We start from the raw sequence: 72089 nt of genomic DNA, 5'->3' as shown, positions 1-72089 counted from the left end.
TATCATTATTTGGATTTGCATTATTTCGCATATGTTGGTCTTCTAGACCTGGAAAATTGTATTTGTATACGCTAAATACGGGACAAAAACGTGATATGAACCCAGCCTTAGTAAAGTCTTCTTACATCTTTTTATGTGTATTTTCTATAGTATTATTGAAATGTGCGTTATTTATAATATCTTCAGTGCGTGGGAGTGCTTTTCCAGGGCTTAGCGATCAGCAATCTGGTCCTGAAGGAAGTGACATATTTTGTTATTCGCTCTCTGCTTGGTTGTGTAGCGTCAATATTCAGGAGGACCATCTGGGAGTGGGAATAAAGAGGTCTTCCCCAACAGACATCATACTCCAATTTGACTCCCTATTAAAGTTAAAGTGGCAGTCCAGGCTCCCCCATAAAAAGTCTAATTTCCCTCAGGATATACAGTGACCTGATCATCTTTTCCTCACTGGCAGTCTAGTAATCTGTACTTTAGGATCGTTCTGCCCTTTCTATAATAGAAATCATCTCTCCATGCACTGACTTCCTGGTGAGCCTGCAATAGTGTGGTGCCCTGGAGCAGGGGTACTTTGAAGTCTGGACATTTGTGGACATTTGTCTCTGTTTCCCCTATGCAAAGTTATAAACATCTCACTTTATTTCACCTTAAATGGTTAACTTGCACTGCATTACACAGATCACTGCAGCGCTGCCTCTGCCTGTATGGGTTCCACTGGTTCAGTCATTTGACCAATCACATAGTAAGGGCTCACGAACACAAACGTGTGCCGCCTGTTCCGTGCATTCCCAATGAATGGTTCCGCGTTCCGTCCGCACCGCCAAAATTTTTTAACATGTTCTATTTTTTGGCGGTGCTCAGGCACAGGCCGAAATGCCAAGGAAGCACTACATAGTGCTTTCGTGTCCTTCCGCTCCGTGACTCTGCACTGTATCTTCCAGATTGTGGACCCATTCAAGTGAATAGGTCCGCATCCGTAATAAGGTGCGCACATGGTTGGTGCCCGTATATTGCAGACCTGCTGTTTGCAGGCCGCAATATGGGCACCGGCCGACAACGGCCGTTTGAATGAGCCCTAATACATTAACTGGCTTAGCGTTCATGCACACAAATGTATTTTTTGTCCGTGTCCGTTCCATTTTTATTGTGGCCCATATGCGGAACCATTCACTTCAATGGGTCCGCAAAAAAAAAAAGGAAATTACTCCGTGTGCATTCTGTTTCCGTATGTTCGCATGTCCGTTCTGCAAGAAAATGGAACATGTCCTATTTTTGTCCATTTTGCGGACAAGCATAGGCATTGTTACAATGGATCGGCCAAAAAAAAATAGATACAATACGGATGTCACGCGGACGTCATCCATATTTTTTGCGGATCCGTGGTTTGCAAACCGCAAAATACATACGGTCGTGTACATGAGCCCTTAGTGTGAATTCTCATGCTGCATGTTGCAGAAGGTTCTGTTACAAAAATAAAATCAGTCCTCTTTTAGGCTACATGCACACGACCGTTGTGTGTTTTACGGTCCGCAAATTGCGGAATCCGCAATACACGGATGGCGTCCGTGTGTATTCCGCAATTTGCGGAATGGCACGGACAGCCATTAATATAACTGCCTATTCTTGTCTGCAAAACGGACAAGAATAGGACAGGTTATATTTTTTTTTGCGGACCACAGAACGGAGCAACTGATGCGGACAGGACACGGAGTGCTGTCCGCATCTTTTGCGGCCCCATTGAAGTGAATGGGTCCACACCCGAGCCGTAAAAACTGCGGCTGGAATGCGGACCAGAACAACGGTTGTGTGCATGAGGCCTTACATGAATGGGGTTGTCTGAGCATAAAGCGCATGGATTTCAGCAACCTCCATTCAGTAAATGAGACAGCCGCAGGAATTTTCACAAGAAAACTGCAGTGTGCGAATATACCCGTATAATGCTGCTCTTCTAAGTAATATCCTCAATAAAAAAGCTAGCAAAACATTAATACCGTTCACAGCCGGTAAATGAACCTACTGAGAACCTTTTGTGCCTTAGTGGTGCAGGGAGAACAGATGCCTTTGTCAGGTCCTGATACTGAAGAGGTGACGGGTGGGTACATGTGCACAGGGCGGGATGTGTCATTTAATTAGTTCTGTTGTGCACCATGATATTAGCATTTATAGCATTAGGCCTCTTTCACACGAACCGTATGGCTTTTTCAGCAGTTTTGCGGTCCGTTTTTCATGGATCCGTTGTTCCGTTTCTTTTGTTTCCGTTTCTGTTAAGTTTTTCCGTATGGCATATACAGTATACAGTAATTACATTAAAAAAAATTGGGCTGGGCATAAAATTTTCAATAGATGGCTCCGCAAAAACGGAACGGATACGGAAGACATACGGATGCATTTCCGTATGTGTTCCGTTTCTTTTGCGGATCCATTGACTTGAATGGAGCCACGGAACGTGATTTGCGGGCAATAATAGGACATGTTCTATTTTTTTAACGAACAGAAATACGGAAACGGAATGCATACGGAAGTACATTCAGTTTTTTTTGCAGAACCATATATGGAACGCAAAAAACGGCCCGTAAACGGAAAAAAACGTTCGTGTGAAAGAGGCCTTAGGGCTCATGCACACAATTATTATTATTTTTTTCTGGGTCTGTTCGGTTTCTTTATTTTTTTTTTTGCAGCCCATTTGAGGAACCATTCACTTTAGTAGTGCTGCAACAAAAACGGAAATTACGTGTCCATATGTCATGGCCGTTCCACAAAAAAATATAAGTCCTATTACTGTCAGCATTACAGACAAGGATAGTACTGTTCTATTAGGGGCTGTATTTTTTGTGGATCAATTTTTTGCGGCCGTGTGCGTGAGCCCTTAAAGGGGCCTTCCCAGATTTTTCTGTCCCCCCTCCCTATGGATATAGTGATGTATTTTCAGTCTACATTACTGTTCGGCAATTAGATCATGTGACCACGGATGAGACCTGGGGGATCCCACAGCATCTGCCATGTGGACAGGAAGTCAGTTTCTCTATTCATCCCATGGAGTTGCTGAAACTGACTTCCTGTCCACACCATCCGCGGGTCTCATCGGTGGTCACGTGATCAAACTGTCAAAAGTAATGGAGGCTGAAAATACATCAATAAATCGATAAATCCGTAGGTAAGGTTTTTAAACAATTTATATATTCCAGCACATTTACAAATAAGGGGTTACCAAACCAGTTTTTGGAAGTATGGTAAACGGCATAATGGAAAAATTCTCTTGGACCATATCTACAGTTTTCCGGCCCACTTCTCCTGTGTATAACGGTAACCATACCAGAAACATGTACTTTGCCCAACCTAAATCCCCGCTATAATGCCCGAGAACAAGGCTATTGTGGCCTTAGGGTATATGTGGGATCTGTAAATGGACACAAAGCACCTGGGTACATTGGGTGAAGTTAGGAGCAAAATGTCCTATGCCATATTTTTTTGCCATCCTCAAAAAGTGGCATGGCTTAGTGAGAACAGAGCTGAGGCCTAAAATGTGACTTTTTGCGTCAAAATGCGCTATATTTTTTAGACAGATAGTGTATAGATGTTCCAGATTTATAACACACCAGCTACCATGATAACAGTAACCTATTGGGGACATTTATCAAGATTGGCATCCCCACCCCCGCAGTCTTGATCTCTGTGCGCTGGATGTGAGATGCACCTAATTTATGAAGAGGCAGAAGAGTCATGAAGAGTCGCATCTCTGGCAGTCTGTGCACCAGAAACTGAAGTCTACTCCAGCTAGACTGGCCCAAAAGCGTACCAGAGGATCCTCTGGTGGGCCCCTAGGTTCTGATACCATAATGGGCCCCAGTGGTCCAAGGGGAAAAAAGATATTTGGAGCTGGCTTTGGAACTAATCACTTGCCTCTAGCCTATGACTTTGTTTCATCACTTTATTGATAATATGTGGTTTGGGTCCCGTGAATAGTTTCCTCTGGTGGGCCCAAGGAACCGCAGTCTGACACTGGGTGTAGACTTCAGCCATAACAGGGATGCTCAACCTGCGGCCCTCCAGCTGCTGCAAAACTACAACTCCCAGCATGCCCTAATAGCTGTAGGCATGTAGTTTTGCAACAGCCGGAGGACCGCAGGTTGGGCGTCCCTGAGCTATAACATGTCAGTTTCTGGCATAAGTTATAGGAAATCCAGCGAGCTCCACAAAGCCCTGCCCCTTCTGATAAGCCGCCCCTTTTCTCACGACTTTAGAACGGTGGCAAGATGCTCAAAAAGTCACAAACCTCCATATCTTAACCGGAGGAGGACAGAAAATGGCATCTATTGACGGCTACCACAGGGACAGCTTTTGGGGCAATTTATTGTAGTGCACTGTGGTATATGGTTCTGATAGGATTTTGTTTTGCACTATAGTATTCCTGACCCCAGTTTTGTTGCCCCACCTTCTGTCAATTTGGACAACATGGGGCCACTTTTAGTTTTTTTTCTAGGGCCACTTTAAGTTCTCAGTCTGTCCCTGTGCAGTGATCTGAGGAAAGCGTTAACCACAGGGACGTTTTGTCTAACGAGAGTCTTAGCTCCTCTACCTTTACTACTGACTATTTCTAATACATCTCTTCATCCAGCATATGACAACTTAAAGGGGTTGTGCCACTAATAATAGTTATCCCCTATCCAAAGAATAGTTATCCCCTATCCACAGGATAGGTGTTTGATCGCTGGGGGTCCAACTGTTGGGGTCCCCAGAGATTACGAGAACAGGGGTTTGGAAGTGCCGCCAAATTACCCCATGAGAATGGAAATGTGTTGTGCTCCATTCACTTCTATGGCACTTCTGCGAGGGCTGTACTAGGCAGTTCCATAGAAGATAAAGGAGCACAGGACGCACAGACGTACTACAACTCAATTCTCAGGGCCATTTGGTGGCCCTTCCTGACCCCCGTTTTTTGGCCCTCACAGATCGAACAATCTGCTGATAGGGGATACGTTTTTTTAGTGGCACAACCCCTTTACATTTTAGATCCGCCAAATGTAAATAAGCTCATGCCCAAACCAAAGACACCCATCTGTAGAGAGTAGTGTTTCAGGGTTCTTGCTCCTCATCAGTGTAGGGTACTGGGGGGTTGGCTGGATGAGATGCCTTACATGCAGCACAGGGGTTACTGTTGCTCACTGAAGAGGTACAGCGATGCATGGAGATTTATTTTCCTGGTAATATTCCATGGGATAAATGTGCAAATGAGCTTATACCAGCCAAACCCATGGCACCCAATGTGTAGACATCATTACAGAGAAGAATACTGGTTAGCCGCATGAGATGTCTTTTACAGATGGGTGTCTTTGGTTTGGCTGGTATGAGTAAAGTTGTATACTTTTCCCATGGATCATTGTCTGAAAAATACATTTCCATACATTGCTGCGTCTCTTTAAAGGGGTTAGGGCTGGAAATGCCCCCCTGACTGCCCAGGCCCCTCTCACTGATTCTACTTACCTGGCTCCCGGGCACCCGCGTCGCTACTGGTCCCTGCACGGCCGCCGCTGCTTCAACCCGAGCGCGGATGAAAACATCCAGTGTCGGGAAAGGGGGATGCAGCCAATGGCAGGTGGTGATGGGGATGAGCCTTCCTAGCATCGCGGTTGACGCAAGGGAGGCTCGTCCCCGTCACCGCCTGCTATTGGCTGAATCCCCCCCAGCGGTGGACCAGGAGCAATGCGGGGAGCCAGGTAAGTAGAATCAGTGTGAGGGGCCAGAGCATTATAGGCCTTGGATAACTCCTTTAATAAGAACAATACCCCTGAGCTACATTCACCGAAACCTACAGACGCTAAAATGACTGATCAATCTAAGGCCTCTTGACGGATTGGCTCCGGATGCGTTCAGTGAAACTCGCACCATTTTGCAAGCAAGTTCAGTCAGTTTTGTCTGCAAATGCGTTCAGTTTTTTCCACGCAAGTGCAATGCGTTTTGATGCGTTTTTCGTGCGCGTGATAAAAACTGAAATTTCCTAGCAACTATCAGTGAAAAACGCATTACATCCGCACTTGCTTCCGGATGCAATGCGTTTTTCAATGAAGCCCTATTCACTTCTATGGCGCCAGGGCTGCGTGAAAAACGCAGAATATAGAACATGCTGCGTTTTTCACGCAACGCAGAACTGATGCGTGAAAAAAAACGCTCATGTACACAGACCCATTGAAATGGATCATGGGTCAGGATTCAGTGCGGGTGCGATGCGTTCACGTCACGCATTGCACCCGTGCGGAAAACTCACTCAAGTGAAAGGGGCCTAACTCCACTCAGGGTAATATGTTATCAGAGAATTGTTTAAATTATATTTTAATTTTCCATGACTATCTATAGATATATATATTATTTATTAATTATCTGGCCACTAGGTGTACTAATATGCTAAGGCTTCCTGTTCTGTTCAGGTAACTTTTCAGTAGCTATCACATTATCATCACAGGCAGAATTACAATGACAAGTATCACCTTTGTATGAATAACACAGGATCCACCATTCACAATAGGTGATATTGCAGCTTATCTTCTCCCTCCTGACCTCTACACAGGTCACAGATCAAGTCTAGAAAACTTTGCCATAGAAGTCAATGGGGTCCCCTCCTTTCCATTGTGTCTATAGCCAGGGGCAGATTGGTAACTAAAAGTCGCCCTGGATCAAAAATGGTAAAAGTGGCCCCATGTTGTAGGTAGGTCCAAACTGACAGAAGGTGGGGCAACATAATTAGGCAGGGCCAACAGAAAAAGGCAGGGCCAGCAATACCATAGTGCACAGCAATATACCGCCCCAGCTGAACCAAATACCACAGTGCAGCACAAAATACGGCCACCTGCTGAACAGTTTAAGGCTACTTTCACACTTGCATTCGGGGTTACGCTTGTGAGTTCCGTTTGAAGGCTCTCACAAGTGGCCCCGAATGGATCCGTCCAGCCCCAATGCATTCTGAGTGGATAAGGATCCGCTCAGAATGCATCAGTCTGGCTCCGTTTCGCCTCCGTTCCGCTCAGGAGGCGGACACCCAAACGCTGCTTGCAGCGTTTTCATGTCCGCCTGGCCGTGCGGAGCCAAACGGATCCGTCCAGACTTACAATGTAAGTCAATGGGGACGGATCCGTTTGACGTTGACACAATATGGTGCAATTTCAAACAGATCCGTCCCCCATTGACTTTCAATGCAAAGTCTGGACGGATCCGTCTGACGAACAATTAGATTTTTTCAGAAATATAATGCAGACGGATCCATTCTGAACGGATACCATCGTTTGCATTATAGGTGCGGATCCGTCTGTGCACATACCAGATCAGCTCCGAACGCAAGTGTGAAAGTAAACTGTATCGCTGTCCTGAGGACATAGATACAGTTGAATTCAGGAGGACACCTGCGGCTGCTGGCCAGGTGCATAGGAGAGAATCAGATCATTATGTACCCGGCTGATGGCCATAAGGGGGCTTGGGTGTCCCCCAAGGGATCGGCCCCCCAGGAAATTTCCCTGTAGGGCTATGGGCAATTTGCCCGTGGATTAGGATTAGAATTATTTTTTAAATATAGATAGGGACATGAAACATTTAAACAAAAATTTGAAAAAAATTTTTTATAAAAGACTTGAATTAAACAATGAGTCATTTTCTGATGACACTTTGCCGTTACATTCCAGCATCATGTTTGGCCTTACACTATTGGAGACCTGTCCTATTTATCTTCCTATACCTCAGTCCAAAAGTACACTGATCCTTTTCCTATAACCACAGAATACTTAGCTTTGTGCACTTTCTTATTTGCATTTCAATTCACACCTTTGCACACGTGCTTTTCCTCTACGTTCTGTTTTCTCACATCGGTTCAGTTCTCGGTACACCATAGTCACATCTCTACACACTGTTTTTATTTAAAGACATTTATTAACATGTTTTTATAGTTAAAGGGGTTGTCCAGCTTTTTTAAAACGTTTTTAAATTTCAACCCCAGCCTGCTGTAACTTAAAAAAAAAACAAATGAACAAAGATGAGGGAAGGTCATACAGTTCACCACTAGGGATAAACGAACCTGAACCTCACCGAGTTGAGGGTAGTAAAGGAATTCCGTTAAGAGGCATTCCGTTTTGATCCGTCATAATAGAAGTCTATGGCCAAGCATAACGGATCGTTTTGGTTTCCGTTATGCAGGAAGAAAAACAAAGTCCTGCATAGCAGAAACCAGACGGATCCATTCTGCTTGGTCATAAACTTCTATTATGACGGATCAAAACGGAATGACTCTTAAAGGCTTCCGATGTGCATTCCGCCATCGAATTCCATTATAACGGAATCCATAATGAAATTCCTTGACTACCCGAAGCCGGTGAGGATCGGGTTCGCTCATCCCTACTCACCACTAAACCACTCTGCAAGGTCCAAATCCTGGGAAGTCGCCTTATTGTCTGCTGAGGCATGGCATCCCACTCTTCTTGAAGGGCATCCCTCAGGTCATTGAGGTTCTGGGGTACAGAGTTACGAGCCTCTACATGGTGACTCAGCTGATCCCATAGGTTTTCAATGGGATTCAAGTCTGGAGAAAGTGCAGGCCACCCCATTTGAGGTACCCCAGTCTCCAGCAGCCGTTCTCTAATGATGCAACCTCGATGAGCTGGCGCATTGTCGTCCATGAAGATGAAATTAGTCCTGTGTTGTTCATGCAGAGGCACAATGACTGGATTAATGATGTTATTCAAGAAGTCTGGGCTTGTCACTGTACCATTCAGTGTACCAAAGTGTAGGGCCGTTCTGTATTGAGTAGACACACCTGCCCACACTGTAACACCACCACCACCAAAGGCAAACAGTGGCTGATGCATTGCACTCTCCTTGACGTCTCCAACATCGTTCATGGCCATCATTTCTGACCAACGTGAATTGACTTTCATCAGTGAACAGCACCGAGGCCTACTGGTCCCTCGTCCAGCGTAGATGCTCCCTGGACCATGAAAGATGATGATGACGCCTGTGCCTGGTGGTTTGGTCAGGTACCATTTCAGAACATCTAGCAAGCAGACCATGCTGATGTAAACGGTTTTGAATGGTCTGACGTGACACGTGGGTACCTATCACCTCCCTTAAATGTGCCTGGAGTTGTGTGGCATTCATCATCCGTTTCCACAGGGTATTGTTCACAATGAAACGGTCATCAGTGTGGGATGTGGCCAAAGGACATCCACTTCTATGCCTTTCAGTGAGTCTTCTAGTCTCTTTCTCTGTTGCAACCTGCTTATGACAATCTGTGACAATCTAAGCTCAGTGGCGACTTCTGTCTAAGGACATCCAACTTGAAGCCTCGCAATGGCGAGGTAACGTTGATCATTTATTATATGTTGTCTTGGTCTCATGATGTAAGAATCTGAACATCATGATGAAGAGGACTGTTTAAATACTAATTGTAATTGAACCAGGAAATTTATTGGGCGATTCTTGGATCAAATACCTGTTGTGAATTTTGCTGTTAAGCTCCTTGTTAGAGAACAGCAAGTTGTGCAATGTGTAGTCTTGTCAAAGGGCTTCCCACTGAAAAAAATTGCTAAAAAACTGTGGTCTTTGGTTAGATAAGATTGCGGTCTGCTTATAGAGGGGTAGCTTCCATAGAGTATAATGAAGGGGGGGAGTAGTAGTCTTCTTGAGAGGTTGGACTATTACAGCTATAAAACATGTCATATGGTAGATGTTGGGGGGAGAGGAGGATCAATCAGGGTAGATTTCACCATGGTCAACAATTTGTACCCTTGGGAGATTAGCCTACTGGCAGAGGACTGACAGAAATATGCACAGTCGGGTAATTGGGTATGCTTATGGTGGAGTTATAGTGAGATATAGCAGGCAGACAAAAGTAATTTCATGTGTATGGCCAGATGATTATCAGCTGTAGATAGACACTAGATGGTTTTATAGAAACACAAGAGACAAGGCCCAAACCAGGTACAATCATCTATAGTGCTTAATGGGTTACTAACTTTTTGAAAAAACTTTTGATATGTCATAGAGACATATCAAAAGTTTTGATCAGTTGGTTTTGAGTGCTGAGACCCCCACAGATGACTAGAACTGAGGAGTTATTCTTCTTCCCAGGTGAGGACGGAATTGAGAAGGGCCTGTAGACTTCTAGGGAGCTTGTCTCCTACAGCAAGGAAAGAAAGTACAATATGCAAGAGTTTCTTTCTCCTCATCCCAGCCATCGGTGGGGGTCTCAGCACTCAAACCTCCACTGATCAAAACGTTTGATATGACTCTATAACATTTCAAAAGTTAGTGATGTTATAACTGCCTGCAATACTAACCTGCACTGAATGAACTAACATGTAATCCGTTAATCAGGCGCACATACACTGTGTTTAGAGGTTAGTAATAATGAAAAGTACATTAATTAACATATAATCAACCTGTATGGAGGATAGACACGGGGATAAGGCCTGCTCAGTTATAAACTCAGTTTAAACCCTTCACGACATCCGCTATACATGTATGGGTCTTTCTATAGGCGCCCCTACTAATTAGCTGACTAAAATTTGCATGGCATGTCAATAAGCGCCATGTGTTCTCTCTTCATACACGTTCACACAGTGTGCAGTCTGATATTCAGCATAAACCATTCCTGTCTTCCAAATAAGAGGACCGTTTTCTGTAGTCTAACTTGTTTATTGGTCAACAGGATTGTGAATTGGTAAAACTACAAGAATACAAGAACTTGTATAAGTATAAGGCATAACAGGTATCAGCAGAAAGCATAGAACAGCATGTATTATAACATTACATTAACAGAGAAAGCACATGTCCAAAATGGCTGCCTATACATAAGATTGCATAGCTAACAAACAGTTACAACTCCTTCCCTGAGTAACACTACAACTACTTGAACAGCTCTGCATAACATCCTGTCCCTGTAACAAAGGTATATGTCTTACCAGATATACTTGCAAAAGGATGGTGGAGTTTAAGGAGAAGATATACAGGAGACAGCTTTGCTGATGTCCTGTAACATGGAGACTGGGCTTCTTTCCCAGAATGCTCTACAATCCCACAATGCCTTGCACTTTCCTAACAATACAATAATCTTTATTAACAGACAAACAAAGTGTAGTACATTTTTAAGACCTCTAGATGGTGCTATTACCAAACTAATAACTACAGCAATACAGCAGATGTCATCTGTAATGATACTGAAATGAATCTCCCTGTGCCGGGGCAGAACACCATGTCCCCTTCATTGTTTACTAGGCACTGCTTAGTAGTGGCTGTGCCTTGTACATACATACTTGCCAACATTTTAGTTGGTAAAATTGGGTCGTATTAGCTCCACCCAACAACAAACCTCATCAGTGACTGCTCATTTATGTGTGTGGTTTGCTTTAGTGCCACAGTTTTTCAGCCTAGGACAGACTAAATTTGCCAGGACTACTTCTGAAAATCAGGACAGTTGGCAACTATGCTTATATTGTAGCTTGCTGCAACTCCATTCCATTGAATTAAATGGGCCTGAGCTGCAATACCAGGCACATCCACTATGAAAAATACGGTGCTGTGGAGAGCAATGGACTCTTCAATCATCTGATCGGCGGAGTGCTGGACCCCAACCAATCTGATGTTGATGGTTTACGCTAAGGTTCGGCTATCAGTATTTTAGTACCTTAAAAAACACTTTTAGGAAAGCTGTGTAAAGTATTTTATATGGGTGTGCATCTAGTCCCTGAGGAGCTGGTGCAGAGGATGGGAGTAGTAGTGGCCCTGATTAGATGTTGTGTTAAAGTGTACTCCTTCAGGTTATTACTCCCTCGGGATCAGTGCAATGGAGATGTAGTTTGAAGAATCAGGCCAGAAGTAAACATATAACAGTCTCTTTTTACTTAAAGGGGTTATCTTACTTCAGCAAATGGCATTTATCATGTAGACAAAGTTAATACAAGGCACTTACTAATGTATTGTGATTGTCCATAGATTGATTCATTTTTCCATCACATTATACACTATTGATATCTACGGGTTACGACCACCCTGCGATCCAGCAGCAGTGGCCGTGCTTGCACACTATAAGAAAAAGCGCCTATGCGCACTCCAGCAATCCTGGCCACCAGAGAGGCTGTCGCTTTTTCCTATATTGTGCAAGCACGACCACCGCTGCTGGAATGTAGGCCCCAGTCCTGGATACAAGCAGTGTATAATGCGATTGAAAAATGAATCAAGCCAGCAAAGGAGACAGTATGGACAATCACAATACATTAGTAAATGCCTAACATTAACTTTCTCTACTTGATAAATGCCATTTGCTTAAGTGAGACAACCTATTTAAAGCTAAATATAACTTCCTGTACATCCAGTGGCTCCACATACAAAGTGCAGTTTCTGGCACCAGTTGAGGAGGCATGGTGGCAACTTGGATGACTGTATATGGACACTTGAGGGTATGTGTCCACTGTAAGGTTCAAACTTGAGCTTTACCTGGCCTAGTGCTGGTTTTGGTGATGGGTGTCTGAGCTGTAGTCCCTCACCTTGCAGCAGTGTCTGTAAAGTAGTATTTTGCTGATCATTCTGCTGTCTTGTATCTCTTCTGCTTTCTTCAGCCTGAATTTTGTTAATCTCTCTGGAGAATCAAATGTCATTCCCAGGAGTAGGAGCTCTGGTGCGTGCTTCCTCTTGGTTTTCTCTGTAGCTACACAGGAACTCCACCTCTTGGCAAGAAGTCGGACTAGCCCACTACTAAGAAGAGGGGAGGAATAGGGTTGTTTGCCCAGTTCCTGCCAAATTGTACCATCCATACTTCATCCATACCTCATCAAGTAACATGAAATACATATCATAACAGTACAAAACAATATACAATTCCAGATACCCCCAAGTCTGCGGTACTGCAGGTGAACCTAGAACAAATCTGTATGCAGGTTCCTCTTACTTGTGACATTGGCAGACAGTCTAATCCTAGAAGAATAAATATCCCAAAAAAAATTTTTTTTTGTCATTCTATGCTATGGAAAATGATTTTTGCTCTTTAAAAACTTTCACTGTTGAAGAATGTAATTAGTAGATTTATTTCATCAACCTATTGTATTTCACCTCAGAAATCGCAATTGACTCAAGATGTAAAATATGGGAACTGGTTTCACATAAATTTTAACAATATAAAAGGGTTTTTCCATCCAAAATTGCACTGAAAAGTTGAAACCCAAGAAAATCCATCTTGTCGTAATGTCTAATCTTTGGTTTTTGTCTTTTAGGTTTTCTTCAGAGCCATTTTTTGTAATGAAGACAACTTTTTATAAAGTTTACTAAAGCAAACTAAAAAGTCGAAAGCAAGTTCAATGTACATGGTCCTCCATCATTCGTCGTTTGAAGACTTCGAAAGCACTGCAGCCGAACAGCGAAGGCTCTTCTTCCACCCATCAAAAGAAAACTATATTTGTTACTGCCACAGATTGCCATAACTTCTCATCTGCCATGTATCATCTGTTAACGGTGTTAATCAGTATTACTTTAGATGCTCTTGGGGTGCACTCAGCTCTCAGCCTTGGTGCTGACCAGAAGTCGGAAGCAGATGAACAAAACACAAGCATTGCCGATGCTGCTTGCTCTTATGAAGCGTCCCCAGGCAGCCCAGAATGCCTCTTCTTTGGCATTGAGCCTGAACATACCAGAAATGTGTTATGGATACTATGATGTGATGGGGCAATACGATGCCACCTTTAATTGTACCACAGGTACATATCGTTACTGTTGTGGAACCTGCCATTATCGCTTTTGTTGTGAGCATCGTCACAAGCGCTTAGACCAAGACAGTTGTAAAAACTATAACAGCCCTTTCTGGGCACACACAACCCAGCCTATTACCACCAGTGCTAACAGCAAGCTGAACGATCACGGACTTGCAGACCAGACCAATAGCACCGTCTATGTCATCTGTGGTGTCATTAGTTTCACCCTAGCCGTGGGCATCGGAGCCAAGATTGCCTTTAACAAGGCATCCCGGCGCCCACGGGGGAGAGAGATTAATGTCCCCAGGTGAGTTCGGTAGAATTGTTTCATCAACTTAGTACAAAATGTCAATCCAATGTTGGTTTATTAGCTCCGGTTTATGGTTTGTAGCAGTATAATATTTGCCATATGTGAATTTACTCCAATGGGATAGTTGTATTAACCAGGTAGGTATTGACCAGCTGAAGTTTCTGTGGCCTCTAAACTGTAATTTAAATTCAACTCGACCAGACATAGAATTGAGTTGGTTGACGAAACACCAAGGAAGATCTTCTATGTAAATGTAATTTCAAAAAATAATCTGTAGAATAATTTATGAACACTTTACCTACAGATGCCACCTATGGCTAGCTTCACACCAGTGTTCACAGATCTGTATGGATGTTCTGGCCCGAAACAGCCTGCTGAATCCGGCATTTCCGGACGTTGCCGAATGCCCGCCAGCTCTATTAAAGGGAGTCTGTCATCACAGTTTCACCTTTTTAACCCTTCCCATAGCTTTCTAGCAGCCTTACAGTTGATAAAACCGGCAAAAATCATCTTAGTAGCATATGCAAATGAGGGCTCGCAAGTGCACAGGGGCGGCGTTAACCTCGTAGGTGATGCATGCGCATTAATTACTGTGATGCCGCACCAGAAATGGACATCGCATGCGCATGCGCCGGCCAACGGACTCAGCGCTCAGGCGCGGGATCACGGCAAGACAAGAAGTAAGTAGATAGGCGGTCAGAGGGAAAGAATGGGCGGGGGGAAGGGACGATAAGACTGAGCTGCCTGGGCACCTACGAGGTTAACGCGGCCCCCGGGCACTTGCGAGCCCTCATTTGCATATGCTACTAAGATGATTTTTGCCGGTTTTATAAGTCCACGATTGCTCATAATGGTAACGTTTTTATCAACTGTAGGGCTGCTAGAAAGCTATGGGAAGGGTTAAAAAGGTGAAACTGTAATAAGAGACTCCCTTTAACTATAATAGGGTCCGGCGGAGGCCCAGGAGCAACCCTGCAAATATGCCGTGAATTAGCTGGACAAATATCTCTGCGAGCAGTGCTTTTTGTCTGGCCGATTCCCGACTTTCTATGCCGGAACAGTCTGCCAGAAGGCTGTAACGGTAGTGTGAAACTAGCCTATCTTATTTTTCTTCTTGGCTTGTAATACAGTCCTGATCAAAAGTTTAAGACCTACTTGAAAAAAGGCAAAAAATCATATTTAGCAAGGCTGGATCTTAACGAGGTTCCAAGTAGAGCTTCAACATGCAACAAGAAGAAATGGGAGTGAGACAAAACATTTTTTGAGCATTCAATTTAATGAAAACAACGAATAAACTGAAACAGGCTGTTTTTCAGCTGATCAAAAGTTTAGGACCACACCTCCAAAAAAAAAACTAAACCTCCCCCCCCAAAACAGAAATCAAACTTCCAAACATGAACTTAGTAATGAGTAGCTCCGCCGTTATTGTTTATCCCTTCAAAAATTCGTTTCGGCATGCTTGATGCAAGCGTTTCCATGAGGTGAGTGGGAACATTTCTCCAAATGGTGAAGACGGCCGCACGAAGGCCATCTACTGTCTGGAACTGTTCTCCATTTTTGTAAACTTCCCTTGCCATCCATCCCCAAAGGTTCTCAATTGGATTTAGATCAGGGGAACACGCAGGATGGGCCAAAAGAGTCATGCTATTCTCCTGGAAGAAGTCCCTTGTCCTGGGGGCATTGTGTACTGTAGCGTTGTCCTGTTGAAAAACCCATTCGTTACCACACAGACGAGGGCCCTCAGTCATGAGGAATGCTCTCTGCAACATCTGGACATAGCCAGTGGCCGTTTGACGCCCCTGCACTTCCTGAAGCTCCATTGTTCCACTGAAGGAAAAAGCACCCAGACTATTATGGCGCCCCCTCCACAGTGGCGCGTAGAAAACATCTCAGGTGGGATCTACTTGTCATGCCAGTAAAGTTGGAAGCCATCAGGACCATCAAGGTTAAATTTTTTCTCATCAGAAAATAAAACTTTCTTCCACCTTTGAATGTCCCATGTTTGGTGCTCTCTTGCAAAGTCCAAACGAACAGTTCTGTGGCGTTCAAGGAGACGAGGCCTTTGAAGACGTTTTTTGTTTTTGAAGCCCTTCAGTCTCAGATGCTGTCTGATGGTTATGGGGCTGCAGTCAGCACCAGTAAGGGCCTTCATTTGGGTTGAGGATCGTCCAATGTCTTGAAGGACAGCCAATTGGATCCTCCGGCTCAGTGCTGATGAAAGTTTTTTGGGTCTTCCACTTGACTTTTTTGTTCCATAACCCTCAGGATCATTTAAGAAATTCCAAATGATTGTCTTACTGCGTCCTACCTCAGCAGCGATGGCGCGCTGTGAGAGACCCTGCTTATGCAGTTCAACAACCCGACCATGTTCAAAAAGGGAGAGTTTTTTTGACTTTGCCATAACAACGTGTGACTACCTGACAGAAAATGACAATGAATCCACATCTTTGCACAGATTTGGCCTTTTAAAGGCATGTGGTCCTAAACTTTGGATCAGCTGAAAAAACAGCCTGTTTCAGTTTAATCGTTATTTTCAATTAATTGAATGCTCAAAAAATGTTTTGACTCACTCCCATTTCTTCTTGTTGCACGTTAAAGCTCTACTTGGAACCTTGTTAAGATCCAACAATGTAAAATATGATTTTTTGCCATTTTTTAAGTGGTCTTAAACTTTTTATCAGGACTGTATCTAGAGATGAGTAGGCAAGATATACTTTACATACAGATACCTTCTATGGCTAGCTTCACACTAGCGTTAACAGATCCGGAAGGCTGTACCGGTAGTGTGAAACGAGCCTATCTTCCCTTTCTTCTTGGCTTGCAATATCTAGAGCTGAGTAGGCGAGATGCCCAACAAAGTTAGGGCACTGTTACACCGTTGAGGATCAGGCTAAGTATCAGAAACCAACGTTATACATAGCCCATGTAAAACGTGCACACAATCACTTGACAGATGAGCAAAATCATTTGTAATGTGATTGGATCTTAGATGTGACACCCAAAATAGTTGTTTGTTTTTAATGATTGTATTAATACAAGAAACTTGCTCATGTATTGTGATTGTCCATAGTTGCCTTCCTTTGCTGGCTGGATTCATTTTTCCATCACATTATACACTGCTTATTTCCATGGTTACAACTAACCTATGATCCAACAGTGACGATCATGCTTGCACACTATAGAAAAAAGCACTGGCCTCTCTGGTGACCGAGACCACAGTAGCGCACATAGGACTGGCTATTTTTCCTATATTATGCAAGCACGACCACTGCTCCTGGATTGCAGGGTGGTCATAACCTCTGGGAAACAAGCAGTGTATAATGTGATGGAAAAATGTACTGAAGCCAGCAAAGGAGGCAATATGGACAATCACAATACATTAGCATTTGCTGAAGTGAGGCAACCCCTTTAAGTCAAAGAACAAGTGTGCAGTCAGACAGGTCCAAAAACAATATATTGACCTAAGTTTCAAAATTATCAAAACTCCCTCAGCCTTCGGCCTTCCCCACACAAATTTCAGACCATTCCTACCGATCTTTATCAATTAACCATTTGCACACACCAATTTAGATGGGCATCCTTAAGGTCTTTTTCATGTGAGCAGATTTCTGCCCATTAACGAGTGCCGACTGGTGGTATAGCATGTCAGTCGGTGTTTGTTAAAGGTGTGTTCACATGGGCCGATACCCTGCCCTAAACGAGTGCTAATCAACAAGATAACAAGTCAATAGGTGCTCATTTAAAGTGCCTTCACACCAGGCAATGCCAACTGAAAGAAGGATGAGACTGTTAATACAGTGATTTCTCCCCATGCACATTCCCTCTTCACACGGGAAAGTTTGCTGTCAACCAGCAAGCATTTTTATGGCATGCTCACATCAGCGCTAGTTATTTCCATTGTTCTTCTCTGTTAGAAGAGCAGAACAACTAAAATAATGTAAATTCTGGCACAGAACTGACAGGAACAGTGCCAAACAGACCCCATTGACCGTAATAGGGTCCATTTGGTTTCTGTTCGGGTGCCCCCTTTTTTGGACATGAAAAAAAGTTCTGGATGCATGACTTTTTTGCCCACTCTTTTTAGTGGAATCTACGACAGAGGCACCGACTGGAGCTTCCAATGCCCTTGTGCCAGCGTCGGACTGTTGATCCTTGGGCCCACCAGAGGAAATGATTCTAAGGGCCCACCTTCTGTGTATAGACCCTAATAGCAAATGATTAGCCTCAAAGGCAGCTCCAAATGTTTTTTTTTTCTTTATCCTGGGCCTTCGGAGCCCATTATGGTGTCAGAGCCTGTCAGGATCCTCTGGTGCTCTGGTGGGCCAGTCCGACACTGCCTTATGCCTACACAAAAGAGCCAATGTGTCGACAAACGAATGTCTGATCAGTAAAGTATTTAGATGGGCCATTGATCAGCTGAACAAACGTTACATCTGAATGTCCATTTTCGATCATAGGCTCATATTAAAGGCTCTAGAGTGCCGTATACCTGCGGTGGTTAATGTATGGGGACGAATGTAAATAGGCCCTTAACCTAAGGCTAGTTTCACATCTGCGGCTGTGCTGTCTGACAGGTTACTCAGGCAGGGAATGCTGGGAATCGACTGTACAGAAACTACTGCAGCAGCGGTTTTTGTCTGACCGGAATTCCGGCGCACTTGCCAGGGAGTGGCTAGATCTCCACCAGATTCCATTGTAGTCAGCGGAGTCCAATGGGCAGGTGGCACTATCCAGGAATGTCATATCAGGAGAACTCCGGCAGAACAGCTTGCTGGAGAGCACAGCCACATATGTGAAACTAGCCTAAGCTTTGTTTTTATCAGAGCTGGTTATCTCATGTCACTCATCTCAGGATATCTAAAGCCTAGAGGAAAGGTAAGGGAGGACACAGCCGTATGTCACAAAGTGCATGTCCTCTATTGTCCCCTTCCCCCTAAACTAGCTAAACATACAGCCAAAAGGTTGACTAAAGATTCATAAGCAGGTTAAATCATCTAAAAAAATGTGGATTCAACCAATATGTACATAAAAGAGGTTATAGAAAATTGTTTTATATACTGGCATGCAACTGTAAGAACTGGGCCTATTAGATGGTGCCATACTGTAAGAGCTAGAAGATCTTTCTAGTTCCATCAACCTTTCTAGTATGGTTTTATTTAGTGATGAGCGAAGTCTTCAAAAATTCAATTCGGCCGCTTCGCCAAACTTAGACAAGAGATTCGATTAGTTACGAGTTACTTCGTAACGAGTCGCATTCCATTGTATGGAGGGGGTGCAATGACGGGGAACGGCGATCACGCCGCCCCCGTCATTTTCACCCCTCAGATGCCACGTTCAACGCTGATCGCGGCATCTAAGAGACACATTCAGCCTATTAGAGGGTTAAAACAAAAAAATACATACTCACCTAATCCATTCGATCGCAGAGAGGCCGTTGCGGCCATCTTGATTGAAGAAAGCAATGACGCGATGCCTCTCAGCGATTAAATAGATTAGGTGAGTATGTATTTTTTGCTTTTACCGCCATTTCAGAAAACATTGATTCATTAGCACGAAGCGCCAAGAAATTTGGATTCATGGCAAATTAAACTTTTCCTGAAATTTGAATCTAATTCCACTTTGTTAACTTCGATTCGCTCAATACTAGTTGTATTATCTAAAATATATGAAACAGAAAGTCGGAAACAATATAGCGGCACTCACCAGCGGGTCAGATGAAATGTGTCCTCGCCATAGACCGTCGTCACCTTGAGCTCTGTGCCTCACGCTTCCTCATTTTATGGATTATTGAAATAAATTGACATTCTAGGGACCGGTAAGTGCCGCTATATTGTTTCTGTCTTCTTGTTTCATAGTCTCAGATCCATATTTTTTTTTTATGCTGAGCACCACCTGTAGTTCTTATGGCGGAGCTCCGTTCACATACCTGACTCCACCTGTTTGTTGAATTCTTCTGCGTGATCCTCTTCACGAATTATCCTTAAAGGGACTTTCCAGGGCATTTTTTTTTCAAAAATGTCAAATAAAAAGTAAGATGTTTTATATTATATCATAGACATATTCATAAGGCACCATCTAACGCCTCTGAGCTACGCATACATGGAAGATATGGTCATTTCATTATGTCATGTGACTACATGGATGAGCTACGGCAAGCAAAGCACATGGAAATTGTTGCCTCCATAAAATAGGATGCAGTCTGAGGCCTCTTTCACACGTCCGTGATGACAACCATGACAAGATGGTCCGTGGTTTATTCGTGAAGATGTCCGTAAATCTCTGCGTTTAGTCCATGTCTCCATTTTCTGCCCTCCGTGTATTCCATGGACACGGCTAGAGTGAAAATTAACTTCCAGAGAATCTCCTACTAATGGTCCATGAAACCCACTGACAGAACATGGATGGCATCCATGTTGTGTCAAGGGCTTTCATGGACTCATAGACTTCAATAGGCATGTTTGATCTGCATCACCGATGGTCAGTGGAAAATCACTGATAATTGAATAAGCACATTGTATACAATGGGTACATGTGCTGTCAATGGAGAACACTGACAGCACACGTCCATGATTCACTGACATGCGAAAGAGGTCTTCGGGGTAGATATATTGGTACATGTGCAGCGAACCGGGTCCACAGGGGCAACACGTGAGGCTACGGTGGGTCGATTTGGTAGTAGTTGTTTGTACTCACAATTAGCAGAGCCTCCCTGGGCCGGCGTGCAGTGATGGGGGAGACAGCACTAAATCCTCTGGGGCACTCTCTATTGCAGGAAACATCAGCCAGATGGAAGTTGAAGTGCCCTTGATGGTGTAGATGTTTAAGGTGCTTTGATGGCTGGCCCCTGTGTTCATGGCGCCAGCACCGTAAAGGTGCAAATGTTGAGGGTAGTAGAAAGCATGAGGAGTCAGTTGTAGTAAAACAGTGGAACTTTTACTTGAATCAAATGTCTCAGGACCGTTGGAACAGTTCATTAGTACAGTGCACTTGTATGGCATAAAGGATGATTCAGAAATTAGTTTAGCTGTAATCCTTACAACAGGTCTGGCAATTGTCAGTTGAGGAGTTTTCCTAATGCTGTTACTTTACAGGCAAGACAAAAGTTCTCTTCTTAGATATTTCTACTTTAAGTCCACTCTGTACTACTCAGGTACTAAATATAATGGTTTCCTTACTTTATATTGAGCAATCCAATAAGGGCGTTCTCCCTCGTAGCAGGCAAACTCTCTGCTACATTATTTTATGCAGGATGCGCTCCTGAAATATCCAAGTTCACTATGTCCCAGAAGGCATTTAGTGAAAAACATCCAATTGTGTCCAGGTATCTTTAAGTTCCTCCCGGTCACTGGTGCTTGTGAGGTCCCTAGTCTAGACTCAGCTCTAATCTTCACTAGACTTTCTCTATATTCGTATATAGACTCACTTGTCTGTGCTGGGCTGCTGTGACTACTTGGTCTGTCCTCTCCAGGCTTGATCAGGGCCCAGAGGAAAGAAAGGCAGCTACATCTTGGACTGAGCCTGCTCTGCTCCTCCATACACTTCCTTCTCCTCTCTCAACACTACCTTCCTGTAGCAAACCCCAAGCTATATACATATCATGTGGCGCCAGCACCACCTAGGGGCAAATAGATGTAATGACAATGCCAGCCTGAACTTAGGAATTACAATACATTAAATACATATACAGAAATTTAAGGTGACCACTTATACACACATAAGTGGGACACTGCACATGTTTACTATCCATCTTTTTAACGCATGACATTTTCTGAAGAAGAAAAAGTAATGGAAAGTCCCTTTAAATATATAACAGATGTTTAACCATATATGCTTTACCTCCTAGTGAAATGTTGCAGATCATGTGGACAGCTGAACATGAGGTTCAAGAGCCTATGTCAGCCTAATAAACCCAATTAAACCAGGCATACTGCCTGGTAGGGCTCATCATGCTGATTAAACAATACCTTTCCTTTGTCTGCATGTTACAGCTGCAGAGATGTCTGTGCTTTTATACATATGCAGATGAGCACTTGGAGCACCAGGAGGTGGGGCTGAATCCTTGGAGCATTGCTTTTGTAACACCCCCTGTGCTCTGCACACTCCCGCCTCTCCTTGATTGACAGGGCTAGATATTGGCATGCTGAGGGCAATGCTGTGTCCTAGAGGTGTGTCCTAGAAGATTTTGACAACTGCAGTGTAAGACAATACCTGCTAAGTAGATGGGATATTTAAAAATCTCATCTTACATGGTCCCGAAATTTTCACAACAGTTATTGACCTGCTGTGCGGCTTTTTAAATCCACAGCATGTCAATTGATTGTGCACATTGTCAGCATAGATTTCACCCTTGGCAATGCAGAGGGTGAGATCTAGGGGAAATCCTCAACAAAAAACATAAGAAGTACATGTGTATTTAGGCACAGAAATGATGCGAAATCTGCATGGAAAATCTGCATAAAGTAAAGTGTCGGGCGCATGTACTCTTATACTTCCATATTTATTCAATATGTTTTTTATTTTGCAAATGTACAACAATTTTTTAAAAGAAAATATGTAAATTTTAGGTCTGTGAAGGTTCTCATTTATCCAGGTCATGGTATATCTGTAAAGAATAAATCAAGGCAACTGGACTTACTGTAGATTTCTTGAAAACGTTTCACTAGTTATTCCAACAAGCTTTCTCAATTCTGAGTGACTGTACAAGAATTCTCTGGGAATAAATATGTAACTTAATCAACATCTGGTAATTATTGCCTTAATTTACAATCTACAGTAAGTCCAGTTGCCTTGATTTATTCTTTACAGATATGTAAATTTTATGCTGAAACATACATGTTTTAGGGGGTAAAACATGCCGTAAGTGTTTTGAATTATACTGCAATACCTCCTTACAAATAAAGGAAGGAGGGACATAGGCATTTGGCACACTAATGCACTTTTCAAGGTGATTCAGCATACTTGTAAAAGCCAAATGGCCCAAATAAAGAGTCCTCACTCAATAACCGTAAATACCACTGCCCGCTCCTATAGGCTGTCACACAATGAAGGTTTTCCTTATACCGTACAATGATAGAGGCCACACATATGTATAATTTTATGCTCCTGACCACCACCAACCGTGAACATCCTCATAATTGTGAAGATCAGAACAAATTGCTCTTTTTTTTGCGGCTGAGGATAATTGGCAAGTATGCTATTACTGTATTATGAATACTGAATTTACTGAGATCCAATAATCCACAGACCCTCAAGAGCAGTAATACAAAAGCAGAATTTTAAGCAGATGTGTTGAGAACAGTCAAAATAGCTCTAGTATAAAAAGCTACACCTACAAAATGCTTATATCCCCAGATATTGCAGAATTAATATTAATGTAGTGCCACCTGTTTCTATTGGACAGCCTTTCTGTGTCCTTATCAGTAAATTTGCCAAGGTGGACACACATGCTTCCTCATGTCTCCATATGATCTTTTGGGTATGCGTAGGAATCCCTGGTATGGTCAGCCAGCTGCTTCTTAAAGGGCTTCTGTCACCCACCAAAACTAATTTTTCATTTTTGGGCATATTAAAATCCTTATTGGATGACTATTCCCTATATAGGGCTCTTACCTTGTTCTGTGGCTTGGTTTCACAAAAAATCGAGCTTTTAAAATATGCAAATAACTTCACTACCAGCAAGTAGGGCGTCTACTTGTTGGTAGCTGCCGCATCCTCCTTTAAAAAAAACGCCCCCTCCTCCAGTTGATTGACAGGGCCAGCGAGCGCTCTCCTCCTCTGGCTGGCCCTGTCTGCAATTCAAATCCCGCGCCTGCACCATACGTGTCTTCATTCGGCGCAGGCGCTCTGAGAGAAGGACGCTCGCTTCCTCAGCACTCCCTCAGTGCACCTGCGCCGATGATGTCTTCTCTTTCGGGGTTTAGAGTGAAATTACAAAAATGCTACCCCACTGTCATATCACTTGCTCAGCATCTCCACTGAGAACAATAGAAGATGCTGAAGCTCAAATAACTGTTGTCTCGCCACACCAGGGATCCCTTCAACAGAGGCAAGAATGAGCATGTGTGTCCACCTCCGCAAGTTTTCTTAGGTGGACACAGAAAGGCTGCTGAATAGAAACAGCAGTTGGCACAATACTAACATTATTCATGGAGTATCTACAGTATTATCTGTACAACTGTTCTCATCATATGGACATAGAAATGTTTGGGCCCACTCAGGTTCTAGGTGAACTGCAGATTCTGTACCCCTTAGTGTGGTGTTCTTCTTTCATATTAGACTCTTTGATCCTTCTGAATAGGTGTTTTAGTTCAGCCCAAGCAGCCTTATTCTAATCGGAAACAAAGTGAGCCCAAAAATAACTCTGTGATAGAACCCCTTAAGGACATGGACTATCTTCGGGTTTCATGACTGAACAATGATGACTTTTTTTTTTGTGGGACAAGATTTAGTTTTTATTTGGAGCATTTTGGGGTACAAGGAAATTATAATTTTTATTTTAATTTTTGCATTTTTACACCTTTTACTGTGCTGTATAAATGAGACGTTATCTTTATTCCAATTTATTTTTTTATATTTAATACTTTTGCAGATTAAAAGCATATTTTATTAAACTAATATTTTCTGTGGGGCCACGATCAGAGACCCATTACCTATTTGGTTTTCCATTGATTTTGGCATATGGGAACTAGTTTTTTTGCAGGAAAAGTTGCTTTTAGAGATGAGTGATTTTCTTGAAATTCATTTTGAGTCTTCAGATTCAACCCAGGTACAAATAAATTCGACCAGAATTGAAAGTGCTCAGATTTCCCTGAAAAGCCATGTATGACAACCTGAGGTTTCTTAGGACTGTATCTAACCCTTCTGAAGCTCCTTGATGACAGCATTAGTAATGTCAAAGTGACAGTGACATATAAAGCTATGGTTAAACAGACTGTGGCCCGTGGTAATAAACAGCTTGTTTAATAACACAATGCACTGTTGGATTTTTTTTAAAACCAGTCCGAAAATGGTCTGTTTTTGGTGGACAGATGTCTTCTTCCCTGTCTTCTGATCTGTAATATGGTGGCTGCCATTTTGAGATATTTGTCTAAAAAAAAAAATTGCTAAAGATTCAAATTTGGCTGGAATCGAATTCGATTGATTCACTCATCTCTAGTTGCATTTTTCTCAACTTTTATATTTTAGGTTAAATGTAATTTAATACTTGATTTTTTTTGCCATTTTTTTAATGAAAATGAAAATGTTTTTTTAAATGTGTTATCTTTTTTTTACAGGTCATTAGGATTGCCGCAGTTCCATATATCTTATTTTTTTAAAAATTTTTAATCAAATATTTTTTGGGGGGAGAATTTTATTAAATGTATTACATGTTATTAAACATTCATTATTCCACTTTTTTTTTTGTCCCCCTAGGCCTGTGATGGCTAAACTACAACTCCCAAAATGCACACTTGCTTGGCTGATCTTAGAATTTCATAGAAATAAATGGAGCATGCTGGGAGTCGTAGTTTCACCACAGCTGGAGTGCTGGAGGTTAGCTATCACTGCCCTAGGGGATGAGAACCTGTGATCTCCTGATCACTTACCTAATGCTTTGGAATACATACATATAGTACGCACATAGTACTCCAAAACAGTTATTGCCCAAAACTGACAGTCGAACTACTAGACATGGTCCAATAGGCAGACCTGGAGGCCTTTGTGAGGCCACAGCTGTCACATAAAACCTATTGGCAGCCTTCGATCATGTTGCAGGAGGCCAATGGGTTCATCTTCCTCGGTTATATTGCCATGACTGTGGTTGACAAAGCCAATTGGATATACACTTGCCATTGCAGGCATGGACACTTTGGTGAATAGGCAAACCTATGATGGGACCTTTGTAAGGTTCAAATAAAGATTTGCAGGACACATATGTGGCACATAACGTAATACACTTTCTAGCAAACTTTCAGCGGTCTCTGAAGGTCGGTGATTCAGGGTAGTGGACGTGATTAAGTAACATTTGTTGTGATGTTTTTTTCATTAATATCATTGTTCCAGAGCTCTTGTGGACATTCTGCGACACCAGTCCATTCAGGGGAGCCACGGAGAGAGAAATAACAGCATTGCTGTAAGTTCAGGAATACATGATAATGGACCATCACGTCCTCCAAAAAACCTCTATAACCCAGTAAAGTCTTCGAAGAGCAACCATGGTGAGTAACCTGTAATATCTTTCCTGTATGGTAAGGGTACGGCCACATCAGGCAAAGCCATACCATGCTTGGGGAGCATGGCTACATCCTAGACACAACATCTGGCTGTACCCTAATATAGCAGTATACCACAAAAACACAATGGGGCAGATTTACTAATCCTATCTAAAAATAGAAAGTATAATCAGAAATGTGGCACATGGCTAGACACTTCTGTCTAACGTTAGACCAACTAGTGGTTGGCCTACTTTGTGCCAAAATTTTATACCAAAATTTTGATGCGAGTAGTCACAATTTTAGCTGTACCCTCTTTCTGGGAAGCCACACCCTCACCCCTAGGTAGCCCACACCCCCTGGTTGACGAAGGCACGGTGGATTACTCTTTTTGGTGCATTTGCTTCGTAAATAGGTCTAAAACTTGTTGCAACATTATGGGCCAAATTTTAGGAACAATCACATTAGCTAATGTAGCCAATGCACTACTGAGAAGAAGTCTGAAAGCTCAAAACATTGTAACCCCCTCCTGTCCACCCCACATAAATGAACATACTAATAGCATGGTTCCTGTGCCAGAAGAACTTTTATTTATGTGCTGTCCTTCATGGTATGCAGTGTCATCGCCAGGTTCAAGCTGTCATGCCTGATCTGGTACTGGGTTGTCTGGGGCGGGGGGTTATTAGAGCTATATGTAATCTTAACTCCCTTAATAACCAGGCCTGAAAAGGCTTTAAAGGGTCACTGAATTTTCATAAAAATTTTGACATGTCACAGAGATGGATGAAGGCCTGAGTGCTGAGACCCTCTACAATCCCTAGAAGAGACAAGAGAAGCACTCGCTTATCATGTTGTCTCTCCTCTCTGCAAGAGATGGAAGTGAGACGGGCTCACAGACTTTCTATTGGATCAGTCTTTCTCTCCAGCAGCTTGGCGAGACAGTCTGATATGTGAGCGCTTCTCTTTCCTTGTTCTAGGGATCGGTGGGGATCTCAGGATTTAGACCCCCACCTCATGAAAACTTTTCATATGTCTCCATGACATATCAAAATTTATATGAAAATTCAGTGACCCCTTTTTCACAATTTAGTGTACTTTTTATTTGTTGGACTACCAAAATAAGTTTTTTAGTGTCACCTAGGGCTTTTTATTAATGTTTTTAGATAATTTTCTTTTTCATTTTCTTTTTGGAAAACTGCAAAAAAATATTTAAAAAGATTTTTTTTTTGTTCAAACTATAGCTCCTTATTCTTTAACTATGTAAACTGACACCAAAACAGGGGCGTAACTACCATAACGGCAGACCATGCAACTGCTTTGGGGCCCAGGGCAAGAGGGGCCCAGTCTTAGTTAGGATTATCTTCTACTGGAGGTGAAAACTTGGTCATGACTCTACCCTTTAGGTAGAACAACTTTTAGCAAATGAGCCAGTGGAAAAATGGCTCAAGGGTCATTGAAAAGGGTTTAGGCAGAAACCCTTCTGTCCTGTGTGGGGGGCCTGGTGTGATCCCTGCTATGGGGCCCTTCCTTTTCTATGTATGCCACTGCACCAAAATAAATGATTAAAATGGGTTCCTTATTTTGTATCGGTCAGCTTTGATATGTATAATATGAATCGTTTTGCATGCATGAGTCGATTGTAGTGACTGTTTTAGTAGGCGTGGGCATATTTCTGTTTTGTTATTTTCTATTATTTGTTTTCTATTGGCGGATAATAACACTTTTTATTTATTTTGTACTTTTTCACAATAACTGAGCCACCCTAAGGAGCTAGAGTTACATGGGAAATTAGGGGGCTTTTTCACAGGCACAACTGATCAGGGTCTGCTAAGACCCAGCAGCTCTGCTATACCCAAGACAACCAGCAATCACATGATCTCTGGATTCAAAATATGGAGTGACCCAGCTGCTTCCTCTAGTCCACTGAATAGCGCTCATTCAGCACTATGCATCAAGCAAAGAAGAAGGCAGAAGCGGTAATAAACCACTTCTGTCTTCTCTTTGAGGTCAGAAACAGCCGGGGACACAAGCTTTCTTCTGCTAGGTTTAATGAGAAGGAGCTTTAATCCTGCCTGTACATGTACAGTGCTTCAAATTAAAAACCCATCACCAACAATGTACATGTATGACACTTGGTCATTCAAGTTTAAAGGGGTTGACCACAATCTTTTTTTTTTTTTTCTCTCCCCTTCCCACCCAACTGGACCTGTAAAGTGAACTATACTCTCCTGCTCTCTGCTGCTCTGTTCCAGCTCCGTGGCTCCTGTGGCACTGCACTTCCAGTCCTAGCATGTAAACGGATGGGGTCACTTGCACCTCTGCAGCCAATGACTGCCCTCAGCGGAGATGTGTCCTCAAGCAATACATCAACTTTAAGGACTGATTGTTTGCTGCCTAATACACCCCCCTGCTTGACAGGTGCCATTGTCATGGGAGAATCAGCGCCATTCAGTGCACCTGTCAGTGGTTTTAATCTTATGGCTGATTTCTAGCCTCCTATTTGATGCATCGACGGTACTCGTCAGTTCCCAGCTATTCATATACGGTATATTGTTGTGACACCAGACGGTTTTGATGTAAAAGATCCTTCTGCCCTGACATATTTTACACAATAACGGCAGAATGTGTTCATAGTGGGAAGTTTTACAAAACTATGAATGAGCGGCACATAATTGTTTCCGTATGTTAAGGAATCGACAGAAGGTGCGAAGCTTCATATTTTCATAAATCTCAAAAGATGCACACATTATAAGAATGGCTCCTATTCAAAAGCGTGTTATTATTTTGTATAGATTTTAAATTCAATATTCATATCTCCCTTTACATTTTTTATTATTCATGATCCTTTTTGCTTTGGGTGCAGCTGCCTGGCACTGAAGTGATCCATCTACATGCAGTGTTCCTAACCTCGTCTTAATCTTTCCTACATGACCTAGCTCAATATTGTCTGCAAATATTGGAACTTCTCCTGGAGTTTAATATTGATGGCCTCAGGATAGATCACCAGTATCAGATTAGTGGGGGTCTGACTACCGTCACCCCCAGTGATAAGCTGTTTGCTGGCCTCTTTGGAGATTCAACTGAATGGTCCTGGGCTACTATACAATATATAGCGCTGCTGTGCTTGGTTAGCTGTGAGGAGGCTCATCGGGATGCCGTGGCCTCTTCAAACGGCTGATTGGTGGGGATGCTGAGTGTCAGACCCTAACCGCACATATTGATCACCTATCCTAAGGATAGGCCACCAGTAACTCCTGGAAAACTCATTTAAGGTGACCATGCACATTAGATGAACATCGGCTGAACCCACCAATTTTGGCGGCACCAGCCAACCATCTAATCTGTACTGGAGGATCCCGGCTGTCGCCGAATGGCTGATATTAAGGGAAAGAAAGGAGAGGCGTACTGGATTTCACACCCCTTAAGGACTGGGCTCATTTTTGTTTTCGCCTTCTTTTTTACCTTTCTGCCTTGTAAGAGCCATAACTTTTTTACTTTTAAGTTTACATAGCCATATAAGGGCTTTTCTTATGGGACAGGTAGTATTTTTTTAATGGAACCATTTAATTTGCCATATGAAAATGGGTGAAACTAAAAAAAAAAATACAAGTCTGCCATGTTTATAGTTCTTATCTTTTTGATCAAGTTTTATTCAACTTTTGGAGGGATTAAGGTGACCAAAATCAGTGATTTGGGCGTTTTTATTTCTTTTCTGTTATGGTGTTTAACAGGCAGGATTTAATGCTGCACTAATTCCAATAACGTTTACTTTTTTTGTTCCATTTTTTTTATATAAAATTGAGAAGGGGGAGGAGGTTTAAATTTTTAATATGTTTCTGTTTTTCTTATATTTTTGCTATTTTTTTTCTACGTTAACTAGTAGTCCCCTTATTTGATCTCTTATACCATAGACTGCAAGCAATAGAATACGGTGCACTCTATGGGATTTCTACTACTGTTCCCATTAAGTCCTGCTGCAGACAGGCATAACAGGCAGGTTGTTATGACTGGTCTGGGAGCCTTCACAAAGTCCCTGGGCTGCCATAGTAGACACACATACCCCTGTGATTTTGCACTGGGGTACAATCGGAGGACAGAGAGAGTCTCCTCCCTCTATCTTACTGCCCATATGTTGCTATTGACCATGGCATCGGAGGGGCTAACTGACCAGGATGGGAGTTCTCTCTGATCTTAGTCACTGTGGCTGCATATTAGTTGTATTATACAGCTGACACTGCTGCCTATGGACCACACTCCGCTCTCTAACCCACATATTACCCTGCACACAGACGCCATAAGGTGTTAAGCCGTTAAAGCGGATAAGCTGCCACCAGAAGTGTCTAGCAAGCAGTTGACTGCCTTCCCTCATTACTGAGCCAACCTGGCATGTTTATTACTCTGCAGTAGAAATGAGCGAATCGATTCTATACAAATCCGATTCTTCACAAATAAAAAAATAATCGTCTTACAAATTAGAAGTTTTGGCAATCCGCTTTGGATGAATTGCCCAAAAAGGCACCTGCCATTTCACATTTAAAATGCAGTCACTAATAAGGGAAACAGTTCAGAGAAAAGGCAGTCAGTCGTCTGCCCTGTCCTTAGGCCTCTTTCAGACAGGGCAGTTGCAGGAAAATGTGCGGGTGCGTTGCGGGAACACACGCGTGATTTTTCAGCGCGAGTGCAAAACATTGTAATGCGTTTTGCACTCCCGTGAGAAAAATCGCGCATGTTTGGTACCCAAACCCGAACTTCTTCACAGAAGTTCGGGCTTGGGATCGGTGTTCTGTAGATTGTATTATTTTCCCTTATAACATGGTTATAAAGGGAAAATAATAGCATTCTGAATACAGAATGCATAGTATAATAGTGCTGGAGGGGTTAAAAAAAGAAAATAAATTTAACTCACCTTAGTCCAGTTGATCGCGAAGCCGGCATCTCCTTCTGTCTTCATCTTAGCTCTGTGCAGCAAGAGGACCTGTGGTGATGTCACTCCGGTCATCACATGATCCATCACCATGGTAAAAGATCATGTGATGGATCATGTGATGACTGGAGTGACGTCACCACAGGTCCTGTTGCAACACAGAGCTAAGATGAAGACAGAAGGAGATGCCGTCTACGCGAGCAAGTGGACTAAGGTGAGTTAAATTATTTATTTATTTTGAACCCCTCCAGCGCTTTTTTACTATGCATTCTGTATTCAGAATGCTATTATTTTCCCTTATAATCATGTTATAAAGGAAAATAATAATGATCGAGTCTCCATCCCGATCGTCTCCTAGCAACCGTGCGTGAAAATCACACCGCATCCGCACATGCTTGTGGATGCTTGCGATTTTCACGCAACCCCATTCATTTCTATGGGGCCTGCGTTACGTGAAAAATGCACAAAGAGGAGCATGCTGCGATTTTCACGCAACGCACAAGTGATGAGTAAAAATCACCGCTCATGTGAACAGCCCCATAGAAATTAATGGGTCGGGATTCAGTGCGGGTGCAATGCGTTCAACTCACGCATCGCATCCGCGCGGAATACTCGCCCGTGTAAAAGGGGCCTTAGTCTGTTTCTTGGATTGCCCTACTGCCACCTGCCCTGACTTTGGACTTGTCTCTCGGATACGCTTATATGCTGCCTGCCCGACCTTGGCCTGTCTTCCGACTATGCTTACTGCCTGATCGTTGTATCTATGGATGTAGCAGGGTTAAGACGCATGCTGTATGAGATATGTTATCTAAACTTAATGCAACTAAATGCGCTAGGCAATTGCTTTTGTTTCAAGATAACGTGATGAGTTAAGAAATTTGGGTTAAGAGAGTGTGTGTTACCCCTGCTACATCTGTACCTCTGTGGGTCAGCCACTAACAATACCAGGACTATCTCAAGAGGTAGTGGTCTGGTGGCTCCTCTGCAGTGAAGTCCAGATCCTTGTATAAGGGTTAAAGAGTGAATACCGAAGGACAGCCAGGATAACGCCTTTAGGGTTAGCTCCATGTTTTTAAACACTTTAAGACCAGGCCTATTTTCATTTATACATTTTTGATTTTTCCTCCTCATGTTCCAAAAGCCATAGCTTTTTTATTTTTCCATTCACATAGCTACATGAGGGCTTATTTTTTGCAGGACAAGATGCATTTTTTAATGCCACCATTTAATTTACCATGTCTTGTATTAGAAGAAAGGAAAAAAAATATTTGTGTGTCAAAATTGAAAAAAAAAAAAGAATTCCACCAAGATTTTGGCGGTTTTGACATCACAGCGTTCACTATGCACTAAAAATTACCTGACATTCTTATTCTGCGGCTCAATACTGAATGCGGCGATACCGAACTTGAACAGTTTTTTGTTTTACTACTTTAAAAAAAAATTAAACCTTTAGAAAAATATACATTATCTTTGCATCGCTATATATTCAGACAGCCAGAACTTTTTTATATTTGGGTCTAGAGAGCTTTATAAGGGCTTGCTTTTTGTGTAACGAGCTGTAGTTTTCATTGATGCCATTTTTGTAGTATATACAACATTTTGATCACCGTTATTCAATTTTTTGGGGAAACAAAATGACCAAAAAAAATGGCAAATCGCGTGTTTTTTTTTCTTTTTTCTGTTACTGCGTTCACCGCACAAGAAGTTTTTAAAAATATTTTAATAGTTCAGACATTTTCGGCCGCGGTGATACCCAATATGTTTATTCTTTTTATTGTTTATGTATTTTTATATGTAAAATTGGAAAAGGGGGGAATGATTCAAACTTTTAATATATTGGTATTTTCTTACTTTTTTTTTTTTAACGTTATTTAACTTTTCTTTTACAACAATTAGCCCCCATAGGGGCCTCGTACATGGGATCTTTTGATCCCTTCTCCTATTCACCATAATAAAGATCTATTACGGTGAATAGGATTTTTACACACTCCATTCTGCGCTGTGCCTCGTGCATAGCTCAGTATGGAGAAAGCCATGGCAGGCCTAGATCGCTTCAGCAGCATCCAGGCTGCCATGGCAACCGATTGGAGCCCTGCGATTTCACTGCGGGGGCTCCGATCAGAAGGAAGATGAAGCCGCATCACTTCACAGGTGCCTTGATCGCGGCACCTAAGGGGTTAAATGGCAGGGGCGGCGCGGTCAGTGCGGCCGGATGCTGGCTGTAGCATACAGCCGGCAGATCGCGCGTATGGAGCGGGCTCACTACAGAGGCTCCCTCCATACATCCTGCGTGAAGGGGTTAAACATGCTGTTTGTTAACACCATCAGCCATGCCTTTACCCATAGCTACATATTTTACTGTCACTCTGACACTATTAAAGAGATTGAAAGGGGAGAGAAAGAGAAAGTGCAGGAAAAAAAAAACAAGAGCGAAAAAACTTGATCTTAGGATACTTCCTAGTGTCATATAGCGATGTATAGGCCAGCTGGAGCACTATTGATTCAGGTACAATTGATTTGGACACCAATTTAATATTCTGACTAATTTATTAACCTCTTAAGGACACAGGGCGTACAGCTTAAGGACACAGGGCGTACAGGTACGTCCTGTGTAGTTCCAATCACCGCCGTGCGGCGATCGGAACAAGGTGCCTGCTCAAATCAATCAGCAGGCATCTTGGTACAATGCCCGTGTCGGCGATCGCAGCAGAGTGCAGGTCAATTCAGACTTGTGGTTCGCTGCGTTCATGAGTTATTGGGGTTTCTGGTGACCCAATAACCCGGAATAGAACGGTGATCGGTGGTGTGATAATACACCACCAATCACCGTCCTTAGATCCTTAGAGGTGGGGGTCACGCCACCTCTCAGGATCGCTTCTGATTGGCTGGCTGGGCAGGTGGGCGGGCGGATGCGGCAGATTTGAATTGCCGGAGCTCCTCTTCCGCTCATACACGTCCGTGGAGCGGGGAGAGAGAGGAGCCTCCGGCTGCATAGCCCATAAAGTAGTTTTTTTGTGCCATCAGGCACAAACCAGCATATTAGCGACAGTTAGGGAGAGGTAGATTAGGCAGGGATGGTGAGGGAGAGTTAGGGGGAAAAAATAAGTTTTTATTATTGTGGTTTAGCACCCGGATCGGGTGTCTGGGGTCCACAGCACTCAGCTGTGTGACCCTAGACCCCCCAGGGGTGCTGCAGCTTGCCCCCCCCCCCGCCCCTACACACATATTTCTTGGGGCGCAAGTGTTTAGTTTTTTTTGCATGCGCTGACTGTGGCCGGCACTCTCAGCGTCCGGCCACTGTTAGCGCATCGCCCACCCCACCGCTGATCATTTATTTTAGTGGGTTTTTTTTTACACTTTTTGGGACTTTCAATTTTTTTAGTTAGTTTTTTATTTTTTTTCTGCTAGGTGTAGGGCAAAGTACGCGAACACCCGTCCCCCACACACACGCACACTGAATAAAGCTTTCCACGCACGCACGCACACAAGCACTCCCCTAAGGCCCGCCGGACGTTCTCGGCCAGAGAGGCATACGTCCAGCCCTGGATGACCCCACTTTACTCTTGTCATCCGCTTCCTCCTCAGCATCTAACGATGATGAGGAGCCCCCAAGGCGGCAGAGATGCCGCCAGGCAGAGCAAGGGGACCGCCATGCCAAGAACCCTGTGGCCCACACTAGTACGAGCAGCTCTGGGCCTCATACTAGTTTTCCGGCCCACCAGATAAGTCCACCTTAGCCCCCTACCGGTGAACTTGTCTGATGTACCCCAGAGGATTTTGAGCTCGTGATTCCTGATTTTGTTGGCCAAGCAGGAATCCAGATTCCCACAGTGGGCTTCACTGTATATGACTATTTTTGTCATTTTTTCAGTGACCACTTTGTGAATCTGATGGTGGAGCAAACGAACTTGTAAGCCCAACAGTTCATTGCTCAACACCCAGGCTCCTTTTTGGCTAGGCCCGGTGGCTGGACTCCGGTCAGTGCAGCCGAGATCAGGACACTTTGGGGCCTCGTGCAGCACATGGGCCTAGTGTAAAAAAAAAAAAAAAAAAAAAGGGTCAGGCATTACCGGAGTGGGGTCGTCCTCTACCAGACCCCAGTTTACAGTACGGCCATGACACGTACCCGGTTTGAGGGCATTCAGAAATGCATGTCAACAACAATCGGTATATGGGAGGAGTTGATCTCTCTGATAAAGTCCTCAAGCCATATATAACGCCATGCGGAAAACCCGGGCATGGTACAAAAAAGTTGCGGTCTACTTGGTGCAGGTTGCATTGTACAACTCTTTTGTGCTGTCCCGGAGCACTGGCAACACAGGGACATTCCTCCAGTTCTAAAAGGAAGTCCTAAAGGACCTGACCTAAAGGACCTGATCTTTTCTGACCGGGAAAAAGCAGGCCAGAGTACCTTGGGAACTGGAGGCGCCCGGATCGTGGAACTGGAGGCGCCCGGATTGGGGGTGTGGTCCCCAATACTGGAAAGAAGGGACGGTCCCAAAAAAAGTGCTAAGTATGTCACAGGAGGGGGATACGGAAGGACACCACCACTCAGTGTGACACGTGCCCCGATCATCCGGGCCTCTGCATTATTGGTTGCTTCAGGGAGTACGACAATTTTTAATCCTCTTCCCTAATTTTAATTCCATTTAGCCACTGACAATAGAAAAAAAACTATTGTTCTCAGACTTTAGACACTAAAACAAACAAAAAATTTATTTCAAAAATATTATTTTTTACAACTAAAATAAATAAAAAAAGACATATTAGGTATCGCTGCATCCGTAAGAATCTTCTCCATAAAAATACCCCATGACCTAACCCCTCAGATGAATACGGTCCAAAAAAAAAACGGTGCAAAAAAAGGTATTTTTTTTGTCACCTTACATCACAGAAAGTGTAATAGCAAGCGATCAAAAAGTCATATGCCCCCCAAAATAGTGCCAATGAAACCACCCTCTCATCCCACAAAAAATGAGCCCCTACCTAAGACAATCGGCTTAAAACAAAAAAAAATAAAACTGACTCAGACTATGGAGATACTAAAATGTTTTTTTTTTGTTTGTTTAAAAAAGGATAATATAGTGTAAAACCTAATTTTTTTTTTTTTTAAAAAAAGTAGACATATTAGGTATCGCCGCGTCCATAAGAATCTGCTCTATAAAAATATCCCATGACCTAACCCCTCAGATGAACACGGATGAAAAAATTCAATCAAAACTGTGCCAAAACAGCAATTTTTGGGCAAATTTTCCATTTTAATCTATTTTTTCCTGTAACAAAGCAAAGGTTAACAGCCAAATAAAACTTAATATTTATTACCCTGATTCTGCAGTTTACAGAAACACCCCATATGTGGTTGTAAACTGCTGTATGACCAAACAGCAGGGTGCATAAGGAAAAGAACGCCATATGGTTTCTGGAAGGCAGATTTTGATGGCCTTTTCTTGGCACCATGTCCCATTTTAAGAACCCCCTGATGCACCCCTAGAGTAGAAACTCCATAAAAGTTACCCCATCTAAGAAACTACACCCCTAAAGGTATTCAAAACTGATTTTACAAACTTTATTAATCCTTTAGGTGTTCCTCAACAATTTATGGCAAATGGAGATGACATTTCTGAATTTCTATTTTTGGAAACCCTGCCTCTCAAAAATGTAATATAGAGCAACCAAAAATCATATGTACTCTAAAAATAGTCCCAACAAAACTGCCACCTTATCCCGTAGTTTCCAAAATGGAGTTTATACTCTAGGGGTGCATCAGGGGAGCTTTAAATGGGACATGGTGTAAATAAACCAGTCCAGGAAAATCTGTCTTCCAAAAACCACACGGCGCTCCTTTCCCTCTACGCCCTGCCGTGTGCCCGTACAGTAGTTTACGACCACATATGGGGTGTTTCTGCAAACTACAGAATCAGGGCAATAAATATTCTGTTTTGTTTGGCTGTTAAACCTTGCTTTGTTACTGGAAAAAACGGTTAAAATGGAAAATTTTCCCAAAAATTTAAATTCTTACATTTCATCTCCAATTGCCAATAACTCTTGTGGAACACCTAAAGGGTTAACAACGTTTGTAAAATCAGTTTTGAATGCCTTGAGGGGTGTAGTTTCTTAGATAGGGTCACTTTTATCGAGTTTCTACTCTAGGGGTGCCTCAGGGGGGGCTTCAAATGGGACATGGTGTAAATAAATTAGTCCAGCAAAATCTGCCTTCCAAAAACCATGCGGCGCTCCTTTCCCTCTACGCCCTGCTGTGTGCTCGTACAGTAGTTTACGACCACATATGGGGTGTTTCTGCAAACTACAGAATCAGGGCAATAAACATTGAGTTTTGTTTGGCTGTTAACCCTTGCTTTGTTACCCCAAAAAATTGATTCAAATGGAAAATGTGCTAAAAAAATTTAATTCTTACATTTCATCTCCATTTGCCAATAACTATTGTGGAACACCTAAAGGGTTAACACAGTTTGTAAAATCAGTTTTGAATACCTTGAGGGGTGTAGTTTCTTAGATGGGGGTCACTTTTATGGAGTTTCTACTCTAGGGGTGCATCAGGGGGGCTTCAAATGGGACATGGTGTAAATAAACCAGTCCAGCAAAATCTGCCTTCCAAAAACCACACGGCGCTCCTTTCCCTCTACGCCTTGCCGTGTGCTCGTACAGTAGTTTACGACCACATATGGGGTGTTTCTGCAAACTACAGAATCAGGGCAATAAACATTGAGTTTTGTTTGGCTGTTAACCCTTGCTTTGTTACCCGAAAAAATTTATTCAAATGGAAAATTTGCTAAAAAAAAATTGAATTCTTACATTTCATCTCCATTTGCCAATAACTCTTGTGGAACACCTAAAGGGTTAACACAGTTTGTAAAATCAGTTTTGAATACCTTGAGGGGTGTAGTTTCTTAGATGGGGGTCACTTTTATGGAGTTTCTACTCTAGGGGTGCATCAGGGGGGCTTCAAATGGGACATGGTGTAAATAAACCAGTCCAGCAAAATCTGCCTTCCAAAAACCACACGGCGCTCCTTTCCCTCTACGCCTTGCCGTGTGCTCGTACAGTAGTTTACGACCACATATGGGGTGTTTCTGCAAACTACAGAATCAGGGCAATAAACATTGAGTTTTGTTTGGCTGTTAACCCTTGCTTTGTTACCCGAAAAAATTGATTCAAATGGAAAATTTGCTAAAAAAAATTGAATTCTTACATTTCATCTCCATTTGCCAATAACTCTTGTGGAACACCTAAAGGGTTAACACAGTTTGTAAAATCAGTTTTGAATACCTTGAGGGGTGTAGTTTCTTAGATGGGGGTCACTTTTATGGAGTTTCTACTCTAGGGGTGCATCAGGGGGGCTTCAAATGGGACATGGTGTAAATAAACCAGTCCAGCAAAATCTGCCTTCCAAAAACCACACGGCGCTCCTTTCCCTCTACGCCTTGCCGTGTGCCCGTACAGTAGTTTACGACCACATATGGGGTTTTTCTAAAAACTACAGAATCAGGGCAATAAATATTGAGTTTTGTTTGTCTGTTAACCCTTGCTTTGTTACTGGAAAAAAATGGATTAAAATGGAAAATTTGGCCCAAAAAATCGAATTCTGAAATTTTATCTCCATTTGCCATTTACTCTTGTGGAACACCTAAAGGGTAAACAACATTTGTAAAATCAGTTTTGAATACCTTGACGGGTGTAGTTTCTAGAATGGGGTCAGTTTTTGGGTGGTTTCTATTATGTAAGCCTCACAAAGTGACTTCAGACCTGAAATGGTCGTTCAAAAGTGAGTTTTAGAAAATTTCAGAAAAATTTCAAGATTTGCTTTTAAACTTCTAAGCCTTGTAACATCCCCAAAAAATAAAATGGCATTCCCAAAATGATCCAAACATGAAGTAGACATATAGGGAATGTAAAGTAATAACTATTTTTGGAGGTATTACTATGTATTTTAGAAGTAGAGAAATTAAAACTTGGAAATTTGCAAATTTTTCCAAATTATTTGGTACATTTGGTATTTTTTTATAAATAAAAATGTTGTTTTTTTTTAACTCCATTTTACCAGTGGCATGAAGTACAATATGTGACAAAAAAACAATGTCAGAATGGCCTGGATAAGTAAGAGCGTTTTAAAGTTATTCACACATAAAGTGACACTGGTCAGATTTGCAAAAAATGGCCTGGTCCTTAAGGTGAAAATGAGCCCGGTCCATAATGTGTTAAAATCAGATCCAAAACAAATTTCAATAAATGTGCTCATTTCTAGTTTGCACCATAACTACGTATACACATTGAAATGAGAAGAGGACCTAACAATGACCCCTGTAACCCAACCTGAGATTGGTCCCCTCTGCAGTTCCACACATTTGTCCCAGACCTAGCATTCACTATTTATGTACCAACCTTACATTATCAAATGTAAATTCTTCAACATTTACAGCCTTGGGTATCATGGACACCACCATATTTTGGATTCATGTTGCATAGATAAGGTGTCCATAGCCTTCTGTAGGACCATACAGTTCCTCTGTCTGCCTCCGAATTTATATGCAATGAGTGATATCTATGACTCAAACCACAATAAAATCTACATTTCCATCTGGATTTTGGTGCAGATTTTTAGGTCGGTTTCACATTGTATGTGTTATGACTGTGGGAGAATAGACACGTAACCTTGTAGATAATGTCATGTAAAATTTAGGTATAATAATAAAAATTTAAAAAGATATGTTAAATGATCTGATAGTTGATACATTTCAGTAACTAATTGCAATGTGTAAACACTGACACCCTGTGGCCATTGGTGGAGTTTCCAGCAATTTTTGAACACTAGTCTTTAAAATATAGCGGTCTCACAAATAAATTAGCATGTGATCAAAAACCAACAAAAAAAAAATGTCACTAATTTCAGGTTAGTGTTTATTACTTTTTGCTCCATTGACCAAATCTAAATTCAGAATAGGGTAGGTAGTGGATGGTAAAGATTAGAGATGAGCGAACTTCTGGTTTAGAAGTTTGGGTTTGGGCTGCCTCTAAAGTTATTTTGTTATGCATTCTGTCCTTAAATTGTGTTATGGTCTGTGGTCATGGGGTACATAGCGCAATGCTGCGGTAACCCCAACCCAAACGGGAACTTTTAAAACAGATCGCTCATCCCTAGTAAAGATACCACCTAAATATGAACTGGCCATGGTCAATATACAATTCTAGCCCCCATTGCTGAACAATCAGACCACTTTGAGATTGTGCCAATAGGCCCATAGTGACATCATTAGGCCTCTTTTCAGATGAGCAAGTTCCATGCATCGGACTCACAATGTGAGTATGTGCGGCAGGCAGCTCCCGTCCTGACCTCCCAGCACTGACGGGTCGCCTAGCATTATATTGATTTATAATGCTATGTAACCCTTAGAGTTCTGGAATGTATTGGATAACACTGACATAATGCGACCTGGTGAGTGCTGGGAGGTCAGGACGGGAGCTGCCACATACTCACACTGCGAGTCCGAAATAGGGCCTTAAAGTTATAGTTTGGTTTTCCCTCACCCAGAGCAAGGATTGTGACAAAATATTACTCCGGATTCAATGTCCCTTCAGTCTAGGCATCGCATAGAAATTAGGGGGCAGGTGAGGAACTTTGACAGTAAGTACATTTTGAAGGGTTTTTGTGTTCCCAAATATAGGGCGAATTTTCAAGGCCAGTATTCCATAATTCCAGCTTCAAAAAAAAAATAGGACATTGCGACTTTTGGGCTAATTTGCCCAAAAATTTGCAACATTTTTGAATTTTCACACCACTCGCTCCAGTTTTGACAATTGGGTGGGATAGTGACCTGGTTAGTCTGTCGAGCTGATTTAAACCAGATTTATCAACTGCGACTTTTTAAATAGTCACAAAAATTGTCTAAAACTTAGGCCCCGTTCACATTTCCGTGTCAGTGTCAAGTCCGTGAAAAAAGCATACGTGTTTCAACTGTGAAGGATCAGTGGTTGGTCCGTGTGTCCTTTTTTTACCATCCGTGTGTCATCCATAATTCACTGACGTTGCTCAGCTGAAAATTAATTTCCAAAGAATCTCCTATTAGTCTTCAGTAAAAAACTGACGCAAAACACGGACACAACACGGATGTGTGTCAGTGATTTTCAAGGATCCATAGACTTCAATGGTTGCGCTTGGTCCACATCACGGATCAAAGTATTGCATAGTGTACAACCCCTTTAAAGGGAACCTGTCACCGGGATTTTGTATATAGAGCTGAGGACATGGGTTGATAGATCGCCGCTAGCACATCCGCAATACCCAGTCCCATAGCTCTGTGTGCTTTTATTGTGTAAAAAAACAATTTGATACATATGCAAATTAACCTGAGATTAGTCCTGTACGTGAGATGAGTCAGTCATCTCAGGTTAATTTGCATATGTATCAAATTGTTTTTTTTACACAATAAAAGCACACAGAGCTATGGGGACTGGATATTGCAGATGTGCTAGCGGCGATCTAGCAGTCCATGTCCTCAGCTCTATACACAAAATCCCGTTGACAGGTTCCCTTTAAGACTGTTGAATGCAACCCCCGTTTTAGTAAATCTGCCCCTGTCTTCATTACAATTCATTTATTATTAGTTGAAAGTGCATGTGGAATCATGAAACTAGATTGGTAAAAGCCTGGACATAAAGTAATTGCAATTATAAATGCCACACACATAAACAATAAGAATATTGGACTTGAATACATTGTCGAATTGCATATATTTATCTTTTTTCTAGATAATATGCACCATAATTTCATCCTTACTGTTAACAGCCCAAAGCATGCAGCCACATTAGGTAAGTTATACATTTATCAGTCAAAATGATGTCTTCTTAAAGAGCACCTGCTGGATAGGGTTGACTCTGCTGATTAAAATGATACCTGTCTTGTGGAAATCGGCCAAGAAAAAAAGACAGGTGCTGATTGTAAGGCCTCATGCACACGACCGTTGTTTGGGTCCGCATCCGAGCCGCCGTTTTGGCGGCTTGGATGCAGACCCATTCGCTTCAATGGGGCCGCAAAAGATGTGGACAGCACTCCGTGTGCTGTCCGCATCCGTTGCTCCGTTCCGCAGCCCAGCAAAAAAAATATAACATGTCCTATTCTTGTCCGCGCTTTGCGGACAAGAATAGGCATTTTTTTGACGGCCGCCCGCAAATTGCGGAAGGCACACGGACAGCTTAAATTTTTTGCAGATCCGCGATTTGCAGACCGCAAAAAACGGCACGGTCGTGTATTTGAGGCCTAACTGAGGTCTTCGGTGTACTGAGGGGACGTGGTCAGCAGTGAAAAGCTGAGGAGTTGACGTGCACCAAGTGACTAGGTCCCACCCATCAGTGCACTGAGGTATTATTGATTTGCATAAAGTGTTTTATGTTTTTTGTTTTTTTTTGCAGGAACCCTGCATCCAATTTTCACAAGTTAGGTATCATTACAATCAGAAGACACAACCCTACCAGGCAGTATGACTGGTTTATTAAGGTTGATACTGCTGACAGGTGCTCTTTAAGGATAGATGTTTTCAATATATCATAAGATTTACATCTCTGACAGCATATACTAAAATACAGCTTTGCCATGATTCTGACTTCGCCGTTGTGAAAGCATTGCTCTTCTAGTTTCTAGTGAATATTAAGAAACATATAAAAGTATTCTAATCAAGAATAGTCAAAATCTACATGGATGGTCTACTTTGCTCATCAATTGCCGTTTTCTAAAACAGCCTACAAAAATAGCATTGTGAAATTTGTAATTATGTTTTTTTATTGTAGAGTTTTTCTCAAATCATACACTGAGGCCCGCAGTCATAAAATGTAAAAAATATACCGCTTTGTAAGATATGTTGATTACCTGTTTTTCCCAAAGGGCTCATTCAGATGAGCAGTGTAAGGCTACTTTCACACTAGCATTTCTATTTTCCGGTATTGAGATCCGTCATAGGATCTCAATACCGGACTAAAACGTTTCCGTTTTGTCCCCATTTTGTACCCCATTCAATGTCAATCTATGTAGCATCAGCATGTCATATGTTTTTCACATTCAACAAAAAAACTGAAGACTACCCAGGGGTGGGATTCAAATTTTTAACAACAGATTCCCTACTTAACGGTGGACACGCGGCGTCACGACACATGTTTACATATAAATACGCCATATATATGCAACACACATAAATAATCATATACATGGTACACATGATGAAATCCTTGATGACTGTGTGAACAGGTTCTTATAGCAGAAAGCAACTTTTAATGTGACAGTGCCTCTCCAACCTTCTGGGCCTCTATGCTGCTGCATAGGTTGATATGCAGATATGGTAGGTCTGCCCCTGCTCTCCTATACACCTTCTCATTCAAAGAGTTCTCTTTATTTTCATGACTATGAAAATTGTAGATTCACACTGAAGGCATCAAAACTATGAATTAACACATGTGGAATTATATACATAACAAAAAAGTGTGAAACAACTGAAAATATGTCATATTCTAGGTTTTTCAAAGTAGCCACCTTTTGCTTTGATTACTGCTTTGCACACTCTTGGCATTCTCTTGATGAGCTTCAACAGGTAGTCACCTGAAATGGTCTTCCAACAGTCTTGAAGGAATTCCCAGAGATGCTTAGCACTTGTTGGCCCTTTTGCCTTCACTCTGCGGTCCAGCTCACCCCAAACCATCTTGATTGGGTTCAGGTCCGTTGACTGTGGAGGCCAGGTCATCTGGCGCAGCACCCCATCACTCTCCTTCATGGTCAAATAGCCCTTACACAGCCTGGAGGTGTGTTTGGGGTCATTGTCCTGTTGAAAAATAAATTATGGTCCAACTAAACGCAAACTGGATGGAATAGCATGCCGCTGCAAGATGCTGTGGTAGCCATGCTGGTTCAGTATGCCTTCAATTTTGAATAAATCCCCAACAGTGTCACCAGCAAAGCACCCCCACACAATCACACCTCCTCCTCCATGCTTCACGGTGAGAACCAGGCATGTAGAGTCCATCCGTTCACCTTTTCTGCGTCGCACAAAGACACGGTGGTTGGAACCAAAGATCTCAAATTTGGACTCATCAGACCAAAGCACAGTTTTCCACTGGTCTAATGTCCATTCCTTGTGTTCTTTAGACCGAACAAGGCTCTTCTGCTTGTTGCCTGTCCTTAGCAGTGGTTTCCTAGCAGATATTCTACCATGAAGGCCTGATTCACACAGTCTCCTCTTACAGTTGTTCTAGAGATGTGTCTTCTGCGAGAACTCTGTGTGGCATTGACCTGGTCTCTAATCTGAGCTGCTGTTAACCTGCGATTTCTGAGGCTGGTGACTCGGATGAACTTATCCTCCGCAGCAGAGGTGACTCTTGGTCTTCCTTTCCTGGGGCGGTCCGCATGTGAGCCAGTTTCTTTGTAGCGCTTGATGGTTTTTGTGACTGTCCTTGGGGACACTTTCAAAGTTTTCCCAATTTTTCGGACTGACTGACCTTCATTTCTTAAAGTAATGATGGCCACTCGTTTTTCTTTACTTAGCTGCTTTTTTCTTGCCATAATACAAATTCTAACAGTCTATTCAGCAGGACTATCAGCTGTGTATCCACCTGACTTCTCCACAAAGCAACTGATGGTTCCAACCCCATCTATAAGGCAAGAAATCCCACTTATTAAACCTGACAGGGCACACCTGTGAAGTGAAAACCATTTCAGGTGACTACCTCTTGAAGCTCATCAAGAGAATGCCAAGAGTGTGCAAAGCAGTAATCAAAGCAAAAGGTGGCTACTTTGAAGAACCTAGAATATGACATATTTTCAGTTGTTTCACACTTTTTTGTTATGTATATAATTCCACATGTGTTAATTCATAATTCTGATGCCTTCAGTGTGAATCTACAATTTTCATAGTCATGAAAATAAAGAAAACTCTTTGAATGAGAAGGTGTATAGGAGAGCAGGGGCAGAACTACCATATCTGCATATCAACCTATGCAGCTGCACAGAGGCCCAGAAGGTTGGAGAGGCACTGTCACATTAAAAGTTGCTTTCTGCTATAAGAACCTGTTCACACCGTCATCAAGGATTTCATCAGGGTGTCTGTCATTTTGGTGAGAAGAATAGCTATGTATGCTGTGCTATTCTTCCCGTCATTTCTGACAGAAGAACAAGGAGCAGAAGAGGCAACAGCATCCATCATCCATTTAGAGGAGGACTGGCCATAGACCCTACAAGGAAATTTCCCGGTGGGCCGATGCCCAGAGGACAGCCTAAGCCCTCCTTACGCTGCCGGCCAGGTACTGATCTGATGCTCTCAGCAATTAATGCCGGCTGCAGGTACCCTACTGATTCAACTCCTCAGGACGGTGATACCGTTGACCTCTTCAGCAGGCGCGGCAGTATTTTGTGCTGCCCTGTTTTTTTTCCAGGGCCACTTTACGTTTCCAGTCCGCCCCTGCATCCATTAGACTTCTTTACTGATCCAGCAACATACAGGAAAATGCAAGATTGCGAGCCCTTACAACGGTTGGGTTATTCCTTAATCTTGAAGAAGGTCCAGCCATTGTAAGGGATCGAAATGTTGCCGTTTCCTGTATGTTGATGGATTAATAAAGGAGGCAAATGGATGGTGGATTCTATCGCCTGTTATGCTTCTTGGATTGACTAATAGAATTGAAGACCATCCGTCTTTGGCATAAGTGAATCCAGGCTCTCCTTAGTGATATGGTGCTGTCCTTTACAATTTTGTTGGTATATCTGAAAGAATTGTCGACAGAGGTTCCTGACCGTAGTCTGAACCTAGTGACTTACTGAGATAATGACTTAGATATTTAGTTATTAGTGGATTGTTAGAGAGACATTACAAAGTACACTATAATAAGCTGTTTGAGAGCAAGGGGCCCTTTGCTGTCTGTGTCCTTCCCATAGGAGAGAACCATCTCACACAGCAAGGGAAAGATGGAGAGTCTGTAGTATGTGACATAATGTAGTATTTTCTGAGGATACCGAAGGAAGGTAGGAGAATGCTTCACCAAGTATCAATTAAAGGAAACACTCTCTCTTGGCTGTAATTTTAATTTCTTTCCAAAAAAACAATGTGAAAAGGTAAAAGTCAGAGCAACATTAAAAAGTTAAGATTGAACAAGAAAAGCATATTTTTTGATGGTTGTGTGTAATTTGGAACTTAAAGAGCATTTGTCACCATGATCAACCTTACTAAACCAAGCATAAGTAAGGTTGATCATGGTGAATAAAATGAGCCCTTATTGCTGCAACTGGATGTTCCATTGCAAGATAATTATTACATTAATTATGCAAATTAGGTGATTGAAGCACCAAGGGGCTGGCCTCCACTCAAGGCCTGATTGACAAGGCCTCACTGTTTCGATGCCTGGCCTTGAAATCTCATTCGTGTGCAGGCAAGATCTTATCGACACATGCACACATGTTATCGACACATGATCTCAGGAGGTTCTCCCCGCTGAGGTCCGCACTGCGCAAGTGGCAATAGTGGCATAGGCGCTTGTGCAGTGCAGTGCAGATTTCAGAGCTTTCCCCCTGAGATCTGCACTGCTCATTTGCCGATGACGTCAGTCTAATTCCTGGAAAAGAAGAATCTCTGCTTCATTTCTAGGTCAGCTAAGCCAAGAGTCTTCCAGGAGGAGACTGACGACCAATCAGACCATGAGGAGAAAAGGCAAAGGGTGAGAGGAGAAAGTGCTAGGCCAGCCCTCTGGTGTTCTGTTCAGCTAATTTGCATAAAAATTACAATAATAATTATGCTGTAATGGAACATCCGTTTGCTCAATTTATTCACCATGATCAACCCTATGGTATGCCTGGTTTATTAGGATTGACCATGGTGATAGATGCTCTTAATACGGTTTAGAAATTTTTGGAATTCAATTAGTTTAATTGCGATACCTTTTAAGATGCTATATCAATATGTCATATTTGTGAAATAATGCTTTGTAACTGTACATTTAATTTTTAAAAAAATTAAACCGTATGAATTTCAACTACATAAACTGGCCCTATAATAAAGTACAAAAGTACTAAAATATGGCACTCTGGAAAATGAAACCTTACTACTTTTTAAAAAATGTCTTATCTTATCCAGTCGCTCTCCTCTTGAATATAGTGGATTCATAATTATGAGTTCAATTTATTCTTACCTAGCGGTGATTAGCCATATGGCACAATGTTTTTGACCCTTTGTTCTAATTGCCCACTGAACCCTATCCATATAATATCCTGCCATCACAAAAACAGGGTCCCGAACAGGCAGTCGCGATGATGTCATTGCAATGCGACTGTCTGCGCCTCTCTACAGCCTCATATGCTTCAGGCCTAGTGGCCTGTGGCCCATAAGAGAGAAATGTGGGGAAAGGAGACATTGGCTCCTGTACCCCACCGCAGTATTCATACTCGGGGCACAGGGAAAAACATCCGGTACCTCAGCCCCATATGTTTTGGCCTGGGGACTCAAGGAATATTAATCGGCATTTTGGGCTTAAATGGCCAAACCAGGAACCACAGGCTCCTAAATGCTCTATTGTAATCTGCTATTCATTCTTGTCACTGTTGGGGGTTCCACCATTGGGGATAGGAAGTGTTGATCTTGGGATGTTCACCTTAACAGCCACAATATAAAGGCATATACTGCAGGTGGGAGTGTAAGGTTCATAATATGCATGTTTTTTCTAACATTAGCCTTTTCTTCTAATTTCTGAACTTACCTTTGCGCTCCTTACATTGATGTATCTGCTCTTTTTTCTAGACTACCGGATTAACAATATTCAACTTCCAACTTCTTCCACAAAATATAATACCATGTCCTTCTCTCGTTCCTTTCATAACCTCTCTCACTTACCACCTTCTTATGAATCTGCCATTAAGTCTGACATCAGCAGATATTCTTCTCTCAAGAGGATAGGTATGTGTTCAACTAGACTTTACAGAATTGTAGCACATTAAGAATTTGCCCAACATGATCATTGTGTGTTTTAGCAGGCTTTAGGTGTTTTTGCCCATATAATGTGTTTTACCACCTGGTGTTTTTTAATGGCATTTTTTTTTAAAGCAGTATGTGCCCCCTGTGATGTCACTACCTCTGTAAGCTGTACGAGAAAAAACATTGGTAAATAAAAAAAAAAATGCAAAAATGCCATTAAAAAACAGCAACATACATTACACATGGGTTTTTTGAAGGTGCAAATAAAAAACAACGGAGGTCTATGGAAGAAATAAATCAAGAAATGAGAGAAAAATGCCAAAGCCAGGAGCATCCCATGATTTGAAAAAAGCCACTGTCAGACAAAATGCACCCCAAGAGTGATAAAAACACTACAAGAAAATGGGCTTAATATTTCTTTTAGACTTCCATGTAACATCTAGAACTAGAATTTTTTTGCCAAAAGTGACAAAAAACTGCAGTAAATAAAAGCACCAAAACCCACCAGCCTTACTAATTGTTTCACTGACTCGTTACTTGGTAAGTCTCTAATGGTAGTTGTTTGATTTAGTCAACAGGTTAAATAAAAAGTGTATGCAAAACAGTAAAACAATAAAAAAAAATATGAAGGAGCATAAAGGCGTTATAAAAAAGGTTGTCCGATTTCAGTAGGAAAACCACCTGAAGTAAAAAATTGAGCATTACTTCCCTGACAGATCCCACACTTCGGTTTTTCCTGTTGGGCTATATTTACTGGCAATCTTTGCAGCCAGTCACTAGTCTCAGTGGTTGACATGATGTCACTATTGCAACCGGTTAAATATATCCTAGTCGGAAGAACTGGAGAGCAGAATCTGCCAGGGAAGTAAAACTCTGTCCTTTCTTCTCAAGAGAGAGAAGCCATCATCAAAGGTGTTAGACAGTAGCCTATTTCGCTCTCCCCTTTGAACACATAATGCTCAGCCAAACCATGCCTCCATATGTATAGGAAGTAGACTGGGAGTAGATGTTGGCCGAACAAGCATTTGATCATATAGTCAAATTTGGCACAAAACAATTTCCACACCACGGTTTGAAGAGTATTATCTTCCTCCAGTACAAGATATGGAAACCTGGTTTCTTTGGAGCTTGGAGAGTCCTATCACAGAATACAAGGCTAGGAATGAGGGCCCTTTAACAGTGTCCCAGGATTGGGGCAATTATTGGGAACAAATGTTCACTACATACATTTGTTCAAGTTAACTGGCTTGTAGTTTGTCGGCAGCACATCGCCCTTAAACTGGTATATGCTGCCAACAAGTATACAAAATGAATGGGAGCTGAACTGCAGGAAGCCGGCACGGCTAATACACTTTGAAGGGATCTGTTTTCTCCAGCTCCATTCAAAGCATTAGCCGAGAAAACACCTTTAATATTTGAAATGTATATTAAGCTAATGGCCTTGTCTCCAAGTAATTAATCAAATGAAATGCCTTAGATATTCTACAGGAAATTCTAAGTTTATATGGCTAACTTTATATTCTTTTGCATTATTTTCCTGAAGCAGAGAAAGACATGGATGAATTTTACTTAAAGCGGAAACACCTAGCAGAATTAACGCGTGGTACTCTCCCCCTTCATGTCATTAAGATGAACTACGAACGTGATGGCTACATGGAACAATCACAGGCACCAAGACGTGTCATGTCCCAGGAGCACATCCTTTCAGACAATCACTATCCTTCTCATCATGATTATACCATCCCCAGAGATCGCCTCATCTCTCAAGAACGTCTTCTTTCTCGAGAGGTCTTGCACTCACAGGAGCATCTGCTGTCTCCTGAAAGAATGCACCATCGTGGGCCAACACCGTTCCACGAAATGCGTCTTGGGCACCAGAAAGCCCTTTCTCACACCAATGTTTGTGTTAGCACACCAATGCTAGACCGACACCACATGATCAAAATGAATTCGCACCCAACTTCTTCCAATTCTCCCAAGACTACATGGGATATGGCTAACCACACTGCCAATCGGCGGCAAGCATTTGCTACAAAGCGTCAAAACACCATCGAACAACTCCAGTTCATTCCTGGCCCTCTACCCAACCAACATCTGCGTACTGGGAGCAAGAATGAGGTTACAGTCTAAGCTGCTTATTTTTACTGTTTCCTTTTTCTATATTAGGTAACAAGGCAGATGATTTTGTTATGTGGCTTCCTTACAATTTTCTTATTGCTTACTTTGTAATGAGCTCTTAAAACGTTGAGAAGAGCGCTCCAGTTTCCTGGAGTAATGGGAAGAGCAGGTCTTTTTTTTTTTAAAGGTTTTATTTAATTGCTTTATCGTATGAAGCTGCCTCCACCGCCAAGTTGATGGAACAGTCATTGGCATTAAAGGATGTCAAGGGTGATGGTGTTAAAAAGCAAGATGAAAACACAGCACCTTATTTGGCTAGATGTTACTTCGAAAGCTCAAGGAAAGACTTGAGGAATGGGTAAAGGAAAAGGAGAAGAGAGTCTCAATCTTTTTTTATTGAGCGTTGGCCAGTCAAAAGATTCTTATTGAGATGACTATAACTGGCATCTGCATTTGGTAAGGGTCAGGTCAAAAATATTTGATCTCACCGAAGAGGAAAAAAACTAAAACAAAATCGGTTGCACAGTATCGTTTCTACGTAGGATGACCACGGTGATGTCTCAGAGTAGCACTACTAAGACTTTTATGGATATATGCTTGATTTCCAAACTTGATTACATCACTTTCGCAAAAGAAGGAACTCAGTCATATACAACCCAATATAACGGTTATTGCAGGCGGTTCCGTACAGCACAAACTGTGCCGGTTAATCTGTCCAACGCTAATACAATTTTTTTTCACAATGTAAGCAGCTACCATGAACTCTGTCCAATTTTGTTGCTTTTGCCTTCAATAAAAGTTAAGAACTACACTGAAAAAGCTTGCTTAGGTCTGCAAGAACAACATTTAGACCCTCCTGAACTATATAGTTTGATTTGCTCAATAGCTGCATCGTCTATTATAAAAAATAATCGAAAGAAAGCCATCCGGTTCCTTACATTGTGGTATCAACGCGTCACATGATTTGGTCATTTTATTAAGAAAAAAAAAAGGATCGTGCCATAAAGAAATCTTTATTTTATTATTATATTTTTTACCTCAATGACGTCACGCTATTTCAGACTTGTTTCTTAACTTTTTATCTCCATGCCATCACTGACATTGCTGGCAACCTGACCTGTAAAGTTCCCCCTTTCCCACTTTATACACTTCCATGGAGTTCTCTCAAACGCAAATGGCCTTAACTGTTTCAATAATATCTCCCCTCAGGCAGTACGATTATACCAGTTCCAGATTTGTGTATTCTGCCAGCTACAAACTTATAGATATGCCATGTGTGACAATTCTTTTTTTTTGCCATAGTACCAATTCAAGATGTCAAACAAGCTATAATATCCAGTTTGCCGTAAACGGTTATTCACGTGATTTATTAGGGGATTCACTAACTGTCCTGATCGACATTCATTTAAATGGAAGTGTCACATGCACAAGTCACATCTTGCTGCTAAAACCATTAATGAAATACCGAATCCATGTACAGTATAATAACATATACCCTACTGTTATCTAATGGTAACCAAACTCCATTGACTGGTGAAGGCAAGAATCTTATGTGTAGCATGATCATAGACAAAGGACTGTCTTTGAAACTAGTCATCACCTATTTATGATGCTTTAGATAGGAGAAAAAAAATCTTCCCTAGATTATCACAGGAATTGTCTTTATTTTTCCAGTGAGCTGAAAATCTTTTTTAGCATTGCCAATAGCATCGTTGAGTGCTTTTTTTGCTACGAGGGTTCCTATATACCTCCTTTTTGTAACTTGATAACTGTAAGTTCCACTGCTATTGTTGTAGAAGTTGAAATATTGATCTTTACGACCTGTTGCACAAAAGTAAACCAAACCATGGCCTGGGTCTTCAACATTTAAAGGAACACTAAAGCTGGTCATACACATTAGTCAGAAGTTGGTTGATGGTTGGACAACCAATCATCTGTTGACCGATTTTCTCGCAGACACAGCCATACACATTTTAGTCCAGATTGGCCGTTCAAATTTCCCATACGTGTTCAGTAAAAAAGGGCGATGGATAAAAGATCATTATGGGAACGTTCTTTCAAAGAAAGATCTTTCATTCATAAGTGATCGTTCTTTGACCTAAAGATCTTTCGTCGATTATCGGACAAAAATATTAAATACAGCCAACTTCTTTTCAAACGATAACGGTCTGTCTTCTGTTGACTAAAACAATTGTTTGTTGTATAATTTCAACCAACACGTATTTCGTTTTGGTTGATATCGTCCATTTTGATCAACTTTGAGACTAATGTGTATGGCCACCTTAAATCATGAAATAAAGGTTGTAAGTAAACGGGAGATCATCTTGCCTCAATTGTTTGTCAGTCTGCCGCATTTTCTGCATGTCTTGTAGAAAGAAGACAGATAGGGTTAACACGGGGGGGGGGGGGGTTAATCTTCTGCTGCTGTTTTATTTTCAGCTGGGGAAAGGCTAAGGGGTTTGGCTTAATTATCTTTTTGCTCTACTGAAGACAAGGCACTAGTAAGGAGGCTGCTGCTCCAGCCAGTTGTCATACAGCCCTACAAAGGACAGTGTAATATGAGATTAAGTAGGATCAAAGGAAATGAAAAGATAAAGGGGGGAATTGCTGGGATTTTTTTTATATTCTGTACATCTTCTTTGTTTAGTGCTCCTTGAAGCTTTTGGGAGATTTCACAATGTTGATGACCTCTGATAGAGTGTAGAACATGTGTGAGGAAACAGGTTACTTCTTAGAGCTCCTGGGTAATGTGAGTAAAGGTGGTCATACACACTTGACCAACATTGGCCAAATCTTCCAATTTCGGCAGGGCTGGTTTACTAGGTTATATGTATTAGATATTTGTCTAACGTTCATTCACCAGATATTGGGGAAAAGAAGGAATGGGCATGCTGAACTTCAACATACCCCATCCTTTGCTCTCAGGGATATAAGTCATCAGCAGAAGTGTCTGGCAGTATCTTAGTCCCCTTTCCCCATCGAGAACACACACACTTCAAACTGATCATGTATGTGCATGGGTAAGCCGAGAGGAAAAGCTACTCTTTCAGTCAACAGTGATCGAAGGTGTATGGCCCCCTCTACCTACTAACAAAACACGAGCATGGAAAGTGAACACACAGTGCCAAAATGTTAAAGGGAATATGTTGCTTTGTTCAAGTGTATCTAACAAATGGCAATGCACGCTAGCTCATTGCACCATCATCACAACTGTAAGAGAAAGCACAGGTTCCAAACGTCAGAAATAGAAGTTTGATTGATATGTAAATTAGACCGCAAAGTGTCCAGCGGGGGGAGGGGTTATTAGTTGTAGGAGTCCAGGCCCGCCTCCTGCAAGAGCCCAAGCCCTGTTCTAGACGAGTTCCCAGTGCTGCCCCTTGAGCCATTATTTTCACCCCCTCCTTTCTGATGTCACAATCGGGCCACAACTCTGCATGCCTGATCCTGTTGCGTCTCTGCGAAATCTTATGAGGTGACAGATTCCCTTTGAGCACTTGTAAGAAAGCATTTACAGTGTATCACACCCTGCACTCCAGAATTCTGGCTTTAAAAAGTCTCAAAATAGGGGTTTCACAACTTTTTGGACTGACAAAAATATGTGGCATTTTTACATCACTCACTCCAGTTTTGAAAAAGTGGGTGAGAAAACAGGCATGACTAGACAGCTATGTTAAATACTTTCATTCAGATTTATTACTGTGACTTTTTTAAAAAGTTGCACACTTAGGGGTGCATTCACACGACCCTATGTATTCTGCGCTCCGCAAAAAATACGGATGACATCTGTGTTGCATCCCTTTTTTTTTTTTTTTGAGCACCCATTGTAAAAATGCCTACTCTTGTCTGCAAAACGGACAAGAATAGGACATGTTCTATCTTTCTTGTGGAGATGCGGAATGGACCTACAGATGCGGACAGCACATGGTGTGCTGTCCACATTTTTTTGCAGACCCGTTGAAATGAATGGGTCTGTATCCGTTTCGCAAAAAAATGCGGATCGGATACGGAGCAAAAATATAGTAGCGTGAATGTGGCCTTACTCGAGTAGGGGGTGTAAAAAAAAAACTGGAGTAGCAAAGTACAGCAACACAGACTTCAAATATTAATCTCATGATAAATTCCCCCCAATGTGCCTACACAAAGTCTAATTATACAGAAACATTTAGTTTAGTTGGCCCCACAAGGAAAATAATGGGATGTAGCCACAACGATGACCACCTACGTAAGATCATGCAGATTTACCAGAATATGCTTGTTTGAGTCTAAACTTTCAGTATATGTTCACCTCTATAAACCTACATCATGTAGCATGACCTAAGGAACTCCTTTGACTGCCCCATTTAACCGCCCACCTATAGTCATTAGAATTCTAAGAAAACGATGTTATCATGACAAGCTAAAACGGCAGCAAAAAGTAATGTAGTCAGCACGCAGACGGGTAATAAGCTCCTAAAAGAGTAACGTACAGCTAACAATCGGAGAAGCACCATGGACAGCTTTGTCCAAATTAGGTCACTTATTGGTACATCAGGTGATTAAAAAAAATATCTAAAATACATTTTTAAGAAAATTTCTTTATGAAAGTCTTTATTAATTCATTCAAGTAGGTAAATTAATTGCTATTGACTACTGGGTTGAACAGCTCCCCCATGGCTGGATCTGCAGAGGGAAGCATACTTTCCTGCTCTATGTCGCTGGGTTCTGGCTCCTTCAACAACCCCCCACCGCAGCACTCTGCTCCTGTCATGTCATCATCCAGTTTGATGACAGCTGCAACCAATCACTGGCCACAACAGTGATGCGTTCCTCTTATGTCATATCAATGTGTCACTACACGCAATGGGGACGTTTCACTACTGCAGCCAGTGATTGGCTGCAGCGGTCATCAAAGCGGATGTTGACATATGGGGAGCAGACTGCTGCAGCAACAGTATGGGACCAAAGGAGCTGGAACCCAGTGGCAGAGAGCAGGTAAGAATGCTTCCCTTTGGCCACGGGTTGTGGGGTGTCTTCCCAAAAGGCTCCCAAAGATATAAAAAAACCCTTTAAGGTGGCCATCATAAGACTCAGACCGGTCGAACCCCCTGACCATGTAATGTGTATTATTGGATGATGTTGTTTCAGCAGATACAGTTGCAAGAAAAAGTATGTGAACCCTTTGGAATGATATGGATTTCTGCACAAATTGGTCATAAAATGTGATCTGATCTTCATCTAAGTCACAACAATAGACAATCACAGTCTGCTTAAACTAATAACACACAAATAATTAAATGTTACCATGTTTTTATTGAACACACCATGTAAACATTCACAGTGCAGGTGGAAAAAGTATGTGAACCCCTAGACTAATGACCTCTCCAAGAGCTAATTGGAGTGAGGTGTCAGCCAACTGGAGTCCAATCAATGAGATGAGATTGGAGGTGTTGGTTACAGCTGCCCTGCCCTATAAAAAACACACACCAGTTCTGGGTTTGCTTTTCACAAGAAGCATTGCCTGATGTGAATGATGCCTCGCACAAAAGAGCTCTCAGAAGACCTACGATTAAGAATTGTTGACTTGCATAAAGCTGGAAAGGGATATAAAAGTATCTCCAAAAGCCTTGCTATTCATCAGTCCACGGTAAGACAAATTGTCTATAAATGGAGAAAGTTCAGCACTGCTGCTGCTCTCCCATATAATCCATATAATTCCAAAGGGTTCACATACTTTTTCTTGCAACTGTATAAGAAGAAAAAAAAAAGGATTCAACATGTTCAATCGTTTCTTTCATAAGAATATAGCCACCACTATAGGTGTCCTGACAGTGGCTTATTCTCCTCTCCCCAAATCTGCAGCCAGCCATACACGTCACGCAGAGTGGCCACTGTAGGAAAATTGCAGTAATATATGCCTGCCATTAAATCAACGACCAACTATGTAAGATAATTAAAAAACTGAGAATTGTAGGTAGGTGATCATTAATGGACCTGCCTATAACTATGTATCAGGCCTCTCATTTTGACTGACAGGGCCAGAGGAGAAGACTCTACCTGGCCTTGTAATCAAGAAGGAGAGGGAGGGGCTGTCATTGGAAGTGGGAGGAGCAAGGGTGCACAGAGTGTCTTTGTTCCACCTTCCGTGCACTGAACTGCTCATTTGCATATAGGTTAAAAGTACTTTTTTTTACAGAATGAAGCAAGGGATCGCTAAGTGGAGGATATCATTACATTCAGCTGAGCTAGTCCTACAAGACATTTAAGAAAGATCATTTTTCCACCATGTAATGTATGGATGGACTGGGTATACTGGTTTCATAAAAGCTCTCCTCGCTGGCTCCCTAATGGATTGCTACCCTGTTCTAAGAAACAGGAGACACAGCAATGCCTCCAGGGCACATAACTGTATCCATACATGCTTGAATTTTCAGTTGTAGTAAAATGATCCCATAAGATAGGAATTTTTTAAGTATTTATAAAAATTATCAAAATCTAATTACCAATTAAATTGCAGCAAGCATTGGATGTTTTTTTGCTTTAGATCTATTTGTAAAATGCTATATTTTGGGAGTGAACATACTGTGTGTATTTCTGACTCCTCGAAAGAAAATTCTGGTTAATCACTACAGTTTGATTAAAATAATTTTCATGGCAACCGCCTATCAAGCTTAGGCTAGTTTCACACTATGCTGTTCCCTGATGGATCTCTTTCCATTCCGGCATTGCCTGGAAGCTCCGTCCAACCCCTTATAATGGGAACTGGCGGAAATCCAGTCGCAACCTGGCAAACGTGCCGAGAAGGGATCAGAAGAAAACCGATGCACGTCTCCAGATGGAGACGTTCAAGCTTCTGGCAATGCCGGAATACAAAGTTTCCTGTCGGGTAGCTACACCCCGTAGACACATCCAGTCCCACCAGCAGTACCCCTTATGAATAGACTGGTGTAAAAATAAAACACATTCGCCCCATATTTACAGCCATAAAGCAGCAACGCCCAAGTATACAGTAACCGCAATAAATGCATATTGATAGCAAAAATTCATAAATTTTCCAACACGGCTACAGACATCCCATCTTCAAGAGACTCATTATCAAGTGAAACCGGGTCAGTTCAGGTCACGTTTGTTTAATCTTTTTTTTTGTACCCAAAACATGTTCGCTCTTCGGTTGTCATCGGTTTGCTTAATCCTAAAAAATGATATATATATACAGTACAGACCAAAAGTTTGAACACACCTTCTCATTCAAAGAGTTTTCTTTATTTTCATGACTATGAAAATTATAGATTCACACTGAAGGCATCAAAACTATGAATTAACACATGTGGAATTATATACATAACAAACAAGTGTGAAACAACTGAAAATATGTCATATTCTAGGTTCTTCAAAGTAGCCACCTTTTGCTTTGATTACTGCTTTGCACACTCTTGGCATTCTCTTGATGAGCTTCAAGAGGTAGTCACCTGAAATGGTCTTCCAACAGTCTTGAGGAGTTCCCAGAGATGCTTAGCACTTATTGGCCCTTTTGCCTTCACTCTGCAGTCCAGCTCACCCCAAGCCATCTTGATTGGGTTCAGGTCCGGTGACTATGGAGGCCAGGTCATCTGGCGCAGCACCCCATCACTCTCCTTCATGGTCAAATAGCCCTTTCTTTCAAAGTTTTCCCAATTTTTCGGCTGACTGACTGACCTTCATTTCTTAAAGTAATGATGGCCACTCGTTTTTCTTTGCTTAGCTGCTTTTTTCTTGCCATAATACAAATTCTAACAGTCTATTCAGTAGGACTATCAGCTGTGTATCCACCTGACTTCTCCACAACGCAACTGATGGTCCCAACCCCATTTATAAGACAAGAAATCCCACTTATTAAACCTGACAGGGCACACCTGTTAAGTGAAAACCATTTCAGGTGACTACCTCTTGAAGCTCATCAAGAGAATGCCAAGAGTGTGCAAAGCAAAAGGTGGCTACTTTGAAGAACCTAGAATATGACATATTTTCAGTTGTTTCACACTTTTTTGTTATGTATATAATTCTACATGTGTTAATTCATAGTTTTGATGCCTTCAGTGTGAATCTACGATTTTCATAGTCATGAAAATAAAGAAAACTCTTTGAATGAGAAGGTGTGTCCAAACTTTTGGTCTGTACTGTATATATATCACTGTAATTCATCTTCCATTAATACAGCAGTCCTATTCTGTTTTGAGAATAGGCATTTTTACAATGCGGCCCGCGCAAAATGCGGAATGCACACTTGCCTCATCCGTATTTAGTGCATCCCCCGATTTACGGACCGCAAAATGGATAGGGTTGTGTGAATGTAGCATTATGCTGAAGTTTATTCCCCCCAATGCTATATATAATTTTGCTCAGCTTCTCCTGCTCTGTAATCTGTTGCCTGCATGTTCCAGGTGACAGGTTTCCTTTAAGATATCCATCTGTAGCTAATGTGTATAGCCCCCTACGATGACGTTAAAAAGGGTTGTCCCATTTCCTGTATTTATGACCTATTCTCATTCATTTCAATGGGAAGGAGAAGTTACACTCAGTTTGCTCCTTCCCATTGAAGTGAATGGGACGGAGGAGCAGCAATTACACCTTCTCGTCGGCCTAGGAGCAGCTCAGCCCCATTCAATTAAATGGGGATGGGCGTGATACCAAGCACAGACGCTCTTCAATGTATGGCGCTGTGCTTGGTAAGCTGCCAGAAGGCAGTGGCACTCACAGTGTCTTCTCCAAACAGCTGATCAGTGGGGGTCCCAGGTGTCAGACCCCCATTGATCAGATACTGATGACCTTCCCAGAGAATAGGTTATCATAAAAAAAAAATATTGGAAAACACTTTAAACCATACATTTAGCCAGTAACTATTTAGAACTTACAGTATGGTCTAGTTTGAGAAAAGTGGCGTTCAATCTGCAGGCAACAGGTTTTAGAGAAAAATGGGCTGAGCAGATTTATATATGATATATATTGGAAAAGTTTAGTAGAACTAGTGATTTATTCCTTTATACCTCTGCTCTTTCCAGGTCCTGCTCAGTGACTGACAGCTATCTCTGCATGCCTACAGGAAAGGCTGTCAATCCCTGATTAGGACCGCCCACTGGACTCCTAAGCCCAGGATGAATAAATTCTAAGATATATTGAGTCGTTTCCCTTAAATATTACTATCAATCTGCTCAGCTCGTCCTGCTCTATACCTGCAGACTGGACTGCATCTTTTTCAACGTGCTGGCTCCTTTTAAATGTAATTTTCAATACTGGTATTGGTATATATATAATACTGTACATGTACTTTCCATGGTCCTACATAAGACTTTGATTTTTGAGGAACCTTTTTATGTATTATTTTTTTTGCATTTCGTAAACCTTATCTTAACATGCGTGTGAATATATTTACACTACTTTTCACTCAAGTCTACCAAATGTGAAAGGATGAATAGGTATTTGTAAGTTTTTTTTACATTTAGGAAAAGTCACAGTGTCAGGTTGAATCCCGCTCAGCAGCAGATACCTGGCCTGCCCTAAACGGAGCCTGAATAATGCCTAATATCTAACACGGACTTGGGGGATCAATGTCTTTTGTGATCAGTAATGGAGAATTTCTCTTGTAGATATAGGGAGGGTTTTTTTATACTTAGGATTTTGAGCAGTAATTGTCATACAGATTTGTCAATGAAGTATATTGGTACGAAGCCTAATCTTTCTACGAGGGCTAGTCACATTTCCTGATAACCCCTTCTGCTACTGTATTTTGAACTGATACTTCATTTTATAATACAGATGATTTCTGGCTTCTTACGCCTAATATTGTTGTGGGTGTACCCCGGTGGAGATGGTCTTATTGCTTAGAAACCTCTGGGTGGGTATAGTTTATGCTTTATAGGCTGTGTTCTGTTTTCTCCCGGAGGTATTTGTGATATTGCTACGCACACACGCAGTAGATGCACTTACGCTAACCGGCATAACTCAACTAAATAACGGGTTCACAGATGGTGGAAGGAACCTTCTTCTGTTACCTCCCGGTCACAATTAGCTGTATGGGCTGGTTTGGGTAACTTTATTTTGCACTACATACACTTACTGAACCATAAAAACTTGGCCAGATTTATCATTACACTTACATCTTACTCCACTTTTACATATGTCCAAAGTCACTTTTTGGCTAAGTCACATTTATTAACGGTCCTTTAATACTGTAATAAATGTGGTTTGACTGTAGCAGTTTATCCTTCAGTAAGCGGCTTCACAAAAGTCGCACGTCTTTATGAAAAAGTCGCATAAGATAAGCATGGTCCTCACTGGAGTGAAATTGCGCAATTTTTTGCGACTTTTTAAATTGTCGCAATAGTAAATCTGTCTAGAATTTTATTTACATAAGAAAACACGCCCACTTTCAGAAAACTGGCGAGCATAGCGCTGAGACCAATTACACTCGCAAATGTTTTTGCAGTTTTAACGATTGCGCAAAAATTTGCAACTTTTTCACTCCATTATTTTGACTTGAGCTAATGATAAATCTGGCCCTCAGTGTGCTTCCAGAAAATCTAGAATAATATACATATAATCTATTCTTCTACAGCTGGACAGCAAAGATTTATCGATCCACAATCAGTACTTGAGTATAAGTTACAATTTTAATAACCCATTTGTTCAATGCTCCATTACTTTTCCTATTCAACTATATACTTCATCTTCATTTTTACATTTTAGACGGACTTTAAAGAAGACCCGTCCCCGCTCCCGACATGTCTATTTTAGTAACTACTTGTATTCCCCGTGTGATATTAATTCTGGAGCATGACTCTATGTCGTGCCATTCCTTTATTATTCCTGCTTGAAGTTGTGAATTAATTGCTAGCAGTTTACAGTGAAGGTCCAGCTGGGTGTTATCAGTTGGGGGGTGTCCCTGTACAGTCTGACATTGACGGCACCCGATTGGCTAGTGGCCAACTAGTAAAACCCTTCTGGACCTTCATTGCAAACGGCTTGTAATTTATTCATAACTTCTAACAGGAATAAAAATGGAATGGTACATCAAAGAAACATAAGAATAGATGCTCCAGAATTGTTATTACACGGGGAATGCATGCATTACTATACCAGAAATGTCAGGAGAAGGGGTGGGTCCTCTTTAAAGGGCATCTTTGTATCTATGACACTGGCTGACCTGTTACATGTGCGCTTGGCAGCTGATGGCATATGTGTTGGTCCCATGTTCGTATGTGCCCGCATTGCTGAGAAAAAAGGATGTTTTATTATATGCAAATGAGACTCTAGGAGCAAAGGGGGCATTACCGTTAAACTTAGATTCTTTGCTCTCTCTGTAACTGCCGCGCCTTTCCACTTTAATGTACAGGGCCGGGCAATGTAAACATCATCACATTGGGTCCTGTCAAAGTGCAGTGGGCACGGCAGTTGCAGAGAGGTGTAACGGTAACGCCCCTGTTGCTCCTAGAGGCTCATTTGCATATATAAAAAAAATCATTTTTCTCAGCAATGCGGGCACATATGAACATGGGACCAACACAGATGTCTTCAGCTGCCAAGCGCACATGCAACAGGTCAGCCGGTGTCATAGGAACAAAACTGCTGACAGATGCTCTTCAAGGCTATGTAAACCTTTGGAAGCAATTTCTGTTTATGATTGCATTTTATTCATTTCTGGCAACAACAAAAAATCCAATTGGCCTTTATTAAAAATATTGAGCCATTCTGTCAGAAAGGGTCAACTGTTTTATCTAACTGTGTGACTGGTACTTTCACATCTAATAACTCTTATCTCTAAACTACTGAGAGGTCATAAACACTTATTTAACCCACATTCTTATCAGTTAAGAACTGAGCTATAATGAGTGCTTATAAGGTCAGAGAACAGAGATAAGGAGCTTATCATCTCCCCAGATGTCGGAAAAGACTGAAAATCCACAGGCTGCTACTACAGCATCTCAGCTCTGTACACAAAAAAGGGCTCCATATTTTTTAATAAAGTCTAATTGAAAAAATTATTTTAGATCAAAATAAGTACAATACCAAGTTTTTACCAGCGAATGGGGATAGAACATAAAAGACTGCTTTATATAACCTGTGCACTACATACTATATTCATTGCCTACACATCGACATTACATTTTCTTACCAGTATGTTGCAGAAGCTTTTTTTCTTCTTCTTCCTACGTGTTGTGTGTGCGTGTGTTGGAGCCTGCCTATAGTGGGCAGACCTCTGTAAATCTTGTAAGGGCTAATAAATGCTACACAAACCTTTTTGCTGCCAATCGGCACCTGCATAGAAGATTGTGTGGGTTGCCACTCAATGTATAAAGTGTTCTTTTTTTTGTCCCTATGATTTTTTTTTACTTTTTTTTTCATTCTTTCAAAACATGTTTGGAATGTCAAATACATATAACTATATATATATATATATATATATATATATATATATATCTGCGTGAAAATAAAAAATGTAGTTACCTTCATTTTAATGATGCATATAGAAAATAATTTTGTAAAAATATTTTGGATTTGTTTTTTTTTACAAAAAGCATAGCACAGATTTGGAAGATTCTTTTTTTATTTGATTGATTTGGTTTTCCTCTGTTATTTTTCCCAACCGGTAATAAGAGTTTGAAATGGTGACATTCAGTTTTTTTCGAGCAAGCCGTTTAACACAGATCCTTAAGAAGTTAAAGCCTCCATCGTAAGCGTTTGATGTTTAAAGTAAGGGTCTATTTTTTTTCACGCTTGCATGCAACTACTGTATATCAAGGTACTCTAGAACTTGTTGTGCTTCCCTCAATGCCATTGTCTGACAGCGATATCAATAGACAAAAGTTTGCGTTTCGACCATCCTAAAATTCACCAAAAGGCAACATTCGATTCCACGAACAGACCAGCAGTACAGTAATATTCTGCAATATTGTGTCTGCACGTGTGAATGTTGCATGATGCTGTACAATGGACTGCAAGACACCAAACCTTTAACCTTTTTGTTGCAAGAGCAAGGCTAAAGTTCACATCCAGAAGAATGTATAGAATCCTAGTTTTGATCAAAAACTATTTTGTAATTCTAACTGGGATGTCACAAAACGTAGATTTTTGCTACTATGTCAACAAAAAGGTTAAGAGAATTTCCACTCTTTTCTAAATTTCTGCTTCTAATCACATTTTTTTTATTTGATTTTTTTCCCCCTTATTCTTGAAAATGAGCCATGTTGTCTTAAAAGAAACAATCCCATGTCAAATAATACTGTTTGCTGTAATCAATCACATTAAAAGCATTTTACCTTCATGACAGACTCTTCTCGGTTCATTGGCCTTTGTATGCGTTCTTACTGTGGATAAAGATGAGCATCTTGACTTGAGTCAAACACCTTGAACAGCGAATACGGCCAGGTGATGCTCCACTTGTTGCTTCACGTTGGCTACATGCAGAATTTCTGTAGCTTTGAAGTGACAGCTGCAGTCCACAGGAGCACTGTGAGCTGCATGCAACGTACAGTGTTTCTCTGGGCTGCAGCTGTAGGATAAAAGACTGTATTATATAAAGGCTCCATGTAGGTAGGGCACATGCACACAGGCACTGAGCATGTGCATCACAGCACAGTCTAGGCTCTAGGTGCACAGCCGTACATGCTCAGTTAGGCAACACTTGTACAGAGATATTCTCCTCTAGAAGCCATGTACATAAGGAGTCCAACTGAGTTACGATTAATAACATTTTGTTCGAAACGCGTCAACGGCTGGTGGAGGGTTTGTATCTGAGAGTTATTTGAGAAATTAGAGAAATAAAGTGCATTTGAAGATTTAAAGTGCCGGATTTACTCTTTTGGATTTTCATGAATGGACTTGGCCCTATCCGTGCACAGGAGTTCTTATGAGGAGGTGAACTGGTCGATTTTCATTTATGTCACTATGTCAGATTCATAGAGAGAGAACAAAATCTCTCTGCACATGAGCCTTAAAGGGGTATTCCCATCTTAGACATTGGGGCATACGGCTAGTTCTATACTTAGAACGGAGCTGCAAAGTGCAGGAGGGCGCATTGCGGACAACCAAGCTGTGGGAGCTGCTCGTGCTTGTCAGCGGATGAAACAATCTTCTCCGCTGAAATTTAGGGAACTCTCTTGCCTCTCACTGTTCTGGGCATTTAGGTACCTTTCTAGGACTGGTTGTTAGCCCTTCTACCATTTACCAGAGAAGCTCTGCACAAAGTAAATTAACAAGGCAGCACAACTTGTGGTTTTATAAATACTGATATGAACCACATAGCCTCATTGCCCATAGGCCCATACGCTAACAGAAAATGAAGGAACAACACCTGGAAAACAAAGTGATTGAGCTGAGATTGACAAAGTATAAACTGCTAGTGGTGCTGGGTCAATGATCACACAAGCTGGTGCCCCCTTAATTTTGGGTTCTGCAGCAGGGTATATGTTGAGGAAGGGTCACATTAAAGAGGACCTTTCACCGATCCTGACATTGTGAACTAAGTATACAGACATGGAGAGCGGCGCAAGGGGATCTCACTGCACTTATTATTATCCCTGGGCGCCGCTCCGTTCTCCCGCTATGCCCTCCGGTATCTTCGGTCATTAAGTTATAGTAGGCGGAGTCTGCCCTTGTTCTGCTGTAGCGCTGGCCAATCGCAGCGCAGCGCTCACAGCCTGGGAGGTTCTTTTCTCCCAGGCTGTGAGCTCTGCGCTGCGATTGGCCAGCGCTACAGCAGAACAAGGGCAGACTCCGCCTACTATAACTTAGTGACCGAAATCTCTGCCTACTGTAACTTAGTGACCGAAGATACCGGAGGGCATAGCGGGAGAACGGAGCGGCGCCCAGGGATAATAGTAAGTGCAGTGAGATCCCCGGGCGCCGCTCTCCATGTCTGTATACTTAGTTCACAATGTCAGGATCGGTGAAAGGTCCTCTTTAATATTGGGTGGCATGTTCTCTTGCTGTGATACAGGTGGCCACTCTGGCATGGTGCGGTCATACAGATACTGCATATCCTCCTGTAATATGTCATTCTAAGATCTTTCTCGGAACTGTTTTTCAGCCAAGGTGGTTGCTGGCTGCTGTACATGAGAGATCTGTTGCCCATCCGGTCCCAGACATTCTTAATGTAGGAGAGATCTGGCAATCAAGCTGGCCAGGGGAGCTGCTTATTATCCTGAAGAGCACAATATGTAGTGTGGGCAGATGTTATAAAGCAGTAGGACTGGTTCCACGATGTCCTACTCATACTGAAGGCTGGTGAACGTTCCCTCCACGAATACCAAATGGTTCACGGACACAATCTGGCACAATAGAAAACTAATCCATCCTCTATTGACTTTCTATGGTGTTCAAGACAGATCAGTCATGGCTATGTTTAAGATAATACAAACGGATAAGTTCTGAATGGATGCAGACGGTTGTATTATCTGAACGGATCCTTCCATGATGGATCCACACAAAACGCGAGTGTGAAAGTAGCCCAAGATAAAGTTTGAGCTTTAATGAGTGTTTATAATGTCAGAGATCAGCTTCCTGACTGATGGAAAAGACAGAAAATACAAAGGCTACTGCTAGAGCATCTCAGCTCTGTAAAGAAAATAGGACTCCATATTTTTAATAAAGATCAATTAAAAATAGGAATTAGACTTACCGGTAATTCGGTTTCCAGAGATTCCCTCAGGACAGCACAACAGGAGGTTGTTCCCCTTTGATCTTCTTGGGACAGGAAACAGAGGTTAAAAGGTCCCTCCCACCTCCACCCACCAGTGTTTTTCCAGATTACTTCACCAGGATGGATGCAACCGATTTATTAAAATCATATCTTATATGCAGTATTTACATAGTAGTTAGTAAGGGAGGGAATGTATGGGTGCTGTCATGAGGGAATCTCTGGAAACCGAATTACCAGTAAGTCTAATTCCTATTTTCCAGCTCATCCCTCATGACAGCTCAACAGGAAACGTACCAAATTATAATGGGGGGACCAAGTCTAAGGACAACATATCTCAGATATTCATCATTAGATAAAAATACAATTTCATAGAATCAGGAATAAACTTGAGACAGAAACTTTTTGATTCTGCCAGAAAACAAAATCTTGATGACAGAATTTGTGAACCCAGTCGTAACTCTGAAATGTCTCTTTATCTGCATCCTTGATCAACAGACCTACCTCTGTTTATAGACTTAAATACTTAATTAGAGGAAGAATAAATTGTCTTATTAGACATCGGCCATAAAAAAGATGCCCTTTACCTCTAAGCCTAGTCTATATGGTAAGTACCATTACGTAAAAGCGACTCGCTCTGAAACCAGATAAAATATTGTAACATCATATATAACCACTGCACCGAGTAAAAATTTACTGTAGACCTCCATCTCAGTTAATTCCCAAGAGCTTAATTGTTATAATATGATAAACCACTAACTCTGGAATGTCTACAAGGTATATGTAAGAAACCGAGCCAAGCTGACAGCACTGGCACACGGCAGGCATGGACATCAACGATGAGGTAACCAAACTGTACCATTAACTTCCTACTGGTCCATGACAAGCTTGGGATCCCGTACCAGGAGGTGTTGGTATGAACTCAAGGGAGAAGAAAGGAGAAAGAACCCTCCCGATGAAACCAGGCCAACCGAGAACCCACCTGCCCGAATAGCTTCAAGGTCAGAGGCAGTCTTAAGGGTTTCACAAGATCTTTACATGGCATTAGCCAGGAGACACAGGGACTGAGGAGTGGCAAAGGGTAACAGGACCTGTGCAGCGTACATAGCCGCAGCTTATATGTGTGAGCATGGCTGTAAGTGTGAATGTGGACAGACAAATGCACAGTCTACATTGCCATTTTGTAGCTCCCTTGGTTGGCGTGCAGTGAGGGGGGTCTCCTTCCTGGAAGGCGACAGTGGTTCCCTTGAGGTTATGGGTATTAGGTGCAATGAAGGCAGGGTCCCTAATGTTCGCGACATCAGCACCCTCTCTCCGTTCATTGGTGGAAGCACAGGGGGGAGGGAGAGACTGCTTCCTTCTCCCCTGTGCTGCTGAGGGAACATGAGCGCGCTGACAGCAGCGCGCTCATGTTCAGAGATACTAGACTGCGCAGCAGCACAGCCCAGTATCGAAAAAAATAATAATCGATACCCGCAACAACCCTATAAATCACATGGACGGTACACATATATGTCTTGCATTCCTTGAATTACATACAATTTCCATTAATATTGTCCATGGAGGAATGTGGCTTCAAATACAGTTTGGCGCTAAACTGTAGATCATGAATAGGCACTGTAGGCTCCTCCACTCCTCAAATTATAGTCGAGTGCATAGATTGAACTACCACTCATCTCCACTAGGCTTTCCCTAATCTTTCTGTCACACTGGGTCCTTACCTGAGGTCTTCACGCACAAGCCGCGCACAGAGGCAGGTGTCAGCAGGCCGCGCACAGAGGCAGGTGTCAGCAGGCCGCGCACAGAGGCAGGTGTCAGCAGGCCGCGCACAGAGGCAGGTGTCAGCAGGCCGCGCACAGAGGCAGGTGTCAGCAGGCCGCGCACAGAGGCAGGTGTCAGCAGGCCGCGCACAGAGGCAGGTGTCAGCAGGCCGCGCACAGAGGCAGGTGTCAGCAGGCCGCGCACAGAGGCAGGTGTCAGCAGGCAGCGCACAGAGGCAGGGGGAAGCAGGCCGCGCACAGAGGCAGGGGGAAGCAGGCCGCGCACAGAGGCAGGGGGAAGCAGGCCGCGCACAGAGGCAGGGGGAAGCAGGCCGCGCACAGAGGCAGGGGGAAGCAGGCCGCGCACAGAGGCAGGGGGAAGCAGGCCGCGCACAGAGGCAGGGGGAAGCAGGCCGCGCACAGAGGCAGGGGGAAGCAGGCCGCGCACAGAGGCAGGGGGAAGCAGGCCGCGCACAGAGGCAGGGGAAGCAGGCCGCGCACAGAGGCAGGGGGAAGCAGGCCGCGCACAGAGGCAGGGGGAAGCAGGCCGCGCACAGAGGCAGGGGGAAGCAGGCCGCGCACAGAGGCAGGGGGAAGCAGGCCGCGCACAGAGGCAGGGGGAAGCAGGCCGCGCACAGAGGCAGGGGGAAGCAGAGGCACACGGCAGGCATGGACATCAACGATGAGGTAACCAAACTGTACCATTAACTTCCTACTGGTCCACGACAAGCTTGGGATCCCGTACCAGGAGGTGTTGGTATGAACTCAAGGGAGAAGAAAGGAGAAAGAACCCTCCCGATGAAACCAGGCCAACCGAGAACCCACCTGCCCGAATAGCTTCAAGGTCAGAGGCAGTCTTAAGGGTTTCACAAGATCTTTACATGGCATTAGCCAGGAGACACAGGGACTGAGGAGTGGCAAAGGGTAACAGGACCTGTGCAGCGTACATAGCCGCAGCTTATATGTGTGAGCATGGCTGTAAGTGTGAATGTGGACAGACAAATGCACAGTCTACATTGCCATTTTGTAGCTCCCTTGGTTGGCGTGCAGTGAGGGGGGGTCTCCTTCCTGGAAGGCGACAGTGGTTCCCTTGAGGTTATGGGTATTAGGTGCAATGAAGGCAGGGTCCCTAATGTTCGCGACATCAGCACCCTTAGGTGCAAATAGATAGAATAACATAGAGAAGAGTTTAGTTGGGCATAAGTTGTCATTTACTGAAAATCACTTGTCTTCAGGTAGATATACCAATTTATTGCCATAGAAGGAAAAGCTATAATCCATACAAGACGAATTCCCAGCCAGGATGGTGCTGCCTCCCATTATACCAGGTCTGGGTAGGATCTTAACTAAATTTCAGTGCTCTGGTCACACTAATGTTCCTTTAACTTCAGGCTGACCCCTACTATCTCCAGGTGTAGAATATACTATACCCTATTAGAGTTGCTGCGATACCCAATTTTTTATTCGGTTTCAATACCATAAAAAAGTATTGCGATACTCTATATCATGCAATACCACGCGAAACAATAAATCAAAAAAGCCACGTGCATTTTACATTTTAAAAAATAGCGAATCGCGCAGTTTTTATTTATTTTTTCTGTTCCGGCGTTCACCGCATAGATTTTTTAAAATATTTTAATAGTTTGGACTTTTGTGACATGGCGATATGTTTATTTATTGTTTATACATTTTATATGTGAAATTGGGAAAGGGGGTGATTCATTCTTAATATTTTGGTGTTTTTTTTTAAACTTTTTATTTAATATCTATTTCCCCCCTTAGGGGCTAGAACCTGGGATTTATTTCATCCCTTGTCCTATTCACCCTGACAGAGCTCTATCAGGGTGAATAGGACTTCACATTGTCGCTGCTGCTCTGTGCACACAGCATCAGGGATGTTACCATGGCAGCCAGGGCTTCAGTAGCGACCTGGCTGCCATGGTAACCGATTACACAGCTGGGGCTCCGATCAGAAGATGCCACTAAACCACCAATGAGGGGTTAAACTGCCGCTGATCGCAGCTCCCTGTCAGGGGCAGGGTGACGGCAATGCGATTCTGCTGCCGACACCTGCCTCCTGTATTATGCGTTAAAGGGACACCGACAGGGCCAATAACCATAATTAGCTGTAAATATCCATGCACAGGTCTTCTAATGTGCATTAAAAACATATAAGTATCCCCCCTGTCCACATTATGAATACAGTAAACTCACGTTTTATAACCTGAACTAATCGCTGTTCTTTCTGCCCAAGGGGCGGGGTTTCAGCTTCTCTTGCGCCCAGCCAGCATCAGCCCAACCGCCGTTTTGAAGCGCCGCCCAGCTCATCAATATTCACTTAGCTGGGCGGCTTCTGCAGTCCCCGACCTTCCGAGATCCGGCGCATGCCCAATAGAAAGCTATGGGCATCAGAGTCGCTTTCAGCTTCTGCGTATGCGCCCGGCACCCATAGCTTTCTATTGGGCATGCGCCGGATCTCGGTTATGGTTATTGGGCCTGTCAGTGTCCCTTTAAAGACGTGGGTCCAGACTTTCAGCATTAGGCTACACAGAGCGGCGCCCAGCGATGTCCCAGCACTTACTATTATTCCTGGGCGCCGCTCCGTTCGCCTGCTGTGCCCCATTATAGTCTCCTGCTCCATATGCTAAATACTTTCGGAGCAAAGGGGAGGAGACATCAGCTTCTCTAGTGGGGGTTCCTTCTCCCTGGCTGTAGCGCTGTCCAATCGCAGCGCAGGGAGAAGGAACGCCTACTAGAGAATCTGATGTCTCCTCCCCATTGCTCCGATAGTAATTGGCATATGGAGCAGGAGAGGAGACAGTAATGGGGCACAGCGGGTGAACGGAGCGGCGCCCAGGAATAATAGTAAGTGCTTGGACATCGCTGGGCGCCGCTCTGTATAGGAAAAGTCATATTATTGGTGTCGCAGTGCGCCCGCCCCTCTCTCCGTTCATTGGTGGAAGCACAGGGGGGAGGGAGAGACTGCTTCCTTCTCCCCTGTGCTGCTGAGGGAACATGAGCGCGCTGACAGCAGCGCGCTCATGTTCAGAGATACTAGACTGCGCAGCAGCACAGCCCAGTATCGGAAAAAAAAAAATCGATACCCGCAACAACCCTATAAATCACATGGACGGTACACATATATGTCTTGCATTCCTTGAATTACATACAATTTCCATTAATATTGTCCATGGAGGAATGTGGCTTCAAATACAGTTTGGCGCTAAACTGTAGATCATGAATAGGCACTGTAGGCTCCTCCACTCCTCAAATGATAGTCGAGTGCATAGATTGAACTACCACTCATCTCCACTAGGCTTTCCCTAATCTTTCTGTCACACTGGGTCCTTACCTGAGGTCTTCACGCACAGGCCGCGCACAGAGGCAGGTGTCAGCAGGCCGCGCACAGAGGCAGGTGTCAGCAGGCCGCGCACAGAGGCAGGTGTCAGCAGGCCGCGCACAGAGGCAGGTGTCAGCAGGCCGCGCACAGAGGCAGGTGTCAGCAGGCCGCGCACAGAGGCAGGTGTCAGCAGGCCGCGCACAGAGGCAGGGGGAAGCAGGCCGCGCACAGAGGCAGGGGGAAGCAGGCCGCGCACAGAGGCAGGGGGAAGCAGGCCGCGCACAGAGGCAGGGGGAAGCAGGCCGCGCACAGAGGCAGGGGGAAGCAGGCCGCGCACAGAGGCAGGGGGAAGCAGGCCGCGCACAGAGGCAGGGGGAAGCAGGCCGCGCACAGAGGCAGGGGGAAGCAGGCCGCGCACAGAGGCAGGGGGAAGCAGGCCGCGCACAGAGGCAGGGGGAAGGTCGCCGCGCACAGAGGCAGGGGGAAGGTCGCCGCGCACAGAGGCAGGGGGAAGCACGCCGCGCACAGAGGCAGGGGGAAGCACGCCGCGCACAGAGGCAGGGGGAAGCACGCCGCGCACAGAGGCAGGGGGAAGCACGCCGCGCACAGAGGCAGGGGGAAGCACGCCACGCCCTTAAAGTTCTTGTAGAATCTCTTCAACCCTAGAGCAGGGAACCTCTCTGCATCTATCCCCTGTTGGGACAGGAAGAACACTGGTGGGTTGAGGTGGGAAGGACCTTTTATCCTCTCTGTTTCCTGTTACAAGAAGGTCAGAGGAGAACAGCCTCATGTTGTGTTGTAATGAGAGATGAGCTGGAAAAATGATCTTTAGCTCAAAATGAGTACAATGCAATAAAAAAATAGATAAAACATCCTTCAGTGGGGTCTTGCAATGAACCCTCTTCAGTTTCAATTGCTACCCTTCAAGCCGGCAAGAAAAAAGACTTTGCTGAGATATCTCAAAATCTGTAGAAAAAAAAAAAATCAGTTCCTGGAGTTGTAGAGTTTCCAATCATTTCAAACCACTGCACACCAGTACATCAGATCTTAGACTTTCTTCAACCAGGTCTAGAATGGGTCATGGGTCTCAAGACCAGCACTTTGAGGGCACTGACATGGCTGCTTTCTTCCCAAAA

General features: G+C 42.7%; 1 protein-coding gene across 1 annotated transcript; it reads left to right on the top strand.

Annotated features, from left to right (window-relative positions):
• Positions 1 to 13458: 13458 nt before the first annotated feature.
• SHISA7 (shisa family member 7) lies at positions 13459 to 50219 on the top strand. Its single transcript, XM_044278556.1, is given in 6 exon segments — positions 13459 to 13542; positions 13544 to 14019; positions 26065 to 26219; positions 41902 to 41961; positions 47916 to 48071; positions 49633 to 50219. Coding segments are annotated over 6 exon segments (1518 nt in total).
• The last annotated feature ends 21870 nt before the right edge of the window (positions 50220 to 72089 follow it).

Source organism: Bufo gargarizans, chromosome 2 (assembly GCF_014858855.1).
Source record: "Bufo gargarizans isolate SCDJY-AF-19 chromosome 2, ASM1485885v1, whole genome shotgun sequence".
Taxonomy (NCBI): Eukaryota; Metazoa; Chordata; class Amphibia; order Anura; family Bufonidae; genus Bufo; species Bufo gargarizans.
The sequence above is the reverse complement of the archived record's forward strand: the minus strand, read 5'-3'. Positions and strand labels throughout refer to the sequence as shown.